General features: G+C 38.9%; 1 protein-coding gene across 1 annotated transcript; it reads left to right on the top strand.

The window, feature by feature from the left end:
* The first annotated feature begins 18,916 nt into the window (after window positions 1-18,916).
* LOC149227195 (protein PAT1 homolog) lies at window positions 18,917-42,103 on the top strand. The gene is given in 6 exon segments (XM_089377709.1): window positions 18,917-19,927; window positions 20,631-20,788; window positions 21,300-21,365; window positions 21,733-21,802; window positions 39,207-40,251; window positions 40,253-42,103. Coding segments are annotated over 6 exon segments (2,433 nt in total). The 5' UTR covers window positions 18,917-19,836; the 3' UTR covers window positions 41,256-42,103.
* Window positions 42,104-72,089: the final 29,986 nt, after the last annotated feature.

Below are 72,089 nucleotides of genomic sequence, written 5' to 3'. Positions count from 1 at the left end.
TTTTCCATTGCCTTTGCCAAATTCCTTAGACATAAAAAACCAAAATGAACACCCACACTAGGATGTTTTTCCCAACATTCAACTTGGAATAAGTGTCCCATGATTGTGGTTATTATTTTGCCTTTATTAACTTTATTTACATGGAATTTTCACCAAGGTTGTTACAATCTAATTTTTATTGATGATATCTTGATCTTTTTAGATGGGGATATTCCTCACATCAAACATCTTCAGTCTCTCCTAGACTTATTCAGTCAGGTAACAAGCATGAAAATTAATAGACATAAGTCCTTTATCTATAGATGGGCTATTCTGGAGAATGAAATTTCCTCTATTTGAAAACATTCTAACATCCCCACTAAAGCACATTGGATAAGGATTCAAATGTCTTAACTCCATCCTTAAGCCATGTAATTATAAAAAACACGACTGGTCTTGGCTCTTAGAAAATTTTGAACAAAGAATTTGGATTTGGAGCGATAGATGGTTATCTTGAGTTGGGCATTTAGTTCTTTGCAAAGTAGTTATAGAAGCCATCCCTATATATTGGGTTTCCTTGGCCTAGATCCCCAAGGGGATATTGAATAAGATTCAAAATCTTTCAACTCATTTTCTTTGGTTTACAAAGGAGGAAAAGCATAATTTTGCTCTTACTTCCTTGAACTCTATCGCTCTTCCAAAGTTTATTGGTGGATGGGGGATACAACTTCTCCCTAAATTTTCTCAATCTTTAGAAGTAAAATATGTTTGGTGACTTAAAGGGATGAGCTATGGGAGAACACATTGATACAAAAATAATTCTGACCTTTATCCACCTTGGATTGGATCCACACTCCCCATAAACCTCTCCATAATGCCTTTATAGCCTCAATTGTTGGGTATACGACCAAAGTCCCGCATTGACTAGAAGTGGGGAGGATCATGGGTATATAAGGATGGACAAATATCTCCATTGGTATGAGGCCTTTTGGGGTAAAGCCCAAAAACAAATCCATGAGGGCTTAGGCCCAAAGTGGACAATATCATACCATTGTGGAGATATGTGGTGTCCGGAGTCCTTACAAGTGGTATCAGAGCCATGCCTTGAAGTTAGCCAAGTGGATGAATCCTCGGAATGTCGAACGAAGGTGGTGAGCCCCGGTAATATCACGACGGGATCCGTGAATGAGCTCGGTTAGATAGGCGGTGTGCTCCGGATTCTTCATGGACGTGTCTTGGTCCCAACACGGTGAAGAGGAGTTGACCTAGGATAGAGCAAGCTCTCGAGGCAGGTGATGATCCATGTAAGGCGTGTGCTTCCAACGCATTGGAGCGGAGAATCCTAGTTGGTAGAGAGTGGACGGATGGATAATCGTTTGAGGGGAGGCTCGATGGTCCTTTGTTCGAGGGGAGGATTGTTGGGTATACGACCAAAGTCCCGCATTGACTAGAAGTGGGGAGGATCATGGGTATATAAGGATGGACAAATATCTCCATTGGTATGAGGCCTTTTGGGGTAAAGCCCAAAAACAAATCCATGAGGGCTTAGGCCCAAAGTGGACAATATCATACCATTGTGGAGATATGTGGTGTCCAGAGGCCCAAAAACAAATCCATGAGGGCTTAGGCCCAAAGTGGACAATATCATACCATTGTGGAGATATGTGGTGTCCAGAGTCCTTATATACCCATGATCCTCCCCACTTCTAGTCAATGCGGGACTTTGGTCGTATACCCAACAATCCTCCCCTCGAACAAAGGACCATCGAGCCTCCCCTCAAACGATTATCCATCCGTCCACTCTCTACCAACTAGGATTCTCCGCTCCAATGCGTTGGAAGCACACGCCTTACATGGAGCATCACCTGCCTCGAGAGCTTGCTCTATCCCAGGTCAACTCCTCTTCACCGTGTTGGGACCAAGACACATCCATGAAGAATCCAGAGCACACCGCCTATCTAACCGAGCTCATTCACGGATCCCGTCGTGATATTACCGGGGCTCACCACCTTCGTTCGACATCGATAGCCATCCTTAAGGCTTTCTACATTGTAGGCGATAATCTAAGCTAGAAGGTGGGAAATGGATAAAATGTCCTACTTGGAAAAGATCTTTGGATTGGCAATCTACCCTGCTATTGTCTTCCCGACCCACCCATACAATCCTTGGTTGATAAAAATAAGTTCACTCTTGCTTAGGTATCTATTGATCAATCTTAGATGTCATCCATAGACCTCCAACTCGATGGAGAGGATGTTGTTACATGGGAAAACTATGTTAGGGTCCTCAAATTTGTTAATGCCAACATCGTTGATAGCAAAGATAAGCTCATATGGAGAAACAATCCTCATTGGAGATATGCTTTGGAATATGGATACCTATCTCTTCTTCATGAAGTTGAATCCTCCATGATGGGAAAAAATCCTTTGGAAACTTTATTTTCCTCTTAAATCAAGAATGTTTATATGGCTCATGCTAAAAGGGAAAGTCCCCACCCAGGGCATTTTATAAAAAATATATTTCTAAGGTTCCAATATTTGTTTGCTCTGCAAATTTGATGCAAAATCTATATCTCGCTTCTTTATAAATAGTCCTTTTACAAAGCAATTTTGGATGGAAATAAAATGCTTATGTCCCCAAACATTGGAATAGGTTGCTGGAAATATACCACTATGCTTACAACCTTGGATCTCAAGCCATTTGTCAGATAATCTCAAAGTTCTTCCCTTGTGCGCTAGCCAAGGCATTTGGCTTGAATGAAATGCAGCTATCTTTGAAAATATACCTCCTAATGTACTCAAAGTCTCTTTTTAGAGTATGGATATTAGTGCATTGTACCCCTCTTCATCCTCATTAGATGGTCTCTCCCCTCCTGAACCTATCGACATTTAAATATAATCTCCATGGGCATTCTTTGATGGTGCTACACATGGCTCTACATCCATGGGAGGTGTTGGAGGAATCCTGCACTTATTAGTTTCTCATTATCTCTCCTTCTTTGCAAACACTGGCCCTGCTACAAATATTCATGATGAACCTTTTTCCCTTTACATCATCATCCTTCTAGCAATATCCAAAAATGTTCGATCTATGCATATCTATGGTGACTCTCAAGTGGCCATAAAATGAGTGCAAAAGAAAGAATAGCTAAGAACTTTCACTCTGTTTTCGCTCATTAAAAAGAAAGAAAACAAGTTCTTAAATTTCTCACATATCTCCTATGACCACATTTACAAACACAGGAATGAAGAAGCAGATCAACTCTCAAAAAATGGGCTGGATTTGGATAGAGGCACATGCATGGTTATTGAGGATAAAGAAGACCACAAAACATAATTTGTTTTTGACCCTATTGGAAATACTGAGAGGGGGGGTGAATCAATATTTCTTTTATAATTGTTATTTTACCAGTTTAGATCACTTATAAACATAACACAAAATGAACAATATAGAATAAATAATTTTATTAATTAGAAATAACAAGGACTCCAATCCTCTTTTTTTTTTTTTACAATAAATCAAGTACAATAATGTTTAGGGCTCCAACCCTAGATGAAGACACCAATCTTTCAATCCGCCAGGCTCCAACCTGTACTTTGCCAAGCACCAACTTGGACTTCATGAGGCTCCAACCCTATCTTCCACAAGGCTCCAACCTTATCTTCTTGAGGATTCCTATCCTCTAGGGCACCAACCCTATTTTCTGGCATAGGCTCCAACCTGATCTTTTTTAGGACACCTATCCTCTAGGGCACCAACCCTATCAATCTACTTCAACTCTTCAATGTAGGTTGAATGGTTCTTCAAGGCCTCCCAAAACCTCTGCAACAAGCGTTGGCAATATCTTCAAATTAACCTTCAACAAATGCCCTTTCTTAGCTCATCACTGATAACTTTATGATTCTCATAAGGTATCTCCATAGCTCTTCATGTCACCAAAACTAAGTTTCTCCAAATATTACTCAACGAGGTCCTTCAATAATGCATCAAAGTATATTCACTCCGTGAGGGTCTTCAATAAGTCTTTAACAAGGTTTTGTCCCAATAAGGTCGATCCTCAATATGATAACAAGTCCAAATCTTCACAAGACAAGATATCTTCAAAGGCAACCATTGTTCACAAGTCAAGAGTTCTTCTTAGGGATCTCCTATTGATTGCTCAACTAAATTTTCTCCAAATAAGTCTCCCAAATTGATGCTTCAACTGCTCTAGGGTACTTTCCAAGATCTGTTCTTCAATTTTTTTTCAACTAGTGTTCTAAGAAGCTTCAAAGAACTACACAAACATCTTATTTACCTTTAACACCTTTTTTTTATACAAGATATGCACACTTCTTCACAAACTTTGTTATGTAAACTCCAACTCGTTAAAGGTTACAATTGAATGATGATGATATGCAAATATACACCACTGTTGCTTGGTCTAAGGCTTGAATTTTTGTTGTTAAGTCCGAGTCTTTGTCTAAAGTTTGATTGTATTCCACGAGTCTTTATCAAGAAGAGTCTGAGTTAACAAGGTTTTGGTCCATTTGTCTCCCTTAACCCAGGTATGAGCTCTGGTTTTGTACAGGTCTAGTCACCCTTTTTCTAGCACAATCTGAAATTTTGGTTTCCTATAGACCGAATTCTTCCTTCCTTCAATTCTGGCCAGAGGTCTCTTTAAAAATAGGTCTGGGATCATTGTTCAAGTCTTTTGTAATGGTCTGAGTTTTGGTTATATAGCAGGTCCCTTTTTTATTAGCATAGGTTCGTAGTTCTGGTCTTCTTGCGAGTTTGAGTTCTGGTATCTGTCCACTAGTCTGAATTCTTATTACTATCTGAGTTCAACAATCCAAGCTTCTTGCTTAATCTGGTCTAAACTTTTTGTCTACAATTAGGACACCAAAAACACAAACATAATATATATATTTTTAACCCCAAGACAAGAAAACAATCTTCATAATAACTCATCCTTTTTATGCTTCTTTCTCCTTGTTATCCCATACCTCCTTATCTCATTGTTTTGCTCTTTTTCATAGACCACCAAATTGCTCTCAAATGATGACACTTGTTGCCTATATATAAATATTTTGACATCAACTTGAAGGGTCACCACTGACCCTACATGTGAGTTAACTTATGTAGGCTTGTCAATTTTAACTTTGACAATTTCTCCAACTTGAATAATCAATTTCTTTTCAACGACAGGGAGTTTGGAGACAAGTAAATACTCATTGGAAAGCTACAAATATCCTCTACAAGCTGATGTTCATGGATGACCTTATGTTTGGAGGTGCCAAAAAGATTTTAGATTGGAACCAATTTCGTAATATCCTTGACTCTTTTGGTGTTGCATCTAGTCTATTTATTAATTCGCATAAAACAGAACTAGTTGTTAATCAGGTGGACAACACCGAGGTTGTACAGATCAGTCAATTATTCAGAGTCACAGTTCTACCAATAGACTCTAGATTCACATACCTAGGATTCCATATCAAACCAAATGCCTATCTAATTTCAAATTGGGGACGGATCATTAACAAGATAGAAATCAAGATTAAGCACTATGCTCATAGGTGGCTTTGGGTGGCAGGTTGATTCTGATTAAGTCAGTTTTGCAATCCATATATGTTTATTGGATGCACCTCCATTCGCTATCGAAGGCCATTATTAAGAATATTGATGTGATCCTGGCTAGATTCCTTTGGTCCGACACAATCGCTCTTAGGAAGATCCACCTAGTTCGACTGTCCACCTTGGCAAAAGCCACAGATTGTGGGGGATGGGGGATTCTAGACACTTCGTCTTTCAATAAAGCTCTAATATGCAAGAGCTTGTGGAGAGGATTGACTAGCAAGGGCATCTGGTCATTAATTATTTGAGGTAAATATATGGATTACAAAGATTTAGAAGTCTGGATTAGAAATGGAGCTAGCTACACAACTTCATCCTCTTACATATGGCATAGTATAATGAGGAATAAGCACTAGCTATTTGGGGGACTCTGTTGGGAAGTGGGAAATGGTAACAGGACCGGTGCAGGTCTAGATCTCATCAAAAGGATTTTGGGCACACATTCCCTGTCGACGCCTCTTCTCCAACATCTACACGACAAAGGTATGTTTTCATTATTTGATATTGTTTCTAACAGGACTATTTCTTGACACATTCAATCCTTGTTTTGGGTTGTAGACTTGGATCTAACAAGTTCATTAGCAACAAAATGAGATAACTATGTCAAACATGTTGAGGCTGCGAGGATACACCTTACCTAAGAAGAGGATCAACTGACATGGATTGGGAAAATCAAACAAAATCATATTCTGGTCAACGAAATATACAAGCACATCTCCTACTCTATCCACATTCCAACAACTCCTCATTGGCTTCATAAGATTTGGATGTGGGAGATCCCACTAAAACTAATATGTTTTGGTTGGCTAGCTCTTCATGATAAAATTCTTACATAGGAGAATCTCTCTCGCAGAGGCTACCACGACCCTAAAATATGTTATCTTTGTATGCAGAGGTCGGAGGAGGTGCCACATCTACTTATCAACTGTCCTTTTGCCACAAAAAATTTGAAATCGGTTCTACATTATTTTTAGATTGAAGGGAAGACACACCTTTCCCTGGAGGAATGTTTCAAATTATGGTTCACTACTCAACAAGAGTATTATTCCTTACCCTTCGACATCATATGGGGTATCTAGAAATGCATAAATATAAATATTTTTGAGCATAAAAAGGTGAATATCAGATACATTGTAATGGGGATGGTTGCATATTTTACTGAGATCGGACCCAAGAAACACCAGGTCAAACAGAGATAATCTATCAAAAAGGACTTATGGAATAAGTTTCTGGTCGGGTTTTTTGATGTCGCATGTAACAACAATCTTTGTGGATGTGGAATCCTCATAGTTAGAGAACCGAGACAATATCTACATTTTTGGTGGGAGGGAGGTAAAGGCACGAACAACCGGTCTGAAATTATTGCACTTTGCGACCTCCTTACTTGCTCGACATCAAGGATATACAAGTATTTAGGGACTCTAAAGTGTGCATCGATTAGATAAAAGGTCACTCCTGCTTACAACCACCAATGATGTCCCACTAGATGAAGCGTATAAAATCTATAGAACTTACCTTTCAAAAAATAACATATGATCATATATATTGGGAACAAAACACCATTGCAGATATGCTCTCCAAAAGAGATTTTTTTGGTATACTTGAGGTAATCCACCATGCTTCTTACAATCAAGATTCTAGTAGCATTCTTGTTTCTTAAATGGCACATCTTACTATTTGATCCATGGAGAAATCGTGTTTTTTGAAGCAAAGTTGACTGAAAGCATATTTTTTAATGATAACATGTTTTTTGAATAAATGTTTATGTAAATCTACTGAAACAGATCCATTGTTCCTCATGGTTTTTTTGGAACAAGTTCGGGTTTTTTTGTAATATGTTCTGGATGTTTTGGATGAACAAGAACCAAGCATATGTACTATCTTTTATTATATAATAGAATGCGTATTTTTCTTCTCAAAAAAAGTTGATGTGCTCATCTTCTCAAGTTGTGACCTCTAATGATGAATTAATTTTTTTCTTTGTTAATTGCATTTTTTTCATGATAGCCCTAAATGAATAACTTTTATGGAACAAGGGCATTAATTAGGTTAGGGTTTTTATGCTTGGATTTAGGGTTTTAATAAGCGTTTTCAAGGTCTTGTTATAACATCTAGGGTTTCTTCAATACTGTTAGGGTGTCATTAATGTTTGCTTCATTTATGTTTTGCTAGTATGCTTCAATAAGGCTAGGGTACATCAATGCAACGATTTCATGCACAATTAGGGTGATCCTAGGGTTTCATCAACCATACTTAGGGCATCATTTTTAGGGCTTATTGTAGGCTAAGTTTTCAACATTGGATCATTCAACTAAAACTAGATTAGGGATTTTAATCAATTAGGGCTAGGACATTATAAGGGTTTTAATCATCTTCAATAATGCCATATTGACATCAATGACAACTGTTACCAACATACCTTTGGGTCTGACTAGTTCATGAGGGGCATTTTCACTTCATGGAACTCCTTGCAAGAGTTTCATTTCTATTTGCAAAATCTTTATGCACTCCCTCACTTTTTGGATGGAAATATTGTCTGGCGGTTTTTACTATTTTATGGATCAAAAGACAACTACATACATAGATAAACATGCTTCACTATATATGCAACTAACAGGTCCTACAGGGGATTGATATTTTTGGGCACTTTTTGATGTTGGCAATTTATTTTTTATAAGATTATGATAGTACATTATCGTCTTTATTGGACTATAGAACCTGTTTTCTAAACAACGCAGTAAGTTTTTATGTACACTCTTTATGAGATATTCATGATAGGGATATATGCCACAAGAATGCTTTGGCAGATACATATGTAACCTCTCTTATTCATATAATTGCAGGTTTTTTTCTCTAGAAAAAAAAGCTGAAAATGTTTTTTTTTTAAAGAGGTTATGAGTTCATATCTAAAAAAGTAGCATATGTATGCTAGGGCTAGCCCCAATGTTGGATTGAATAACGATTTGCTCACTAGTGGGATGTTATCACCAGGATTGTGGGAAACTCAGTCAAGCTTATACATCGCTTGGGTATTGTCTATAAACTTTAATAGTCAAATTACCCATGAGGTGTAGACCGATTAGTTCGTGTGGGGTTTAGTCACCATCGAGTCACATGTTCAAATCTCATGGGGAGAGGGTGAGGCTGGGAGCCACCTTTAGGGGAATTAAACTTTCCCAAGGGGTTTCCAAGCTTCACACAATCTTGGTGATAACATCCCACTAATGGGCATATTGTTCTGCCTAGGCTCAACCTTCAAAAAAAAAAAAAAAAAAATTTAACAACTTTAACAATTAAATTATTTTTTCTAAAGACAAATCATTGTCTCACAAATAAAGAGTCTCATACGCTAATTTAATGTCTAAAGTGGCAAGGACCTTAAAGTTAAATTATTATTATTATAAAAATAACAATATATATATATATATATATATATTTTTTTTTTTTTTCCACTGGAAAAATCCGTAATATTTCATTAATATATGAAAGATTACATATGTAGATGCTGTGAAGCATATGCCTTTGTTCACTGTTTTGCTGTACATTTTCTCAAAATTTGCATATCTATGCTGAATATGATTCTGTTACATTTCTCTGTATGCTGTGTAAAAATTGATGCCATTTTTGGCATTCATCAGTCTATACAAAAAATATATATCATGTTATACAGTCATTTTATATATAACTGCTGTCAAAAAGCTGTAAGTTATGTCGCCTGTAGACCCGTTGTTGGATATGTCGGGTCTATAAATGGCCGATGGTAATATTTCCGCTCCTGCTGATCCAAAAATTCTGTGATTTCCCATAGTCCATTTTCCATCAACGCGGCCTCCTTGGAAAGCTTGTCAGCATCCTGGTTATGTTCTCTGTATATATGAGAAACATGGATTTGGTTAAATGCTTCCTTAAATATAAAGACTTCATCAAGCAAGACATTTAGTGTGTGTGAGTGACAAGCAGTTGTTCTATTGATCCAATTTGTGACAATCTGAGAATCGCCAAAAATGTTGATGCTGGTGCATTGGTGACTTAATGCAAAATGAAGCAGATGTCGAAGGGATATGAGCTCTGCATAATTGTTAGTTCCGACTCCCAATCCCACTTTGATGTGGTAATAATGACTCGCGGATTTGTGAAGGATGATTCCCCCACCGCAGCTTTGCGCATTTGCTGCCCCATCAAAAAAAGCCCACGGGGTGCCCAGATCAATATTAGGTGGAGGGGTCTGTCTACGCTGTCTTGGGGGCGGAGGGTTCGGTAGTTCATTGTATGCGGATATGATGTCAGCTTCTATGAGTGGCCACTGAGCCTCCCGGTCTTCAAATATCATTTTGTTCCTGGTCCTCCAGATAGACCAGTTTACGATGATGGGAAGGTTCACAACCTTCGAGCCCCTGTGTTTGTTTCCCCATTCAATCCATGTATTGATAAGGTCTGTACCAATCCATTCTCCCGAGTAATGCACATAAGGTTTGATGTTTTGCCAAATATGCTGTACAGTGGGGCATCGCATGAATAGATGTTCAGTTGATTCTATGTCGGATTTACACAGCACACATCTCGAAGGCCCATATATAGCCCTGCGCTTGAGGTTTTCGCCTGTGGGTAATCTATTATGGAGGACACACCATGTGAATAGTTTTGATCTGGGCGACGCTGATAGCTTCCAGATATGGTGCCACCATTTGTCTAGTACCTCTGGTTTCCTGTGTATGATGATTTGTTTGTATCCCTCTCGTGGAGTATATAACCCACTTTCAGCCTGCTGCCAAATGAGCTCATCTGGGCCCTCCACTATTCTGATATGAGATTCAGTGAGCGCAACACAGAATTCTCGCCAAGGTATGAGCCATCTGTTCGGGAGATTTAATTGTGCAGCGGTCATCCAGGCCTCGTGGAAGATATCAGAGCCCTCTTGATATGCAATCTGAGCGATCACCCGGATACCGCGGGAATTGAGAAATTCAATCAGATCATGAGGGAGCCTGTGTCTGCCCCCACAGCCACTCCAGGGGTCAATGCCTATGCGGGCATTGTTTCCATTCTTGATGCGCCAAACAATATTGTTCCTGATGAGAGGGAGGGAGTGCAGGAGGGCTTTCCAAATAGAAGAGATGCCAGATCTGTTCCAGTTGGGAAGCCGAGCCCAATCGATGGTGTTGAGGGGCCAGATGTACTTATGGTAGGAGATGTCTGTCCATAGGCTGTGTGAAGTCAGCAGGGCCCATCCCATTTTGGCTGCCAGAGCATTTGCAAAAGATGCTAGATCCTTTAAGCCCCAGCCTCCCCATTTCTTGGGTAGTGCAATCTTGTTCCAAGCAATCCATGCAAAGGTGCGCTTCTCTTCATTACCAGCCCACAAATATCTGTTGCATAGTCTCTGGATCTTTGCAAGGATGTTCCGTGGGATCCAAGCAAGAGCCATCCAGAATACAGGGGTCGCTTCTAAGACTGATTTGATCAGGGTTAGTCTTCCAGCTCTGGAGAGGTACCTGAAGTACCAACATGATATTTTCTTTTCTATCTTGGAGACCAACCAAACCCAGTCAGCTATTTTTTGGTTTGTGGGTTTTAGCCAGTAGCCAAGATATTTTAGTCCCCTATCCAAGGGCTGAGTGGTATATGGAAAAGCATTCTTTGCAGAGAAGGATTCATTTACAGAGGTGCCCACCAATGTGATGGTAGACTTTTCCTTGTTTACCTCCATCCCAGTGGCATGTGCGAACAGCTTTAGGATTCTGTTGAAGGATGATGTGTCCAAAATACTGCCATCAAGGAGGATAAGGACATCGTCTACAAACAGAAGATGAGTCAGATAGCATTCCTCTGTAATTTTGAGTCCCCTGATGGATCCCTCCCTTTTTGCTGAAATGATGAGACGGCTGAGCGCTTCCATTACCAAAAGGAAAAGTAGGGGGGATAGAGGGCACCCCTGTCGGAGTCCTCTCTCCGAGTGGAAGAAGTGAGATGCCGCTCCGTTAATCAGAATACTATAGGTGGGTGAAGTGATGCAAGCCATAATCCAAGTGATGAGCTGATGAGGGAACCCCAAATGGATAAGTATCATCTTGATATAGAGCCAGCTGACTCGATCAAAAGCCTTGGAAAGGTCTATTTTGAGGAGAATGCTTTTGAGATGCTTAGTCCATATGGAGTGAATGGCTTCCTGCGCAGAGCCAATGGCTTCATGAATCTGTCTATTTTCCAAAAAGGCAAATTGCTGAGGAGCGATATGCTTAGACAAGATGGGCCTGACCCGGTTGGCAATGATCTTGGATATGATTTTATAAAGGACATTGCAGAGCGAAATGGGACGAAAGTCAGCAAAATATGATGGAGAGTCCGATTTGGGGATGAGAGCAATGAAGGTGGAGTTTATGGCATGGTAGAGCTGTCCAGAGGTTCTACTTTCCTCCACAACTCTCAAGATGTCTTCCCCTATGGTGTCAAAGAATGCCAGATAGAACTCGATGGTCCATCCATCAGGGCCAGGACTCTTTTCTTTCTGAAACCACTTGATGGTGTTCTCAAGTTCATTCATGGTAACCGGTGCAGTAAGGTCCTCCAGATCTTCATTGTTTACAAACCTCGGAAAATGAGAGGCCACATTGATGATTTCTGCTAGGTTTGTACCCTCAGGGCTTTTGAAGATGCCTTTGAAGTGGGATGTGCCTAATCGGGAGAGCTTGTTGAAAGAGTCCGCCAGGCCCCCATCCGGAATGGGGAGGTTCCAGATGGTGTTAGCCACTCTCCTCCCATTTGTAAAATTATGAAAAAATCTGGAGTTCTCATCTCCCGCCTTTAGCCAGATAGCCCTGCTCCTCAGCCTAATCGATTCCTCTCTTAGATTGAGGATACTTTGCTTCTGCTTCTCCAATTCAACAAGTCGATTCTTGTTCTCTTCAGAAATAAAGCCCAGGTTATGCTCATCCAATAGAGCTTTTATGTCCTCTTCCACCGAGATGAGTTGCTCATCATCCTTGGCCTTTTTCGCTTTCGCCCACTCAATCACAATATGTTTGAGTTCAGTCAGGTTTTTGACAAAACCCCTTGCCAGCGAAGATTCTCTGCTAATAGGGTGGGCTAGCCAGTATTCCGTGACAATTTTGGAGAAGCCAGGATCCTGTAGCCAGAGGTGATTGAATTTGAAAGGGGCTTTTGGTTTTGGGTAGGGGCCCATAACCTCCATCAGAATTGGGGAGTGATCAGATATACCCCCTGCACCCACCCACTGCTTATAATGATGAAGATGGCGCACCAGCGATCCTTTCATCAGAAAACGGTCGAGCCTACGGGCCAGTGCTGCAGGCCCAATCCTTCGATTTCGCCATGTAGGAAGAGGGTGATGCATGGGGATATCAATTAGATCATGATGTTCGAGCAGACTTCGCATGAAATCTGTTATGGAGTCGGCCTGTGCAGAAGAACCCCATGATTCACGAAACCCCAAAGAGAAGTTTAGGTCACCCCCCAGGATTAAATTCTCCGCGTTCATCAGAGTCCTACCGAGGAGGGTTCGCCAAAATCCTTCTCTCTGCTGGCAAGGTCCGTAGATATTGATAATTCGCAATGACAGGCCCAGGTCCTTTGAGAAAATGTCAGCACCCAAAAAGCCCAGACCTCCCCAGGATGAGTCCATTCTAATGGAGTAAGGGTTGAAACCTATGGCCAATCCGCCTGATCTGCCCATGGCATCCAGCCCGATGAAATGCCACCTAGGCGCAATCGAATTTAGGGCGTGAGTTATGGACTCTGCAGAACCCAGGGTCTCCTGTAGAAGGATGATATCTGGCAATTCGACCTCAAAAAGTCGCTTAAGAGCTTGTTTTTTAGGGGAACTAGCCAAACCCCTGCAGTTGAAGGAAAGGCACTTCCTGGGGGACCCCGCTGCAGGGGGTTTGTAGCTCTAAGGGCCCCAACAATGGTGGATTGGTGTCCTGAAGCGACTTCCGCCCCAGCACGCCGGATGGCTTTGTTCAGATTTGATTCCGACCCCTGGTGGAGGAGGGACCCGGATCAAGAGGAATAATGCCCAGCCCATATTGGCCATCAGATAATGTAGATTGTGAGGTTTGTGGGCGGAGGGAATATTGGTGGGGAGGTTTTGATCCGGGGGGAGACACAGGAGGGGGGGATGAGGGCGGAGAAAGAGCAGAGGTGAGGGAAGGCGGGACGGTGGAGGTAATCAACGGGGGCGGCGGAATCGAGCACTGTGCCATTGTGATAGAGATGGAATTTAAGCAATCAGAAGTATGAGAAGGAGGGTTTGAGGGAGGAGAGAGATTTGTACCCGATTTTTGGATTGCTGCAGCGGCTGCCCTTGCCCTCGTCAAGGGGGGAGTGGATGAATCCTCGATGCTTTTCGTTGGGTGATGTAGAGCTCCATGGGGTGCCGAAACTCCCAGCATTGGCGGAGATATTTGAGGCGCAGTCCTTCTGGGGGCTATGGGAGTGATCTTTGGAGAACCGTCTGGGCGATTGATAAGAGGGCAATCCTTGTACAGGTGTCCCACTTGGTGACACTGGTTGCACCGGAATGGGACTCCTTCGTAGTCCAAGATCTGAATACGCCTGTGTCTTCCCCATTGCAGGGTGATATCCTCCTCTAATCCTTCCCTGGTATCAAGATGTACCAAAATGCGAGCCACAGTTCTCCTTCGAGTGTCTACATAGGATCGGTCGTGATCCAGATAGGTCCCCAGAGCATTTCCAATTTTGGAGAAGGCCTCGTCGTTCCAATATTGACGGGGAAGTCCCAGTAATCTTACCCACAGTGGTCCAGCAGCAATTTGCTCCCTCTCAGGATCAAATAATGGGGTCCATCTCTTCAATAGTACGGGAGCCGTCTCGATGTGCCAGTATCGCTTGAGAACTGTATTCGTGTGACCTTCGCTGGCAAATTGGAGGGTAAACCATCCACGAGGGAGAACCTCAACCTCCGGGAGCTGTGGGAGCAGGGTGCCCCAAATCTCTTTAACCCAACGAAGCAACCATTCCGCCGAGAAAGTGCGCCCTCGCACGTGACCCACCAATACAATGCAGGCTAGCGCCATAGTTTCCTCAAAACTTGGTGAGTTGCCGAATGTGACAGTAGTATCTTTTCTGATGGCCCTAACGCACCTCGCTTTCTGCTTCTTTGAGCGAGGAGCAGACGGATGGTCCGAGAGAGGGTTTGATGTTCTCGCCGAGGTTGGCCTGAGGGGTTTTGAATTTACTACCGGAGTTCCAAAACATCTTGAGGGTTTAGGCCCATTTGACCGGGGGGGGGATTGACGAGTTTATCTTCTGTGGCGATGGAACCCTCAATTCATCTTGCGCAATAGGAGGTTCTGTCGGCGGCGATGGTATATCTTCAAGAGACAGAGACACATGAGATGAGGATGCGAGGAGAAAGGCGGTACCAGGTGAGAGTGGCGGTGCCTCTAGTCCCTGGAAAGGCGGAGCAAAGTTCAACAAATTAACCTCAGTCAGAAAATTCGGTTCTTGTGAACCCTCTGCGTTTGTTGATGTGTATCCCGAAGATGCCAGGTTAGGGTTTGCGAATACCGTTTGTCCAACCAACGGATCCTCGGAATAGTCCACGAGGTCCGTTGCCGGTAGTTCCTCCATGCCGGACAGCGACCCGATTCCTCGATGCCGTCGATCTGTCACCTGTTCCGGAACCCTAGCAACCGAAACCGAAACCCTGTCCTGTGGTCCTGCGGCAGCGAAGAGAGGTTGATTAGCCGAAACCGTCGCGGTTGGAGATAATGCGCGGCTTCAGAGCCATCCCCCACTGCCCTCCTTATCATTCTAGACAACACATGACTCTAATTTTATATATATAGATATATATCCTAATTGGTATATGTGTTTTTTTAAAACACCCACGTGCTTACAATAAAGGGGCTTGGTGAAATTATTCCAATTGTTGCTTGAGAAAGTCGATTTCTTCATCTTCCACATGAGGTAGAGTCAGGATTATCAAAATGTTCTTGGTGGTATCATAATCCAAAGGAGAATCAATATATGGGTGGGATTACAGCTCTACGGAAGATATTGGACACTAAAAGGGTTCCGCTCTGCTACACGAATTTCCCTATGAATTGAGAGGCTCAAGTGAGAAATTGAATGATCGAAGTGCAAAGAATGCATCGGTATAAGCAAGTCTAGGTGATTCCTATCATTGATTCTTTCTCCTTTCCTAACCTTACCCTCCTTGGGTTGGTGTTTCAAGCTTCCTCACTTTGAAGTATTTGTCGTAGTAACATCTCGTGTTCCACTAAGATATCCATTGTCATGGATAACTGATAACAAGTTAGCTGTGGCATAATTGTAGTTGCAATATCTTTTCTCTAATTGTTTGTAAACGTTGGTTCTACATTGTTCACTTCAATCTTATCCACACCATAGTCCAATTTTTTTTTGCCCTATCGCTCTTGTGCCCCCCAATTATGAATCCTAACTCCTCATTGCAACAAAGTTAGGTCCAACATAAATTTTGAGTTGACCATGATTTTTGATTCCCCATTTCATTTACAATGCAATTTCCTTCACTCACTACACAACTCCCTTGATTGTCAAACAAAAGCCACACTGCGTCTTGGCCATTAAAATGGTAGTTCATGTCCCATCTCCTGCCTTTTCCTTGAGTTCGACTCAAAGGGGAATGACGTGCCCATTTGCGATCAATTCTCCACATCACACCATCTAGAGATCTAAGAAAGAGATCCAAGCAATGAATTAATTCAAAGGAATATTTGCATCGTACACCAACTCCATCTCCATGCCCATAATAATGCTATAGACATAATTTCTCCACCCTTTGTGGTTTGTGTCCTATGATTAACTAGATTCCAATAGTTGTCAGGCCTCCCAATTTGTTAACTCTCCACAGATCCTTTGTCCCTAATGATACGATAGATCCAACATTCATTAATACACCATCATGCTTGCGAGGGTGTCTCATCCTTGATCCATCATTTCCACACATTACCAACATGCCAAGCACATCCCATACCTCACATCGACAATCTCCACTTCTAGATGTCATTATGGTATAATTAATTCCCCACACATTCTATCTTTTCTCAATACCTCATACCTGCACACAAGCTAAGAAGAGGAATAACCTATCCTCTTTATTCAACTTATAGTAATTGGCCTTCTTATCATTGACATGCATGCATCTGTGTTTCTTGAGCACACAAACCCTGTGGTTGTATCTCCGTGCATTAGGTAACATTGGGTTCAGGGATGTAAGCATGTCCTTCCCTTTCACCATCAAAGGACCCATTTCCATGGTGGTTCCTGTGTTTGCCATTTAATCCGCCTCCATATTGTTTTTTCTTAAAACATGATAAACCAATATGCTTTTCAAGTTTTACATCAAGATCCATATTCTTTTGAGAATAATTTAGAGTATAAGGGTGATGTGTCTAGCCTCAAATGACAAACAATAATTTGTGAAACTCCAACTATTATTAACTTTTACAAATTTAATAATAAAACTTATATTAATCTCTAATATAATGCGTAAACTTCAACTTAATTATTTGAAATCATTCCCAACCCATACATATATTAATTTAACTTATTCCTTAAAACAAATAATCACTACTTCCCCTACACCTACCACCTGATCCACTAAAAATTAACCTAAAATAATAAAACCCAATTAAATATATTAATCTCAAAACCTTCACAAATCAAAAGATTAAAAAAGACTAACAAACCAATCTCCAAGTATATAGTAACAAACAAAAAGACAAATGCTATCACATCAACCTAAAAATTCACATGGAAAGTCAACATCCAAAATTGAGAAGCTTTAAATACAAGTAAGTTCTTATTAACTAAAAAACACTTTTGTAAATAAATATGAAATATTAACTCTAAAATTTTATATACAATTATCAAACTTTTATATACAATTATGTTGGTTCTTTTATATAATTTGAATTTTTTAAGGATTTTTTTAATATTATATAATATTTATATTTATTTCCTATACAAATTTTGATTGGAGACCACTACGTCAATATAATATTTGTAACAGGGAGATCTACTTGAAGGGATCACTTTTTGTTCACTCAATCACAAAGCTTGACTCGAGGGTGTTGAGAGACTTGAACCCATGGGATCACTTTTTGTTGACTCAATTACATACACCTCGAGGGTGTTGAGAGAATTGAACCCATGACTTCTCAATAGCAACGATGTTTTAACGACGAGGACTCCACTCGAAGGGATCACTTTTTGTTGACTCAATCACAAAACTTGACCCTGAGGGTGTTGAGAGACTTGAACCCATGGGATCACGTTTTGTTGACTTAATCACAAAGACCTCGAGGGTGTTGAGAGAATTGAACCCATGACTTCTCAATAGCAACGATGTTTTAGTGACAATTGAGAGAATTGAATCCATGACTTCTCAATAGCAATGATGTTTTAACGATGAGGACTCCACTTGAAGGGATCACTTTTTGTTGACTCAATCACAAAGCTTGACCCTGAGGGTGTTGAGAGACTTGAACCCATGGGATCACTTTTTGTTGACTCAATCACAAAGAGACTTGAACCCATGGGATCACTTTTCGTTGACTCAATCACAAAGACTCCAGAGATTGATGACCGCTATGTCCATAAAATATTTGTACCAGACAGATCCATGAAAGCGAATCCACCTGAAGGGATCACTTCTTGTCGGTTCAACCACAAAGCTTGACCCAAAGAATGCCAAAGAGAATTGAAACCCATAACCTCTCAATAGAAAAATGCTTTAACTACGAGGACTTGACCAATTAAGCTAACCCTCCTATTGGTTTATTAAAATAAAATTTTAAAAACCATCCTCAATTTTTTTTTCCTTAACAACATAGATCCATCTTAAATAAGAATGTAGCATGAGCCATGAGCCAAGAGGGATCCAATTTCTTCACATGCAATTTTTTGAATGAATTGACATTATTTAAATGTTTTATATAATTATTTATAAAATGAAAATTTTGATAACAACAATTGTTACCTATAATACTTGGCTCTAGAACGAACCTCTTCGCTCAAAAATTTCAATAAAAACATATGTAGAATAAACCTATTACTCAATTTATAATAATAATAAAAATAACTTTTCTATATTTAATAAAAAATAATAAATACCGTAGATTTTTGATCTCCTTAATTTGCATGGTAAACTTGCTATATTGTTCAATGGACCCGGAAACCATAAAAGTAGAAAAGTAAGTACCTTTTCACAAAAGGCACCTCATGGACCCCACCCAAAAGATTATAAAAGAAAAAGTCATCCATCTTTCTTTCATTTCTTAGCTGATTGAATTTAGGGTGTTTTGACATTTAATTTCACCTTTATCTTTGCCTTTCTTTTTCATAGTGCATTTGCTTTTAGAGGATGAGGAAACCCTTATTGCCCATCATATTGTAATTTAATGTCATACTTTTAATGTTGCTGGGGAGGATTCTCAGCGAACCCCAACCCCAGTCGGCTCGGAAGCTCCACGATTTGCTGCAATTGCAAATCCAAATCGCCTTAAATTCATTAGACTCGTCGACCCATTTCGAGTTTCCAAGGTTGGAGTCCGCAGAAGGTTCTTATTCTTTGTCCCACGGCCGGGTTTTGCTTATTATTAGAAACTCCAGGTCTCGGGTTCGAATCGAGAAAGGTTTTTGGTATAACTCGTTTTTTTGGGAAGTTTTTGGCATCTTTTGCTGTAATTCTTGGCAGCCGTAGGTGTCAAGGATCAAATCTGGGGGCGATTTGCTCTTTCTTTAGTTCTGCCCCACTGCTGTTTGAAGCCATAGGTCCAAGATTCAAATCGGAGGGCGTTTTAGGCGTTGGATAGATGTGAAGAGCTCTGCATGACCGAAGATTCTGAAGATTTTGCGTTTTAGTGTAGCTTACATTTGCTCTGCTTCTCCAAAGCTCCCTTGTGGTATTGTGCGGGAATATTCGTCCTTTCGCCGTGCAGTCTGTTGTATAATTTTGTATTGTATTGCCAGAAGATAGATTCTGCTGCTTGTAGAGGTTTAAGCCGTTTGGTGCAGTTTTGAAGTCTCTTGTGGTTCAGTATTTTTGTATCCGACGGGATCCGCGATTTTGAGATTTATTTAGGGCATATTTGGTAAGAAGCTGTTAGATTGGGATTGTAAGGATTGAAATCTTTACAGATAGGTTTAGCGACGTTTAGTAGCAGTTATTGGGTTATTGGGGTCAAACAGTGCTATTATAAGCTGAAATAAATCAAGATGAATGACTTCGAAGACGCCGAAGGCACTCAATCGTCTGATCTGACGGAGGACACAAAGGATCTGAAGACTTTAGCGGAAGAGCGTGCCCGTAAGTATTCGATTTATTTGGTTGTTGACAAAATGATGGAAAAAATGCTTTCATGACTTTGAGACCTTGAGAGTTGAGTAGATTTCTCAGTTATTTATTTATTTGTACATAAATAAATTTGAAAATTTAGGTCTCTGACCTCCGTAAGAAATAATTTATGGAATTCGATATTCTACTCGGCTGATATTTGTTTCTAAATTATCTGAAATAATATGCTCCAAAAGTATAGTGTTGAGCCAATATGCTGGAAAGGGTGTGGTTGTTAATAGTGATGGTCTGCGAAGTTTTGGTTTCGTATGTTCATCACGCGTCTCATAAGGTTGATTACAAAATGTCTTGCAATCAAGAAGTCGTCCTGTCCGTACAAAATGACATTGGGGTCAATTTTTAGAGGTTTGCAGGGTTGACTTTCATTTTCTAAAATAAATTAGTTCTGTGACACTGAAGGATTAAGGCTTGAATTAATAATTTACCTATTGAAATGATCTGTGAGAATGGCCTTGCCAGCACACTCTATACGGAAAAAGTATAAGGGATATTTTTCAATGGATATATTTTAATGGTGAATGTGCTTTGGCCTGAGAAGCTTGTTAAAGGAAACTTTAAGGGTTTAATTTTCTAATTTGAGTTTCTTCCTAATGTTTGGCGGAATTTTCGTATTGCGTATTAGTTGTAGCTAATTGGCTTTTGCATGCATTCACAGTTATTGACCGGTTTGATGCATCGCAATATGCATTTTTTGGAAAGGATGTTACGCAAGAGGTAGAGCTTGGAGGTTTAGAAGACGAAGATGATACTGGGCAATTGGGGACTCTTGAAGATGACGAATATGGGTTGTCCTCCGTTTGTGATAGAGACGAGGTGATTCTCGAACCCACTCCGAGCCGATGTTCTGGAAGTAGGTTTCTTTATTTTAATCATAGATGGTGTGTGTGTAAATGTGGTGATGGATCCTTTTATTTTGTCTGGATACGCTTTGTTTTCTTTCCATGAAATATATATCCTGGGTAAACCCACCGGGCACAATCTCTTATTCGGAGGATGGTACACATGGTAAACTGGATTCTGCAGAATCTTGAGGCTCTGACGACTTAAGGCTCAAGGGTATTTCAACAATATACTTGTTAATGAGCCCAACATTTCACTTGGCAATTGAATCTGGGTGTGGAGGATAACAATCATCACTCCCAACCACCGAAGCTAGACCCAATTCACAATTTTGTTTAGATTCTCATCTTATTAACATATCTATTAATGCTATTTGAAAGAATGGATTTGAAATTTGAATAGACTCCATACAGTTTTCATGATTTATATTTATTTTCTCGTGAATTCCTCACTAAGAATGTAAAGGGAATCGTGATTGGTGCAGGCTGAACAGTCTGAGGTTGTATCTGAAGCTGATAATATGTCAGAGCTGTCCAGCTCCTTTATGAGGGTTAGTGTTTCTTTGAAGCCACTGAAAAGGAGACAAGTCATTATCTAGAAAATGCATCAATTGAGTGAATGATTGCACTAGCTATTTACTTAATATCCAATAAGCTTGGTAACAACAGTTTTCAAGTTTATACAATTTCTGATTTAGTTGATAATTACATGTTATGTTTCAATTTCTGATTTAGTTGATAATTACTTTTAGGCAGTACTTAATTTGTAGGGGCCTTCACTTGTAATATTTATGTTTGGGAAGTTTTGAGTTGAAAGTGGATATTGTTTTGCCACTTATATGCAATAGAACAATCAAATAATATTTTGTAAGCATCTCTGTATATTTAAGTTCTCAAAATTTCTGTTAATTTTGACAGATGAACAGGGTCTCTGGGGAAACCAGGCTTCCAGCAAATATTGGAGACTTGGGATTTGGAGCTAGAGAATGTATGTATATTTTCACTGTTTTGTTATAAGTAGAAAATAGAATGCAATGACATAGCAACGAGTGAAACTGGACTAACACTGCAAGAAAATATTTTTTTTGGATTTGTTTTAACTTTTTATAAGAAGAGACTTCTCATGTGTGAATTTGGAATATTTGCAGTAAGAATATTATTGCATTTAATGAGCTTGGAAGTTGTTAATCTATTTATTTCATGTGTATAATGTTAATTGTTTCTGCTCTCTATGCATTGAATTTCTCTGCACATTGTTGTGAAAAGTTAGTCATCTTGTAAAACTGCCTTAATTAAGCATTGTGTCTGCTATGCTGTTCATGGAGATAGCTGTGTTTGAAACGAGCTAGAAATCTTATAAATGAGATGTGATGAAGGGGACTAATGGAAAGAATTGAGCTGTGTTTTCATAGTAGAAGATTTAGTTTTAGTGAAATCTCTTGGAACTTTGGATTTTGAAAGCTGTTTCCATAGAAAATTTGATTTTGCGTTTTTTTATTTAAACTGTAATATCTGATCTGTTTTCTTCAGTGATATATCTTATAGAATTTCTTGAATGAGAAAATTTGCCAGTGAGATTAATTACGAGTCGAAATGAATGGTTGGTAAAATTAGCGGTGTTATCGGTGTAACAAGTTTTCAAATTCGTTTTTGGTATTGGGTGGTTTACCCAATTAGGCTTTTCAAAAGCCTAAACATACAAAACACAAAATTTTGAGATAAAATATATGTTAAATGGTCATGCTGTTGTTGTGACTAAAGAAATAGGGACCTACATTCTTAATTATACAGAGAATTTTATTTGTTTCAAAAAGGATGCATGATCCACAAGTTTAAGGCATAAGAACACCTTTGACAACTAATAGTGCAGCTCGCAAGCCATGCCAACTGTATTTCAGTTTCAGATTTGATAATTTGAGTTGTCAAATGACCCAACCAAATTTCTAGGGAAGCAGATCATGGCAGTATAGAATATGAAGGGTCTTTCTGAGTGTTTTGATGATAGGGATCTAGCACCTCAATTAGCAGAGTTGGAATGGACATGTCTTCTCAGACTAGATCTGGCTCGAGAAATTGAAGATTGATGGCTAAGCAACTTTAGGGGATTAAATACGAGAAAAGTGTTAGGCATGTGTGAAACAAAGTCACTTATATAAACCTTGGAATATTGTATCATTGTCATTAGGATTCTCTATTAACATTTACAACTTAATCCTTTGGTTATTGTTTTTGGTTATATTGGGGTTTTCAGCTTGCTTCGTGGAAAAAATGCAGAGTCTTCCAGGTATTTTGGTTCAAACACAGCTTGGCTCTGCTGCCAAACTAGGCCCAAGTCTGTCTCTTGGCAGGTGACTCAAACTCTCCAGCAGTGGGTGGAAAACTTTACTGGTGTCAAGTAGAAATGCCAGAAAGGAAAAGAAAAACCCTCATTTTGAATGATTATATTTGATCAAGTTTTTTCCTATCCCGAGTCCAATACTTGTACCCTGGTCTTGTGGATTTGTTCTGAGCTGAAGATTTCAACATTGATCTCAGCTTTTCATTGAATCATTTGCAACATGGCTGCATGCTGTGAATTTATGTCTATGTAGACAATTAATTCAATGCGTTAACCATCCTTCTAAGATCCATTATAAGAAATGGATTTGAAGAGTATCTTAACGATATGATAATTGGGGTCTGATGTGTCTATGTATTGTGTGGCATTGCACTTAAACAGACCCAGTAACTTTGTGAATGAATACATATAAAGTGGTTGTTGTCATCTTGTAGTGATCGTTTACATTTTTGTTCCCCTATTTCAGTATTTATTGCAGTTTTGTTAGAGGTCCATTTTTTCTTGTTTTCTTGCCTTAAAGGTATTTATTCAGACTTTAAGAGCACATTGGTGATGCATGTGCAGTAAAAATTCACAAAAATACTGCCCCCCTTTATTTTCCTCGCATATCTCTCCTTGAACATTTGTGAGCATTTAGAGTATTTGGATAAGCATCGAAGATTTGTGATTTAGAGTGAGCTTGGAGCTTGTTTGGCAATCCTTGAAGCATGTTTGTGGTGGATTTCCAGCAGTGGTGGCGAGCTTGATGATTTATCATGTTGATTAGTGATATGTAGTAGGACAGTAGCTTGGATTATGTTGTTTTTTGGAATTTAGAGGCCATTTAAAGCCTCATTTTGAAAGAGTTTTGTTTTAGATGATGAGTATTGCACATGGTGTGATTTTCATATTTTCATACTTACGTGGTATATAAGGAATAGACTTTGCATATCGTCTCTAATGGTTTGGAATCTTCAAAATATAAATTTTTCACTAGAAGTCTAATAATTTATGTATTTTTTAGTAAATTGGGTCATAAAATTCGAACCGGTCCATTTCAGAGCCATGTCCAAGTCGAGTTTGAGTAGAACCTCAGCTTATTCTGAGGTCAAATTAGTTTTAATTTTTTTTCGTTAGAATTCTAATAATTTTATATATTTTTAATAAATTGAGTCTTATATATTTCCCCACCTGCCATTTGCTCACCATATCTGGATCCTGGTAAATTGAGTCTTATAAGACCTTACAAACTCGTATTTTAAAAATTATACCTTCAAGTTTTATATTTATACATCTATATTATAATGGTCCAGACTCCAAGGTCTAGAGGTATCCTGCAGGCTATGTCACCTGGTTCAAATTTGAATTTGAGTTCGATGACCTTGAAGTTTGACAGAAATTCGAGAGAATTTTTTTTGGAATAAAATTCGGCATTAAATTCAGCATACTAGGACATTTTAAAAATAATATATATATATATATATATATATATATATATATGAAAATGAAATATATGTAACCAAACACTGTAAGTCTGTAACCAAATATATTTAATTATATTCATCACTCACAGCTGAATTTCATCACTTATATAAAACCACACGGATCGCATAAAACCAAGAAACTAAAAAGATCATGTGCCTAATACTACCGCCTTTGCCGAATTCAATGCAACAGCTGAATTTCATAATGCACTGACTCCAAATTCACTGAGAAATCGAGTTGGAATTTGAAACTAAATTTGATTTTGAGTTCGGCAAATTTGTTCTGAATTAACTCGGCCCTCCAAATTTGGCAAATTTTGAATTTTTTGCTTCAAAATCGGCAAATGCGGTGACACAGCCTGCAGGAATGAAAGTCTACTCATTTATGTACCACTAACAGGTTATTTCAGGTGGCCAGACTTGTCTACAAGTAATAATGCAGCTGCATGTCAGGGTCTTCAGATTGTATCTATCAACAGATACTAGGCTAGTAGCCATGAATATTGTAGTCTTTTACCTGATTTGGAATATATATATAAACACCTGCCATTTCCCCACCATATCTGGATCCTCGTAACTTAGGCTTTAGTTTTATGTACAGACCGTAGACCTCTAACCAAGGTTACTTTGGAGTGGGAGCTTTGAAGCGATAGCGACATTTTCAGAAGCTATATATATATATATATATATAAACACCTGTCATTTCCCCACCGTATTTGGATCCCGGTAACTTAGGCTGTAGTTTTATGTACAGACCGGTAGACCTCTAACCAAGGTTACTTAGGAGCGGGAGCTTTGGAGCGGTAGCGACATTTTCAGAAGCTTCCTGTTTGGGAGAGATTTGGGGAGAGTTTTTGTATATAATATATGTTTTTTTTAATATTTTGATGCATATATGTCAACAAAAGCATGTAGACTGATGAATTAGATATAAAAAGCATAAAAAACATAGATTGAACCATATAACAACAACCATCTAGAAGTTATAATCTTCATCAACCACATCCACAAGTTAGTAACATACAACATATTGAATCTCATGATTCATCAATTTTAAAGTTTCAAGCTTTCAAAATTCAATATATAACATTTATTATAATTGATCACCAAAGTTGTACTTGTAAGCTAAGTGTAACCATTACAACAAAGAATATCTAACATGAAATGAAACAACTTTCAACTTTCATGAAGCATCATATTCATAATTCATTACCAATGAGTTATAATTGCCAACTTCAAACTTCAAACATAAATTGTCATATATTTTTTACAAAAAAGTATCATAATAAACATGAAAGAGTCATCAGTTATTAGAACTACTAGAAACTAGAAAAGACAAGTAAATCTATTATCTACAACTTCCTCTTCCGCCATGAGAAATGTCTAATTTATTAGCAGGTCGTGGTGGTCTTCTAGGAGTCTCCTCCTGCACAGTCGCATGACAAAATAAATATATGATATGGATGACTAAGCCCTATTAGTTGTCCGTCAAATTTCAGATTTCTACATAAGTCCTCATAACTTAATGTTTAGTATCCTTCTCAGTGGGCTCTCTTCAAAATGAACTTCTGCAACTAAGTCACTTGACACATGGATTTAGGATTCGATGAATACGACGATTCGAGTGGTGGATGTGGACACGTTGACCCCTCCAAAACAGGACAACTTGGATATATATATATATATATATATATATATAACTAGATTTTTTTTACAGAAATTCTCATTCATGATACAAATTCATTGATTTCAAACATAGGCCTTCATCTACATGTAAATTTTACTGTTTACAAAGTAACATTTTGCATGGTACATAGTATATACAAATGCAATTGTGACATAAATGATAAATCATGATTCATAATACATATTCAATCATCAATGATCCAATAGGAGAAAGACAAGATAGTAAGATAAAGATACTGACAACTGTAGTTTTTTCATTAAGTCATCATAATCAAAATGTGTTTCATAGGTAGTGCAATGCCAATGGAAAATAGAAATATCAAATACAAAACAACTACAAGTATACAAGCCTCAAGGCGGTAGGTAGCTCATGACTCATGAGTCATCAATCCTCATGGTCATCATCAAAATCAGCGTCACTGCCCTGATCATCATGGTCACCAGTACCATTGCTCTCCTCTGCTGCATTGTCCTCCTCTGTATCCAAAGTCATCTCTACATCTGTTGGTGTGGAGGATGACCCCTCTACAGTATCACCATCATTAAATCCGACATGCTCTAACACTAGATCATTGAGATCCAAGTTGGCCAATGCCAACTCAACACTGTTGTGCAGACCCATATCATCAGGGAAGACATCCCACATCTTTGTCTTTCCCTTCAACTACTCTTCCCTCTACTTGTAAATAAGACGAAGGTTGGTGTGCACATACACCATTGTCTTTGCCTTGGACTGCTCAAATCCGCTCTTCTTGACACTATACAAATTCCCATATGTGCTCTAATTCCTCTCGCAACAAGAGGATGAAGTCATTTGAGAGAGGATCCTCATGGCTAACTGCTGTAAAGGAGGGCTTGTTGCCCCATGATTTTCCCACCAAGAATAGGGCTTCTTAGTCCCCCTGTCTCTAATTAGATCATATCCTGCAAATCAACTAGTGCCAATGGAAAACTCTGCAAAGGCAACCTCCACCTCATCAAGGGATGCTTGATCTTGAAAAAACCACTTGAATGCATCTTTCCTCCCCTGTAAGGTTTCACCATCCATTTGAGGAGGGAATCTGCATGAAGGCCCACCCTTCAGCCACAAATGGCTGTAGTATTTTGGGTTCAATGAGTGAGCCCCAAACAATGTAAAGGTGTGCAATTCTTGTCCCATCTATTGATAAGAATATCATGTATAGTGGTGAAGAAGGCCTATAATGATGTCTCATTCTCGGGGCACTCACTCTGTAAAATAATGCTCCTCACAGACTCAGTCATTGAATCCCATCCCTCATAAACCTCTCGTAGGATGGGTTGATTTGTATCTGCAAATCGAAGCAAGGAAATGATAGAGTCCACGATCTGAATAACTAGATCTACCCTCTTCCACCAAGCATCATCTAACACTGTGTCCTTCACTCTTTTAGAGGCTACATGATCTATCTTTTTCCAAAAAGACCAAAACTGTGAAATAATCATGGCCCCAAGAGCGGTCTTGACCTCCTTCAACCTGTTCAACATGATGAATGAAGAGGCAAATCGTGTATCCACAATCTTCAACAATGATAGATTGTTGTACCCCTTGTAGATAGTGAGGGCATTTGTATGGTTTTGTACAAAGTTACGGATATGGCGTGCATCCTCAATAATGTTACCAATCCAAAGCACAATCCAAAGCACATCCGAAGCAATCGATTTCAGTGCTAAGTTCAATGAATGGACAATGCAAGGTGTCCAAAACGCTTGTGGATATTTAGCTTCCACAATCATGCTAGCAACCTTGCAAATAGGTGCATTATCTGTAATGGTTTGCGCACAAGAATCAACACCTACATTTTAAATAACTTTAATAAACAACTCACCCATATATTGTGCATCCTTGTATTGTCCAAGTGCGTCCACTGCTTTCAAGAAAATTGGACCATTCAAGGAAGACACCATTAAGGTGATGAGTGGGTGTTGTGCTGGATCTATCCATCCATCAGAAACAATGCTAACCCCAGATGTTGGCCATGATGCTTTAATCGGATCAAGCATTTTTTCCACTTTTTTTGCCTTCGTCAACAATGTGGTTCTAAGCTTCTCTGACCCAAGAGGCACATACCCTGATGGAGCCCCTTGAGTTAGAGCTCGACACATCTCAATAAATAGAGGTGAGCGTGCAACATTGAAGGATATGAAGTTTTGATAGAAAAAAGGCAATGGTGAGATCAAGCTCTTCCCGTTTCTCCTTTTGAAAAATCTTGCCCATTGGACCAAGTGAAATTGCCTTTCTTTTTGTTGCTTGTCCCCCACTAGAACTCTCAAATGGGAATTTGTTGCTGCCTTTCCTCAAGAATGGAAGGGGGTCATCATTTTTGGATTTTTTTGATTTTGCAGCCACATTTTCCATACCAACATTGGACTCTCTTTCTATTTCTTTCCTCTTTGATAAAGGCACCTTTGTACAAGTTTCAATCCCACAACTTGGTAAAGCCAGCAAATGACCTTTCACACAGAAATATGTGCTTGTGAAAGTATTGTGGGCCAGGCGACAATGTTGCAATATTTACCTTAGGGAAATTCCTTGGATTGTGCTCATGGTATTCTTTTTGAAACCAACAACACAGAGTCGCTGTCTCCTAACTGGGAACATGCAACAAACTGCGTTGACAAAGCAAGGAAAGAGTGCAACACTACCACAATGTTGCTTTGTGAAGGAAGGATGACCGCGCCACTGCTCTAACATGGGGGACATCAAACTTTCTCTGCCTAGAACTTCAAGCAACTTCATCACCACATGCTTAAGGACCTCCAAGACCTGTACAAGCCTCATCAAACCTTTGCAACACACTTGACCATAATATAAATCCTGTTGACTTCAATGCCAACTTCAATTGGTTGATTGGCTCCCTAGGGTTGACATCAATGCCAACACCTTGCTTGCCAATAGAAAACCTAATAGTTATTTTCATCCAATCATAGTCTCCATCGACAATAGTAAAGTGTTAACCACATAGTTTATTAAGGTTGATGTTGTGAGTGATTGGAAAGGATGCATTGCTGAAATCACACTTGTCATCACCTGTTGTGGTCCCATAGATGGTAGGGGCTGTTGTGAATGCAATCTATTGAAACATTTTGAGCCCAAACCAGGACATTACCTTATATAATACATATCCAAGGTAAACTAAATATTCATTAAAAATTAATATGTTATTTGTAAACATTGATATTAATAAAGATACAAAATAACAATAATAAATATCTTATAAAACAACACCGTGAAAATTTTATTCACCATTCCAATAATAACAATAATAAATATCTTATAAAAAAGCACATCGTGAAAATTTTATTCACCATTCCAATAAAATTAATGATACATTTTAAGTGAATATCATTATTATTATTATCCAATTTTAAGGTCACAGGCAAGCCAGACACCAATTTGGTGTATGAGACCCCCTTGTTTGTACCTCCGCGCAGTGATTTGACTGCTAAGTCTACGAAGATATACATACTCTACCCTGCTCTGGTTTTGAACTTGTGAGAGGAAACATATGCTCTTAACCATTAGGTCCACTCAAGCTATATATATATATATTTTTTTTTTAATATATTAAATTTTGTAAATATATATAATTCTATAAGTTTTAATTTATACTTCAATATATAAATTATATTATGAATAGCGTGTATATATATAGAGAAATTAAATTGTGTTTATATATGCGTACACACACTCTTTAACAACTATATATATGATCTTTTAGTATTATAAGTATTAAAATTTATATAATAAATCTATTAATATAGATTGTTTAATATATTATAAATTAGAGTATGTAGGTTTCTGTGGTTTGAATTATTGACACACTCTTTAACAACTATATATATCATCTTTTAGTATTATAAGTATTCAAATTTATATAATAAATCTATTAATATAGATTGTTTAATATATTATAAATTATAGTATGTAGGTTTCTGTGGTTGGAATTATTGACCAATGGAGGAAGATCTACAGACTGAAGAGTTTTAGTCGATATTTCAGAACCACCAGCGGGGTCCTGCTCTTAATATTTCCTCAATTCTTGAAGATAGACCTGGCTTGTGGTTTTGAAATGATTAAAACTATTCAATCTGTGGATCTTCCTCCATTGGTCATTATTATAAATTATATACTGTGGTTATTTTTATGTAACACCGATCTCTCATTTTCTGTCGAATATCCCTTTGAGTTCCATATCAAGCGATTGGGCAGGCCTCGAGTTTTGATTCGAGTCCCAATGATTTGAATAGATCAGTATTGCTGGTGCTGGGATGACCCCCATCGATGGTACCCTGTGATGGTCGGTACAGGTGGCCCATTGGATCCGATTACAACTAGCTCTATTTCTTCTCATGTGATCAAATGAACCAAATTTTGGCCAAATATAATTTGGTGGGAAAATGTTTTTTGTATTTTAAAACCCAGGATCCACGGATAATTATCAGGACACATTTTATAGGGAGGAAACATTTATGAACTGGTTACGGGGTGGATCCAATCTGGGGATCTGTGGATTGATCCTTTAGGTTTGGCTGGTCCGGTAACACAGGCTAAAGGGGATGCCTAAATATTCAAAATCTGACTTGGCTTGTATGCTCATGCAATCACAATTTTCGAAATAGCTCAATGTTTGCTTGGTGTTTCTCCTCAAACATTCAGTGTTTTGTCAGTCAATTTTGGGATACTAAACATGAAGTTGTGAGGGGAGAATATGAAATTTGACATCCAACTGATGGGGATTAGTCATACATATGAAATCTGTCTTTACCTTGTTAATTGACTATTATTGTGGACATAAAACTAAAGGGGATGCCTAAAATCTTCAAAATCTGACTTGGCCTTTTTTAACATTCAATCGTAATTTGCCAAATAGCTCAATGTTTGTAAATACTTAGTTGTTTCTTGGTACAAGCTTAGTTGCTACAAGAATTATATTTTTAACATTACCATTAATTCTTACGGGATTTTTTAGAGTGGTTCTAATCTCATTGGATTTCACGTGGAGAAAGTGGAATTTTAGATCTTATTTAAAATTCAGCAGACTTAAAAGTTTTCAGGATTTCAGGATTGGCATGATTGCAACATTTCTTCTGGATTCTGTGATGTATGAGGGTATGGAATTGACATTTAGTCGAGAGCACGAAGCACTCTATGTACCTTGATATTTGTTGCATTGACTGTTGAACTCCTCCGTCATGACCTTCAAGCAAAATCATTGATTAGGCCTTTTAAGCTTTTGCTATCTTATTTTAATGCTTAGAGGGTGATCTTAATGAGGAGGTTCCCAATATAGGCAATGATTTTGAGGTTACATAGCTATTTGCTGCAGCTTGATTATTTTTCGACTCTAGAGGCCATTTAGAGCCTCTCTGTTGATCTGTTTCGATTCAAAGATGGATTCCACTCTATGCATATTTTGGTTATATGCATCCTTGCTATATAAATGAGAAACTTTGCTTATGTGTATAATAATTTGGATTCATATGGATGCACACGAACTATATGTTATTTTCAACAATATTTTATGTATTTTTAGGTTGACCAATCTTTTGGTTTGGTTCTAATAACATTGCTGAGGATGCTTGATCATTTTTCATCAAGCAAACAAGGGGAATTCCATTGTTTTTATTGCCATGATTCATCTGATGAGATAAACTTTTTTTTTTTTGTTTTGATAATTTTTGTATCATTCAAAAAGATCATATGACTCAGGAGTCGAGGCGAATATCATATTTTAGTATCGATATTTGATGTTCTACTTGACATCCTAAACATCTTATATATTGATTTTATTTTCATATCTATGTAGCAATGTGTTTGTTTGATGTTGATGTTGCTTTGAAAGTTATAAAATTGGAAAAAATGATTATTTTTATACTTTCTAAAACTTCCTGATAATTTCCTGTTAAATTTGGACAACTAGGTCCAAACTCCATGTTCTGATGCTCAGATTAAGAGGCTAATATTTTTGTTGGATTCCTCTTTCTGAGAGGTGTAAAATCCATATAAAAATAGTCTTAATCCGATGAGCAGAACTTATATTTTGAATTTATTATTCTTAATAAATTATATGTGCAAAGGTCAGCCAGTTTTGTAATGTAGGCTCACATGCCCAACAGATGTGTCACACACCCTCATTGATGGATATATATATACAGGAAAAGTTGGAGAGAATTTGATCACAACACAACTCACATCTTCCTCTCTCATCCTAAAAAGTACGAGCTACCTGGAGGACGAATTTCAGCCACACGTGGGAAGGACGAAGAGGATTTTTCTGCTGCTAGGGTTTCTGCTGCTAGGGTTTCACAGAAGTTTGACCAGCGTTGACTTTGGTCAACGCTTGGTCCAAACAAGCTGAAAACTTGTGGGAGGTTCGATTTTTGAAGGCCATACTACCTGGCACAAAAATCGAGGTCAAAGGGTTGACCGTTTTGCTGCTGCGCTGACTTTTAGCTTGTTGCCCCTGCGTTGACTTTTCAGGACAGCGTTGACTTTTGTAGAACTGACTTGGGTTGACTCATCTACTGGTTGGAGGGTTGTTGTGACACATGCTGGGCTGGCTGACCAAAGGAGACTTTGCTGGTTGAAGCATCCTGTTGACCGCCGAAACAAACACATACATTTTTCTTGTTTCTGATTTGTCTTCTGTAAGATCTGCTTATATGTTCTATCTGCATTTTGCTTATCTACTTGTATGATTGCTGTGAGAAAAGTGAAATTGCTCTTAGCATAGAACATCTACAAAACTTTACATGGTATCAGAGCTGAGGTGAAGACAAACTCTATCTATAGCAATCATCATCGAAGGAAATGGATTCCTCTAAGCTTGAATTCAGGGAGAATGACAAGCTGACTGGAAGTGATGACTTCCATGCCTGGAAGATGTTATTAGATCTCAAATTAGAAGATCATGATCTCCTAGATCATGTGACAGGGAAGATTCAAGAACCTCCATCAAATGCCTCTGCTGCTGTTAAACACAAGTATAAGAAGGGAGAAATCAGAGCAAAACTGCTGATCAGGGAATCCATAAATAAGAGTCTGGTTGCCTACATATCTGAACTAGGCACATCCAAGGAGATGTATGACAAACTGATACTTATGTTCCGAGTAAACAATGTGAACCAAGTGCTATTCCTCAAGAACAAGTTGAAGAATATGAAGAAGGGCCGAGACGAGTCTATTCGAACTTTCTTTATGAAGTTGACCGAAACCAGGAACAATCTGCTAGCTATTGGGGAGACAATAGCTGATCGTGAGATGGTTCTCACCGCACTTGGAGGACTTCCATATGAATGGCAAGTATTCACAACTACCATTCTCGACAATAATACCATCCCTAACTTTGATGAGCTTCTGTCTAGATGTATGCAAGAAGAAACAAGGATGAAGGAATTTGATAATGAAAGAAATGCTGCCTATGTTGCTCATTCCCGAAAGAAGAACTCTGTTGGTTCCAAGGACAAAGGAAGGACTAAGACTCAAAAGAAGAAGGGTAAATGTTTCACCTGCCATAGGACTGGACACTATGCTAGAGAATGCCCCTTCCAGAAGAATTCTCCCGATAGTGACGACAACAACCACAACCGAAGGAATGGGAATCAAAGAAATGACAAATCCAAAGGAAAGAGGAAGGCTCACTTTGAAGGAAACCATCCACTTTCTAAAAGGACCAGAAATACCAGGTATGAGGAGTCTAATGTTGTTGATAAAAGAAATGAGTATATTCTAATATCTGCTCTCTCAGCTGCATCTCCGCCCGACACTATGGATGTCTGGCTAATCGATAGTGGTGCCTCAAGACACATCACCGGATTCAAGGAAGCACTTTCTGACATGGTTGAAAGGGATACTAATCTAGAAATTATCCTTGGGGATAATGCCACTTATCCTGTGAAAGGGATCAGGACTGTGACCCTCCACTTGTCTCAAGGACAAGTCCTCCATCTACAAGATGTACTCTATGTACCCAAATTGAAGAAGAACCTTGTGTCTGTATCTGCCATGGAAGACAAAGGATTCAATGTAACTTTCTCTGATGGAAAGGTACTCATGTGGAAGAAGAGCTTCAAGGAAGCTATCTCAATTGGTTTTAGAGTTGGTACACTCTACCAGGTTGGAGGGAGTCCGTTGGGAGCTATGACTTGTGATACTATCCGTCAAACCGAACTATGGCACCGAAGATTTGGACACCTTCATTACAAGGCTCTTCCCGAAGCAAGGAAGGTGGTGACAGGGATGCCTGATTTTGGAAATAATCATAAAGGTGTATGTAAGGGCTGTGCTGAAGGAAAACATACAAGGGGACCTTTCCCCTCAAGTGTCACAAAGACATCTGAGATATTGCAACTGGTCCATTCTGATCTTTCCGGTATGTTGCCTGTAACATCCCTGGGGGGATGTTCTTACTATATGACATTTACTGATGACTTCTCTCGCAAAACCTGGATATACTTCTTGAAGAAGAAGGATGAGGCTTTCATGTGGTTCCGTACCTTCAAAGCCTTGGTGGAAAATATGACCGGAAAGAAGATCAAGATTTTGAGGACTGACAATGGCACTGAATATGAGTCAAATGAGTTCAAAGACTTTTGCAGAGAAGCTGGCATTAAGAGGGAGACTACCACTGCATATACTCCTGAGCAGAATGGTGTTGCTGAACGCAAGAATAGGACTATTGTGGAAGCTGCCCGTGCCATGCTATGTGACCAGGGTCTTCCAAAGTTTCTGTGGGGAGAAGCTGCAAATACTGCTGTGTACATTCAAAACCGATGCCCTCATTCCGCTTTGGACTCCAAAACTCCCGAAGAGTTTTTCTCTGGTAAGAAACCTGATGTCTCACATTTTAGAATTTTTGGATGTCCTGTCTATTTTCATGTGCCGAAAGAAAAGAGAAGTAAGTTGGATGCTACTGGGAAGAAAGGAATGTTTGTGGGCTACAGTGAGACTTCTAAGGCATATAGAGTCTATGTACCTGGTCAAAGGGAAGTAGAGATAAGCCATGATGTCACTTTTGACGAAGATGCTTCCCTGAAGAAAGTAGTAGATCTTCCTAGATCTGAAGAAAACCATGAAGAAAGACCTGGAAATCTGGAAGAACCCCAGGATGAGACTATGCCTGATGTTGAAGGGCCAATGGACCCTATTGATCCTTCCCCTTCTCTAGGAAAGAGGCCATCATGGCTCAGGGACACCCTCGAAGATGCTGAGGGTCATGCTGCCCCAAGGGGAACATTCCGAGAAAGCAAGAAGCCGTGTAGATACCAAGGGTATCTAGCTGCCATGAGTACTATTATACAATCTGAACCTGGATCTTTTGAAGAAGCCATCAAGCATCAAGTCTGGAAGGATGCTATGCATGAAGAATATGAGGCTATTATGAAGAATGATGTCTGGGATGTGGTCCCGAGACCGAAGGACAAATCTGTTGTCACTGCTAAATGGCTCTACAAGATTAAACATGGATCTGATGGGAGTGCTGAAAAGTTTAAGGCAAGATTTGTTGCCCGTGGCTTCTCTCAAAAGGAAGGAATTGACTATGACGATATATTTGCACCTGTGGCTCGATATACCACCATCCGATCCATCATAGCCCTTGCTGCTACGCGAGGATGGAGTCTTCATCAGATGGATGTCAAGACCGCTTTTCTGCATGGTGCAATAAAGGAAGAGGTGTATGTAGAACAACCTCTGGGATTTGAAGTTCAAGATCGAGACACTTATGTCTGCAGGTTGAAGAAAGCCCTCTATGGGTTAAAGCAAGCACCCAGAGCTTGGTATGAGAGGATGGATAGTTACTTGATGAAGCTGGGCTTCACTCGAAGCAATGCTGATCCAAACCTTTACTTTAAGGTTGAGGAAGGAAAGCCTCTCATTCTAGTGTTGTATGTGGACGACCTCTTCCTGACAGGTGATGACCCTCTCATTCATCAATGTAAGAGGGAGCTTGCTGCTGAGTTCGAGATGAAAGACCTAGGACTGATGCACTATTTCCTAGGCCTGGAGGTCTGGTAGAGACCTGGAGAGATTTTCCTTTCTCAAGGAAAGTATATTGTGAAGCTTCTGGAAAGATTTGGGATGGTGGACTGTAAGTCCGTGTCGACACCAATGGAACTCAACTTTAAGAAGTTGAGTGGCAGCGCTGCAAGGCCTATCTTGGCCAATCCTACTGAGTATCGTCAACTCATAGGAGCTTTGATGTTCTTAGTGAACACCCGTCCGGACATATGTTTTGCAGTGAATACTTTGAGTCAACAGATGGTTGAGCCTCATCATTTTCACTGGGTTGGTGCCAAGAATCTTTTGAGATATCTTCGGGGCACGATAAACCATGGGTTGAGATACACTGCCGGGAGTGTGATACTCCGGGGATATACTGATGCCGATTGGGCTGGCAGTGTGGTGGATCGTAAGAGCACATCTGGATGCTGTTTCAATCTTGGTTCTGCTTCGATCTCATGGATGAGCAGGAAGCAGAAGTCGGTGGCTTTGAGCACCGCGTAGGCCGAATACATTGCTGCTAGTATGGCCTGTTGTGAAGCAGTTTGGTTGAGGAAGCTCTTTAGTGAGCTGTTCCAACATGTGCTAGATACCACTGTAATACTTTGTGATAATTAGAGTGGGATTCGTATGACTGAGAATCCTGTGTTCCACGACCGATCCAAGCATATTGATATCAGGTACCACTTTATCCGAGATATGGTACAACGAGGCGCCGTAAGGCTCGATCATATAGGAACTGATGAGCAGGTCGCGAATATTCTCACTAAGCCCCTGGGGAAGGTCTTGGTGTCGTGGAAAGACCCTATGATGTGGGTCCTGTTGGACGATGAGCTCTGGGAGCTCTGGGGGGCTTTGGGGATAGCTTCTCGGAGCTATAAGCACTCATAATGCTTCTGCCCCACCCTTGTGATTATTGAGCTGGTTCGCCACTCATTTAATCTGTGCCCCGTATGCATCCTACCCATTGAGTTCAGGGCTCATGGGAAGTACCTCTCATTTGGCCAATGAGGTGTGGAAAAGCTAGAGACTATTAGCAAAGACTGATGGACGCATCAGAGATTGCCGTACTCTCTATCTAGGATGGCATGGTCCAACCACTTGATCTGGGATCAAGATTTGTGAGGTCTAGGACCTCTGGACTGATTATGTTAGTCGGGGAATGATGTCTTTGTGACTGACCCACTTCTGTTCTGAAATAAAGAAGCCAGCAAAGCAAGTTTCGGCCAGATGACTCACGATGTTAATTGCACTAATAGATGGAGTTCTCCCTAGTTGAGAGGGAGTGTTAAATTTGGACAACTACGTCCAAACTCCATGTTCTGATGCTCAGATTAAGAGGCTAATATTTTTGTTGGATTCCTCTTTCTGAGAGGTGTAAAATCCATATAAAAATAGTCTTAATCCGATGAGCAGAACTTATATTTTGAATTTATTATTCTTAATAAATTATATGTGCAAAGGTCAGCCAGTTTTGTAATGTAGGCTCACATGCCCAACAGATGTGTCACACACCCTCATTGATGGATATATATATACAGGAAAAGTTGGAGAGAATTTGATCACAACACAACTCACATCTTCCTCTCTCATCCTAAAAAGTATGAGCTACCTGGAGGACGAATTTCAGCCACACGTGGGAAGGACGAAGAGGATTTTTCTGCTGCTAGGGTTTCTGCTGCTAGGGTTTCGCAGAAGTTTGACCAGCGTTGACTTTGGTCAACGCTTGGTCCAAACAAGCTGAAAACTTGTGGGAGGTTCGATTTTTGAAGGCCATACTACCTGGCACAAAAATCAAAGTCAAAGGGTTGACCGTTTTGCTGCTGCGCTGACTTTTAGCTTGCTGCCCCTGCGTTGACTTTTCAGGACAGCGTTGACTTTTGTAGAACTGACTTGGGTTGACTCATCTACTGGTTGGAGGGTTGTTGTAACTTGTGACACATGCTGGGCTGGCTGACCAAAGGAGACTTTGCTGGTTGAAGCATCCTGTTGACCGCCGAAACAAACACATACATTTTTCTTGTTTCTGATTTGTCTTCTGTAAGATCTGCTTATATGTTCTATCTGCATTTTGCTTATCTACTTGTATGATTGCTGTGAGAAAAGTGAAATTGCTCTTAGCATAGAACATCTACAAAACTTTACATTTCCTATATATTCCCTGATAATGCTGATTATCTAAAATTCAGACCCCCAGCCATAATCGCCGATAACGATAAATGTAACATTGATTGGAACTGATCTGGATTTTAAAGTGATTTAATCTATTGTTTGAATGTGGGCTAATGCATATCATGTGTATTTAGCCTATTGTCAGTAGAACCTTGCACAGGATCCAGAGTCTTAGATTTCTTTTCATAAGTATTATAAAAGAGTAAATGTAATATTCAGCAGTTAGTAGCCAGAAGGAAGCTGCAGAGCCTACTGATCTCAACTGTGAACGTAATATAAACTATTTTAAATCTACCCATTGAAACATGCTACACTGATGAATGTATACAACATATAACGTTAGTCATTTTGATACTGCCCCTAGTATGGTACAAATCTCAATTTGCTGACAACATATCTGAGGTCTATATTTATTGTGGTCAAATTGTGATTGTGAAGCTTGTTTTGGCCCATCTAATGGTAGTATGAATAGGCTCTTCATGTGAATGCGTCTTTGTGTGAACGCACATTTTTTTTGTGTATACCATGAACATTTATATTTTATGTTTAATACAAGGAACTGTCTATTAGGTTTCTTTTTCCTTCTGATTTTCTAGGGTATCAAATGGATGTTTTTTCTTGTTATGCTTGTTTTTTAAAGACATTGATATTTATAGTTTTTTGTGCCCAAAACTAAAGTCCTATTCAACTTTGTTATGGAAATTTCTCTCAGCCCCTGAATGGTTTCGAGAAGCAGAGGTTTCCAATTGGTTGGATCAGCAGATATTAGATGCTGATATTGAACAGGAGGGAAGAAAATGGTGGCAGCAAGAGCAGCATTCTCCGGTGAGAGCACCAGAGCCAAAACCACTTTACAGGCACTCATCATATCCTCCACAACAGTGGGGAGGGGATCCAAAATTTCCTCAGTCATCATTCAGTTCATTTCCTCCACTTCACTCACAAGTTATACAAAATCAACCACGTCACAGGTCTTATCCTGGTCAAGCATCACAGGTTGCCTTGTCTGGGCCACCTCAAATGTCACATTATCCTGGACCGCAGCCTCATTTTGGAGGAATTCTGCCTTCTGTGATCCAATATGGAGGAGGGATGCCTCAATACAACTCTTCAGGTCATGTAATGGGTACACGGCCTCAGCAAGGCCACTGGTTGAATCAATCTAATATGCGACCAGGAGGGCCATCGGGGATTATGACTAATATGATGCATCAGCAAATGCCCCAACCCAATGCTATGTTGCCTACACAAGCACAGGCATTGCTGCAGCAGCAAAGATTTCAGGCAATGCAGAGTGGTGTTCCTCATTTTCCTCCTGTGCCAACTCAACAAGTATTCAATTCACATCCTCCACCTATGCACAGATACAATGAGGCATTTTTGGGTGGGGATTTTAGGGATCAGCGTAGTAAGTCTCAACAACGTGGAAAGCAAAATCAGCGTAATAGCCAACAGAATTCAGATACGAACAGCCAGTCAGGTAGGTCTAATAATGGCTGGCCGCAGTTCCGATCAAAGTATATGTCTGCAGAAGAAATCGAGAGCATTGTTCGCATGCAGCTTGCTGCAACTCACACCAGTGATCCCTATGTTGATGATTATTATCATCAGGCTGTGCAAGCAAAGAATGCTACTGGTTCTCGAGGAAAAAGTCAGTTTGCACCATCTTCTCTACGTGAATTGCCACCGCGAACAAAATTTGTAGCAGAGCCACATGCTTATCTTCAGGTAGAGGCACTTGGAAGAGTTCCATTTTGTTCTTCTGGAAGTGGACACTCCTTCAACACCAAATGCATTAGGTGATAATGTAGATGAACCCAAGGCCACTGAGAGACCCCTTGAACAGGAACCAATGCTGGCTGCAAGGATTGTTATTGAGGATGGGCTGTGCCTTCTTCTTGATGTGGAGGATATTGATCGGTTTTTGCAAGTATCTCAACTACAAGATGGTGGGGCCCAATTAAAAAGAAGGCGGCAGATTCTGTTGGAAGGATTAGCAGCTTCTCTGCACTTAGTTGATCCTCTTGGAGCAGAGGGTGGCCATCCAATTGGGTTGGCTCCAAAAGATGACCTTGTTTTTCTACGCCTGGTTTCTCTTCCCAAAGGGAGAAAACTTCTATCAAAATACCTTCAGCTTCTCACACCTGGAAGTGAACTTGCACGAATTGTCTCCATGGCAGTTTTTCGTCATTTGCGTTTTTTGTTTGGTAGCTTAACTCCAGATCCCAGTGCTACAGTTGGGCTTGCTAAGACTGTGGCTATGTGTGTTTTCAACATGGATTTAGATGCCCTTATTGCTTGTTTGACAGCAGTAGTTTGTTCTTCAGAGCAACCACCACTTCGTCCTCTTGGAAGTTCCACTGGTGATGGGGCATCGGTGGTTCTAAAAGCTGTTCTTGAAAGAGCTACAGATATCCTGACAGATCCACGTGCAAGTTATACCATGCAAAAGAGAAATATTTGGCAGGCATCATTTAATTGCTTCTTCAAATTATTGACAACATACTGTACTAATAAGTATGATAGTATCATGCAATCCCTAATTTCATCATCAGGAAACTCAGCTTCAATTAGTTCAGCTGCTGCGTTTGCTATGAGCAAGGAAATGCCTGTGGAACTGCTAAAGAGTAGCCTTCCTCATACGAATGAGAACCAGCGGAGGCTTCTACTTGATTTTGCTCAGAGATCAATGCCAGGAGGTGGATTCAACTCCCAGAATGGCAGTGGTGGGCACGTGAGTACTGCATCAGTTCCAGGCTAACATATGTGAACTTCTAAAGGACACATTCTCTCTCAACTGATGGATTCAATGCATTCTTTTTGGTGGCTCTTTTGGCATATTTACATCTGGAAATCCTCGAGGTGCATTTCACCATAAAGTTGAGTAAAGATTTTGTGTTGATGCCAGCCTCAACAATGTGGAATCAGATTGTACATGAAGCCCATCTTTAAGCCCAGAAGGTTTGTATATTCCTTAAGATAATATGCATAGCAGGGTGCTTATGTAGCTATATTAAGTGGTAAGGATCTAATGCTCATACGGTTTCTTCATAAATTCTCAAATGGCTTGCTGCACTATTTCTTTTTCACTATACTTGAAAGCAACAGTGTGATAAAATTCTCTGTCACAAAATAGCTGCCATTGGTTCTGGCACACTGAATTTCAGTGTTGCTATAGGAGAGTTGAGTACACTGTTATCTTTAGAGGTTCAAAGTGGACTTTTCTATTGTCTTGCAATAATCAATCTGTTTGTAGGTTTAGGTCAACATATTATGGCTGAAACTTCTTTTGGAGCCAGATTTTGAGTGCTCTATATTGAACTATGAGGCAGAAGGTTTTAGGTATTGGCAATCTACACATGTGGATTTTAGATTTTTGCTTCTTATAGGGATACCTTTGTTTGTAAATTGAATATTTTGAAGTGTTCAGTGATATTGGAAACAGGCTAAAGTAGCTTGATGTCATTAATGGGACATTTCACGGGGAACAATCGAAAGGTGTCTATCAGCTATAAATTGTATATTCAAATACCAAAAGATGGTTCCAGGTCGATCTGGCTAAGATCTTCATGACGCGATAAATAAATTGAAATATGTTGTTGATTTGAAGTTTGAGTGCTCTATGAAGGTTGAATCCTTTGATTGATTTCTGGGACATTAACTGTGGCCCTTGATTTATGATGTTTGAATTTCTTATGTATTTTCATTCCTATTATCCCGAAGAAATTGCTTTATCACACTGCATTTCATCTATCCTGAAGTCTGGGATTTTTATTTGTAAAATTCTATTTGAGTCGCGTGTGTTCAAATTTGTTTCAACATTATGCTTGTTAATTACATTGACAAACATTCTCTTTATTGGTAAGTGCAATGTCATGTCATTTTTAATCACAAAATTCAATTGGTTGAGTAAAATTGTTAGTTATCAACATGTTATTTGTCATGTCTAGTGAGTAGATGGATGAGATTTAATGAGTGCAACAATATTTACAAGCACATCTGGGTTAATTGATTATTTTGATTCTCATACTAATTTTGGTACATGTTCATTGCATGCCATTTTTAAAATATTTTTTATTATATTGAAAAGTTAGCATTATGATTTGACACTTGTTTCCCCTTTACTATTTGCCAATTGTGTGTCTATATATATATAGATATATATATGGTGAATTTAAGATTCTATTGCCACAAGATGTCTTCAAACAAAACCAGATCACTGTTTAAACTGAGTCCTATCACAATCTGCCACTAGGGATATACCAAAAGTAAGAGGGAAACCAAAACTGCTAATAGGTCTATCAAAATCTAATCAACTGTTACTGCAAAAAACAAAACCGCCGAAATAAACTAGACTACTGAAAGTAAAAGACATGAGCCAAGGGGCTGAATGAGACATCAAGTATCTTTTCAAGTGATTGGGGCCGGTTCTTATGCACTTGGACCTACTAGTGCTGGAGGTTTCAAGCCACATTGTAGATGGCCCTCTATGTATGCTAACCGAGCATCTAGACTGCGGACAAGAATGATGATGGTGTTGGTATCTTTAAATTTCCCTTAGAGAGGAGATGATGTTGTTGTGGTCCTCGTGTTTTCCTTTAGGACCTTGCACAAGAATGTCTTCATTTGCTAGTTGAGGATAATTGAATTAAGATATTGGCTTCATTTTCCCTTGGTATGCATAGGGTCAAGAACCCAATTGGCGACTTTGGTTTGAATCTTAGAATCAGAGTAAGCTCGACGGTCATTAGTGGTCAAAGATTATATTTGGCTGATTTCCTCTTAGCTTAGCTCTTTGGAGGAGTGGAAGAATGAAAAATGGTCGCTGAGCTTGGGATTGAGCTTGAGATAGACCTTGAGGGCATTTACCACTAGACCCTAACGACATGCATCTGTTGGTGGGGCATGGTATATTGATGTAGAACAAAGGAGAGTGTGGATGACCCCCAATATACAAAGAAGCCAAGAAGAGAGTAGGATAGGGCACCGAGTAAAATAGACATATTTAAGATTGAGCTGTTAGGGAAGTCTGGAGTGAGCTTTGGCAAGTTGTGATAGAGGATCAACAGATTGACTCTGGGCAGGGTTTGACAACCATAAGAAACCAATGACACCAATACTAGTGCACACAACCAAAAAACTCAGTGAATTATGAACTAGAATCCATCATTTAAAAGCTATCAAATTGAAACAGCCGAGGGCATTGTAAAATTTGGATGTAGAACAAATTATAGAGCAATGGTTGGCCCATCGGGCTTGGGAATGCTTTAGAATGAGGACAAGTCTTTGTCGGTCACCTCCTACCCTTGTTTGAACTCTTGTCGTCATTACCGCCTACATTTTTAGAGGTCCCCTCCTCGACCATTGTCGCCTAGCTCATCACGCGGATGGATAAGACTAGGTACATGCCTTGAAGGGAAGCATCCCATGAGTCAACACCACTCTGTAATACAACTCTCACATAACCATCACCATAGGAGGGAGCATCACCTTATATTGCAGACGAGCCACAAGAATTGACATAGGACACGGGGCCATGACATGGGGACTGAAGCTCCATAAAGCATGCGTTGCGAGGGAAATATCCCCCATATGTCAAGAGAATGTTGTAGGAACTATTGAAGAACATGGAGTTGAGGTTACCCAACCAAGAATATACAGACAAAGAACAAGTTGCCATCTTAACGTGAATGAAATGAATACCAGTTAACATGTGTGATTGCATGGGGTGGGACAGCGACGCCATCCCCCACTCTTAAATGTGGTGGGAGGTGACGTTGTGGTGGGCTCACCCCTTCTTTGTTGAAGCGACTTCCAGAACCTCGATTGAGGAATATATATACTGACGTGTCTCTGTGCTCGAGTGTAAAAGTGATGTTGTTGGTACCAGGGAATCCCACAATTACACTCACTTAAGAGTGCTTAGGCTCTAAGCCGTTACAACAATATTCTTCAAGGCATCAAAGCTCAACATGTCACTAGCGAAGATTTCACTGAGTGGGTAAGATAACAATCATTTCACTCAACCACTCAAAATGGCCCTAATTGACATACTTTTTGGGCGTTGAGGATGAGTTGGAGAAAGAAATTAGCTTCTCTCAACTTGAAGGCAAGAGAGAGGTTGCTAGTACCTGGCCAACCCACAATATAGACTCACTTAAGAGTGCTACACAGTTACTCTCTTCTAGAGCTACGAACATGTCAAACTACGAGGGCTTGAACTTGGGTGAGAAGGATCACAACAATTCTGTCCAATCACCCAAGCTAAACTCAATTGACAGAGAATGATAATCTATGTAGAAATCAATTTTTTTTAAGCAATGTATCTATTTGGCGAATTTGGTTTGAGTAAAATTTTGTTCTCAATCCATTAATTACCCAAACAAAAAAACAAATATTTCATACAAAATGCCAGGAAATAGGAATGGGGCAAAAACTCCCCTATCCCATGATATATAGATTTCATAAGTAATATCTTCATCTGTAGGAATTTAAACCTAACTGTAGTCTTCCCAAGTATTGACTACCCTCCAATCGTCAATTTGGCTTAACATTTTTAGCAACAAAAAATGCAATATATGGAATGTGAGACTGCAAATATTTGAGAGAGGAGCAATTATCCCACCAAGTAGAGAGTCCGTGTATCTATTGTGTCAAAACTCTGATTGTAGCCAAAATGAAGGTATTCAATCCTCTGTGGGTTAAGGCAAAGATTCCTATTCTTATACACCCAAGATGAGGATAAGAAGTGTTATGCTTTTGGGCTTCTTTTTGTAGTTCCTTGGGATCTAGTAGAGGAATCGTCTCGGTGAATTCAATGTTCTCTTGTATTTGATTGAGAAATACAAGAATTACCAGAGAAACCAAATGTTATTGGCTTTGATACAAATTTGGATCGCATCGGTCGCAGAGGCTTCCTCTGACAAAGAATGAAACTTGCAGATAAGTACGATTCTTCACTGTGTTACACAAACTTGTACACAAACCTTCCGACAAATCCAATGCAAAACAAGCTCTTTCAAAGATCTCCTGCCTATACGAGCAAAACTGCACTTTAGGATTCTAAGCGAACCTCCAATGAATCTCAGACGAACTTCACACAGTGAAAATATAACATAGAGATATAACGCAGCCAGAAATGAGACAAAATACTTCTTTTATTAATTTGCAGAATAACTAGATATTACAATCATAGAGTCTTGGTTTTTATCAGAGATTGACTGCTAAGGCATTTATCAGTTATACTAGCTCAGAACAAGCTAGAAATTGAAGGCTTCCTGGCCCGTTGCAGACTTTGCCTATGAACTAGAGAACTCAAACCGAAAGACTCTTCCCTAAGAAAGTTTGGCCACTTTAGGTTCTCACTAGGCTCATAGGTCCTGATGTGCAGACTTCTCAGACTTTAGACTCTCTATGACTTAGACTCGAGAATTTCTTTGTGATGCAAGCAGATCGCTTTCAAGATGTAGATGCAGAGCAGAGATAATTCTTGACTCTCAAACCCTAGATTTCTCTAACTCTCGATGCTTCAAATGGTTCTCCTCCCCCTTATTTATAAGAAGTTGGGGGAGACAAAAGGCATCCTATGGTACTACTGATATTGACTAATGTCTTATCCATAGATGCTATCAAATGTGGGTTAAAGTGCACCAATCGTCAAAGAAGTGCTTTGAGTCTTAGAGAATTGTTTGGTAAAGTTTTATAATAATGACTTTGGGACTGTAGGGAATTGTCCTAAAAGTATACAAAGTGGAGATGCAAGGCATCCCACGGTACCTTTATTTATATGGTGAAGATATTATCGAAATCCCATGATATTGGTCACACTCATTGTCAAGTGACTAGACTTTTACATTATTTCACACAATGGATGTTTTTATCATGCAAAGTCCACGATAAACGAATGTATGTACAATAGTTATGTTCCCAACATATTTATGCTAGAGAATCTTTGTTTGACATATCTTCCATTGGTGTCCCATGCTTTAGAAAAGATGTGTCGAACTATCATGGGCTTCCCTAATACTATTTGATGGTTTATTTTTGTAATGACTAACCATTGGTGATGTTTAGCCATAAAATCGAATCCCATCATTTGTGAATCTGTTCAAATCTGCTACAGTTTTACAAGGCTGGTGAATGCAGTTCATACATTTTTTGTATGCTTGTCTGTAATCTGATTGGAAATAAATGGGGTCCATAATAGTCTTGTTGATGTCGAACTATGTCCACCATTCTTTTAACCAGCCTGGTCGGTGTAGTAGCTAGGTGACAAATAGTAATTCAAATTTTAAGAGAGTATAATAGGTACAATTTGGTTTATCTCTGCAAAGTAGGTTCCACCATAAACAAAATCAGGAAAAATAAGTTTTGGATTATGTTGAGGCCACATGAGTCTATGGAATTTTGGATCTCTGGCTCTATTTATCACATAATATTTGTGAAAAATATTAAATCTGTTAATTTCTCTCCCCAAATTATGTTCAGGTCTTTGAAATGAAGGTTTAAGGCAACTTTTGCCAGGTTTGCTAGATGTCTAGAATGGTCAAAAACCATATCATGGATCCATTTGTTGGATTTGGATAATCCTTACATTTTCGGACCAAATGTTGTAGATCTCCATGAGGTTGGAAATTTGTGTCTAAAACTTTGAGTGTTTCGAAGTTGCGACGCTGGTTTCCAAGAAATCATATAAGCTTCCCAATTCATGGAGTCTGGAATTTCTATGAGAGCCATTTATGGATTTCGAAAAGATTAAAACATCATAAATATATACAATTAACTAATCAAAATATGGTCTGAAAACTTGATCCATGACTTTTTGGAACTTAGAAGGAGTGTGATTGAGTCCAAAAGGAATAACATTCCATTTATAATGTTTGGAGGGGACACTGAACGCTGTTTTGAACTGATCTTTTTCCTTGATTGATACTTGCCAGAAACTTGACTTCATGTCAAATTTTGAAAATATATTTGCTCTTGCAATTTTGGCTATTAGTTTTACTTTGTGAGGAATGAGATAAGTATTGTCAACCAGAACATTATTAAGTGGTCTATAGTTTATTACCAATCTAGGTATTATTAAGTGGTCTATAGTTTATTACCAATCTAGGTACTCCTAATAATTCGAGAGAGATTATTCACATGGAATCCGTAACAGTTCCAGGAACTGTTAGATTCTCTTATTAGTCGTCTTTTCAAAAGATCTTGTATTTCTCTTTGGCAGAGCTTTTTGTATTCTTCATTAATTGGGATGGCTTTGCTCTTACAAGGTTTTCCTATATATTTAGTTTTGTAAGGTAGTTCTACAAAATACTATTTTCTGTGCCAAAAAACATTGGGTTCCTCTGCAAAACATTTTGCTTCTAACTATTTCCTCAAATATTCTAATTTTCTTATGACTATAGCTTGTCTCAATCCTTCATCAATCTTAAGATGGGATTTCAGGTTTTGGAGCTCTTCTATACGCTTTTCAGATCAACCCAATTCTTGCATAGCTTGCACCATAGTTGAAATCCTTGGAATTGAGACAAAAGGCAATGTGATGGCTTGTAAATACCCCTGCATGATTTGGGACAAAGATATAATATCCAGATTGACCATCATCTAATTTCACTGAACCATGGGGTTCAATGACTGCGAAGAATGGATTTCCCAAAATACAGTCTACTGGGATGCTTCCTACTGCAAATTTAATATTTATGCAATATTTTTCTAAACAAATGGTGGTTTTAGGAACTTCTTATTGAAAGTTGTATTCTTGTGTTCCTAGCCCTATGACTTCTCTTCTTGCCTTAGCCCAATATTTAACAAGAATTGATTTTTTATTTACTACATTTATGTCTGCCCCTGTGTCCAATAGAGTCTTTAGAGTAAAGACTTCACCTTGGATTTTAAATTCGAGCATAACATCATATCCTTGGTGTTGGACTGCCATAATTTTCATATTGTTTAGCATTGAGAAGTCATCTGATTTAACCTCATAAATTCTATATTTGAGTTCTTTCTTAAAAAGGGTTTTTGTTTTGATACCCAATGATGTTATGAAGTTTTTTTGTTTTGTTTTGTTTTTGGTTTATCCCTTTTCCTTTTCTAATTTGGCAACTTGAGCTTTAATTTTACTGATTTCTTTTTCATATATATATATATATATATATTTTTTTTTTTTTTCTCTTCACTGACTTCATTGATTGTAATAACTCTTTGTTTATCTCACTGATGGTTTCTTTGAAATGACTTAGTATTCTTTGCATATGAAGCATCAAAAAAGAGGGCTCTTGAGGCAGTGCCTTTGCTTGAGGGGTTGTGTAGAAATTTGGTTCTTAAGCATGGTTTGTAGGAATGTTTCCATCATTTTTTCTTTCATCTCTCCTTCATGAAACATTTTGATTAATGCTAAGGCTTTGGCTTCTTCATCGTCAAAAACATGAGCCATCCGCATTTTTAATTTCTGTTGTAAGACAGGCTCTTCTTCAAAACTATATCCAGAATCTGGCTTTGAGCTACTGCAATGACAATTTTCTGAATCTGTGCATCTACAATAATCAACAAGAAAAACTGCATCATGATCATTTGTGGATTCTGAATCAGAAACACTGAATTTGGAAGTTTTTGTAGAGAGAACAGTTTTGTCCCAAAACATGTTCTTCTTCGATGTGAATATTAAGACAATTTTCAGTTTTATGGAATTTAGAACCACATTTGTAACATTGAATTTGGACTAGTGGTGTCCTTTCTTCTCTTCTTTGCTTATCTTGTTGGTATTTCTTAGTGATTTCTTGTGATTTTTTCCCTCTGTATAATTTTGATTCTTCTCCTTGGCAATTATTTGAAGTATGCCCCTTTTCTCCACATAACGAACAGGTGAGTTTATTGCAGACCTCTTGCTTATGTGTCCTAAGATGAATATCTTGAGGACCATAATAGTGGGATCTGCAAATACTTTTGTAATATCCTTTTGCTTTTTTGGATCTATGGGGCTTGACAAAATAGTTCATTTTTCTTTTTGAAATTTTCTTTTATGGCTTTTTTCATTCTTTTATTGTGTACAACTTGATTATCTATTGATAGACCATATTTATTACAGATAGACTTGCGATCAGGCAACTTGGACAATTTTTGTATGGATTTGTTCACTTTCATGCCTTTATAGGGTCCTACCAAAGTTTTAGTTATGAGGTTGTATATCTCTCACCAAGTATAAGATTCATAGGGATTTTGAAAGACTTTTTGAATCTTCAAGTAATTTACAATTTTGGAAAAAAGAGCGACAATATATACTTGCTTCCATAAAATATTTTTGCTATATTTTACTTCATAAATTCTCTGGACCCAATCCTTGTGAAAATCTTCATATTAGGACATCTTTTTGCATTTGAGATTCATTAAAACCAATGAGTATTTATCTGAAATCTGTCTCTGCACCACACCAGTGCTCAAGAATGAATGATGTCAGAGCACCTATCATGTTATTTTGTGGATTCCCATCTCCATTATGTACAATATCTCCTACGTCATCTTTCACTGTTTCTTCTGCCATTATGTCTACAAGTGCTAGAGAGGACTCTATTTCCCACCATCTCTAAAGGGTACCAGTGAAACATTGAATCAATGTCTTACAGGATTCTACTTCACTTTTTTCCCTCATGCACATCAATGTATATTCCATGAACATTTGATTAATCATTTGCCTTATTTGGCATGAGCTTAAGTTATCAATGTTCCATTATTTATGGGCATCAATGAAAAATGTGTGAGACTCATGCAACTTTCCTTTACCGCTATGCCGGGGGTATTGGCTAGGTAGTGGTTCATAGACTGGGAAAAGATGAGAATCATATGAGGATTTTGGTTTCTCTGTTTTTTATTTTGGAAACAAACTAGGCAATTTATCTATAGTCTTCTGGATAGAATGTATTGGCACAAGATGGCTAAATAATAGTGAAGAAGGGATCTCCTTGTATTTATTTGTTAAAGACATTTTTTCAAACGTGAGGAAATGTCTTCAATATTTGCATGGGTTAAAACAAACTTTCTATTTCTTCAAATTGAATATCTATTTTTGCTGACAATGTCTTTTCTACATTATAACTTTCTCGAACAAAGTCTTATATAGTAGAAATAGAAAACGGAAACTCATTCATGCTTTTATTTCCACTATTTACAGAAACTTGTAAAGAGTCTACTTGTTCCTTCCGTGCACTGGTTGCTGATGGATGTACTGCTAATCCTTTCAGGGCAGTGTTAGTCCAATTTATTTGCTCACTGACTTTTTGTACTCTTCCATCAATCTCTAAAGGTACTGCTCTAGCACCTTTTCCTGTGTCTTCAAGGATGATTCCTTTATATGGAGGAAAAGTAGAAGATGATTCAATCTTTGTGCCATCACTGGTTGTCCACAGAGGTTTTGAAGAGGAGGAGGATTCTGCAGATATCATCTATACATCCATATTTTCTTCTTGTTTCTTCCATTCATAGAAAGAAATCCATGAATTTGTTTGATCCATATATTCTTTCCAACTTAATGAGAGATTTGTCTTCTCTTATGGGGATGTGGTCATATTGAATATTTTGGCGTTTGGAGGAGTGAATAAGTCCCATTTTAACATTCTTTTCATCCATTTTGTGTCCACTTTGTGCTTTGGACAACCTTCCATATTAGTAAAGAATTTATATATCTTTGGTTTGGATGGATTTTTGCAGGCATTTGGCACAGGGTTTTGAAACTGATAGGATGGAATTATGACTCTGCTTTAGGGATTGATAGAAGAGTACAAAAAGTCAGTGAGCAAATAAATTGGACTAATACTACCCTGAAAGGATTAGCAATACATTCATCAACGACCAATGCACAAAAGGAACAAGTAGACTCTTCCTCACACTGTGAAAAAATGTCTTTAACAAATAAAGACAAGGAGATCCCTTCTTCACTATTATTTATCCATCCTGTGCCAATACATTCTATCTAGAAGACTGTAGATAAATTTCCCAGTTTGTTTCCAAAAGAAAAAATAGAAAGACCAGAATCCTCATATGGTTCTCATATTTTCCCAGTCTATGAACCACTACTTAGCCAATACTCTTGGTATTCTACACCTAATTTGAGCGGTAAAGGAAAATTCCCTAAGTCCCACACATTTCTCATTGATGCCCATAAAGAATGGAATATTGATAACTTAATCTCGGGCCAAATAAGGCAAATGATTGATCAAATGTTCACGAAATATAAACTGATGTGCATGAGGGGAAAAAGTGAAGTAGAACCCTATAAGACATTGTTTCAGTGTTTCACTGGTACCCTTTAGCGATGGTGGGAAGAAAAATCCTCTCTAACAATTGTAGACAAAATGCCAAAAGAAACAATTAACGATGAAGCAGGGGATATTGTACATAATGAAGATGGGAATCCACAAAATAACATGATAGGTGCTTTGACATCATTTGTTCTTGAGCACTGGTGTGGTGCAAAGACAAATATTTCAGATAAACACTTCCAGGTTTTAATGAATCTCAAATGCAAAAATATGTCCCAATATGAATATTTTCATAGGGATTGGTTCCAAATAATTTATGAAGTAAAAGATAGCAAAAATATTTTATGGAAACAAGTATATCTTGTTGCTCTTCCTTCCAAATTTGTAGATTACTTGAAGATTCAAGAAGTCTTTTAAAATCCCTATGAATCTTATACTTGGGGAGAGATATACAACCTCATAACTAAAGCTTTGGTAGGACTCTGTACAAGTATGAAAGTGAGAAAATCCATACAAACGCTGTCCAGTTTTCCTGATAGCAGATCTATTTGTAATGAATATGATCTATTAATAGACGATCCATTTGAAGAATGAAAAAGTCCATAAAAAATTTTCAAAAAGAAAAATGAACTATTCTGCTAAGCCCCATAGATACAGAAAAGCAAAAGGATATTACAAAAGGATTCTCAGATCCCACTATTATGGTCCTCAATTCATCTTGGGACACATAAGCAAGAGGCTTGGAATAAACTCCTTTGTTGGTTATGTGGAAAAAAGGGCATACTTCAAATAATTTCCCACAAGGAGAAGAATCAAAATTACACAAAGGGAAAAATCACAGAAAACCGCTAATAAATACCAACATGATAGACAAAAAAGAGAAGAAAGGAAACCACTTGTCCAAATTAAATGTTACAAATGTGGTTCTAAGTTCCATAAAACTTAAAATTGTCCTAATATTCACTTTAAAGAATAAGTACATGTTTTGGGACAAAATTGTTGTGATTCTACAGAAACTTCTAGTTTCAATATTTCTGATTCAAAATCCACATATGATCATGATGCAGTTTTTCTTGCTGACTATTGTAGATACACAAATTCAGAGAATTGTCATTGCAGTAGCTCATAGCCAGATTTCGGATATAGTTTTGAAGAACATTTCTTTTAACAGAAATAAAAAATATCTATGGTTCATAATTCAGACGACGAAGAAGCCAAGGCCTTAGCAGGAATCAAACTGCTCCCTGAAGGAGAGATGAAAGATAAGTTGATGGAAACATCCCTGCAGACCATGCTTAAGAAGCAAGGTTCTACGTCAACCCCTACAAGCAAAGGTACTGCCTCAAGAGCCCTTTTTGTTGATGCTTCATATGAGAAGAATACAATCATTTCAAAGAAACCATCAACAAGGTAAACAAAAATTTCTTGCAATCAATGAAGTCAATCAAGAGATAGAAAATATGAAAAAGGAAGTTAGTGAAATTAAAGCTCAAGTTGCCATATTAGAAAAGGGAAAAATGAAGAAAGAAAAAGAAGATAATATCCCAGAACATCATTGAGCATCAGAACAAAACCCCTCTTTAATGAAGTATTCAAATATATAGATTTATGAGGTTAAATCAAATGACTTCTCAGGGCTAAACAATATGAAAATTATGGAAGTTCAACACCAACAATATCACGTTATGCTCAAATTTAAAATTCAAGGTGAAGTATTTACTCTAAAGACTCTATTGGGCACAGGGGCATACATAAATGTATTAAATACAAAATCATTTCCTGCTAAATATTGGGCTAAGGCAAGAAGACAAGTCATAGGGCTAGGAACACAAGAATACAACTTTCAGTATGAAGTCCCTAAAACCACCATTTGTTTATAAAATTACTGCATAAATATTAAATTTGCAGCAAGAAGCATCCCAGTAGACCATATTTTGGGAAATCCATTCTTAGTAGCGGTCGAACCCCATGGTTCAACACGATTATATGATGCATGATTTGGATATTATATCTCTTTCCCAAATCAAGAATAATATTTACAAGCCATCACACTGCCTTTTGTCTCAACTCTAAGGAATTCAACTATGGTCTAGGCCATGCAAGAATTGGGTCAGTCCAAAAAGCGTCCAGAAGAGCTCAAAGACCTGAAATCCCATCTTAAGATTGATGAAGGATTAAGACAAGCTGCAATCATAATAAAAATAAAAGATTTGAGGAAACAATTAGAAGCAGAATGCTATGCAGAAGAAACCAATGCTTTTTGGCACAAAAAACAATATTTTGTAGAACCACCTTACAAAACTGAACACAGGAAAACCCTATAGGAGCAGAGCCATCCCAATGAATTAAAAATACATAAATCTCTTCAAAAGAGAAACACAAGATCTTTTGAAAAGAAGACTAATAAGAGAATCTATCAGCCCCCAGAACTATTACATATTCTATGTGAATAAGCTCTCTGAACAGATTAGAGGAATATCTAGATTGGTAATAAACTATAGACCACTTAATAATGTTTTGGCTGGCGATACTTATCCCATTCCCCACAAAGTAAATCTAATAGCCAGAATTGCAGGAGCAAAGATATTTTCAAAATTTGACATGAAGTCAGGTTTGTGGCAAGTATCAATCAAGCAAGAAGATTTTTTAAAAACAACGTTTAGTGTCCCCTCCAGAGATTATGAATGGAATTTTATGCCTTTTGGACTCAAGCATGCTCCTTTTAAGTTCCAAAAAGTCATGGATCAAGTTTTCAGGGCATATTTTGATTGATTAATTGTATATATTGATGATGTTTTAATTTTTTCCAAGTCCATAGATGAACTTTTTAAGCATGCATATAAATTCATGCATATAGTTAAGAAAATTGGATTAGTCCTAAGCAAGAAAAAGATGGATATTTTTCAGACCAAGGTCAGATTCCTCAGACATATCATAGAAATTGACCAAATTGCTATCCAACAACATGCATTTTTATTTGCAGACAAATTCTCAGATGAAATAAAATATAAGACTCAGTTGCAAAGGTTCCTGGGTTGTCTGAACTACGCTTTTAATTCCTATAAGGAATGTGCATAAAACAATTTTTTTTTGAACCAGTGACTATAGAAGAATCCAGAGCCTTGGACCATAGCACATATAACTATTGTAAAAAAGATTAAAGAAAAGGTAAGGATTCTTCCCATCTTGCGTGTTTCAGAGGAAAATATGTATAAACTTGTTGAAACATACAATAATGATATAGGCTGGGGTGGATTTCTCAAACAACTCAAAGTAGATCAAGAGAAAATTATCCAATTTGCCTTAGGTATGTGGAAGGTTACAGAGAAAAACTATTCAACCATTGAAAAGGAATTGAAAACTGTCTGAAATTGTATTGATAAATTTGGTATACACCTAATAAACAAAATATTTATTTTAAGAAATGATGCTTCAACCATGAAGAAGGTGTTAACCAAATACATCAAGAAATCATGAGAGTCAAAGTTTGCGTGATGGCAAGCCCTTTTCACAAACTTTGTTTTTTAAATTGAACACATCAAGGGCAGTAAAAATTGTATTCCTGATTTTCTCAGCAGAGAAAATCTTCAAGAATAGTCCCATCTAATGGTTATAATAACTGAATGGAATTAGGCTCTTAGTCATGGAACTCTTAGAGAAATTCTAGAATCCATGAATTGGGAAGATTACATGAATTATTAGAAACCAACTTGGCAACTTCAAAACACTCGGGTCTTAGATGAAAATCTACAAACTCATGGAGATCCACAACAATTGGTCCCAGAATGTAAGGTTACATTAATTTGTTGCTTAATTAGTAGTAATAAAATTTATTTCATCCCTGATGCATCACCATATGTGACCTCATTGATATCTATGGCAAGGTGGGTGGATTTGTGTTTCTCCCTTGATAACATGGGTTGGAAGAAGAAATCATAAGCAAGGATTATCATAGTTTGTATCATTTTATTTTACCATGTCTTATTTGGAATACACATTAGCGCAACCATATAAATTATATGTCTAGTTAACATTGATAGACATCAAAATACTTATTACATAATACAAAAATCATAAAATCTAACTAAAATAGAGATTTATTTTAGATAATAATAATTATTATTAAATAATAAAAAGACTTAATATATAAATTAAATATATATACATTTAAAATAATAGAACAAGGTTCTTAACCATGAAGATTTACCCCTCTTACAATACCATCTAGATTTTTAATTTGTAAATAGGTTTTGTTACAATACCAGGGCTTATTAATACCACATGCCCAAAAACCCATAACTCACTTCATATGGCACTTGGTCATATGACATTGTTTTTAATTAATCATTTTAATTAAAAGGCCAAAAAATGCATAGTTATTTTGAAAATAAATCTCAACCTTTGATTTTTGTATACTATGAATTCTATAATATTTCGTGGAGGCTGAATTTCTACCATCCACTTAATAATTGTTGATAATTAAATTAAAATTATGGAAACCTTATTCCAAAAAAGAAACGCTTATTGGCATAACTATGATGATGATGATAATGATCAATGAGGTTGGCATCGATAATAAATCTCTTCCATAGTGAATGATTCCTCCACACTTTATCCATCTTTTCTTCAATTGCAATATTCATGATCTCCAATAAGAGAAACAACACAAATACAAGCATAACCAACACCTAGTTGGGAAAGAACAAAAATACTTTGTATTTGAAAGAATTTACAAGAAGGCTTGTGTAATTGCAACAATGAATAAGAGATTCATACACACAGTTAACTCAGAGGGCTTAACTATCCCCTTTGATTTTTTTCAATACATGCTTGTTGTGTTAAGCCTTATACAAGCCCCATGTTAACCATAAAACCATTTATTTTTCCATGGCATTCTAGAATTTGGTTTGAGTCTAAAATCTCGAATACAAACACACTCAAATTCCACAACACTTTTACTTTGCACAACGGAATAACAAACATCTATGAGTCAACTAGTGCACATGAAATTTTGTAACTTTTTAAACCCACTACTTGTTATATTACAATCTATAATACAACAGTATTAGGGCTCCCGTACTAGGGATCATAGCCCTTACATACAATCGTGATACAAGGACCACTAGGGTTTGGTGTCAACTGCTATGACCACCAATCTTCCCTAAAAAAGATACACTTGACCTACTTGTTGATGTGACACCCTGCAACCCTTTTAGTTAGAATATCTTGAACACATCGGATGGGTCCTCTTACCTCCCATTTTGTTGATCACTTCAACCTGCCACAATCAATGATCACAACTCCTTTTGTATCACTAAACTTTGGCTCACTGATCTGCCCACTAACAACCTTCCAGATCCATTAAGAAGTCGCTCATTAGGTCTTTTGGAACATCCCTCTTATCAACCATATGGCTCCTTTCATTAGCTGAACTAGGGATCCCAAAGGTGTATCTTCTAACATTCCATGGTTCCTTTCATGAGTACCGTACTTGAGGTCTTCATGGAACTGCATATTGCATACAAAAGTCACTGTTCACAACTTCGTTTGTGAACAAAACTTCAACCTTCCAAATATGCCCACACATAGTGATGAGCCTCATCATTGGGTAATTATATGGCCCTTAATTCACCTCGTAGCTTAGTCAAACCAAATTTTCTCACAACATATTACATGTTTTTGATTATATTTTGTTTAAGATATGAGTTAGAGTTGGATATTATGCCTAGTGGACTAATATGCATTGAATGCAGGATTGAAGGAGAAAATCAAGGAATCTTGGCAAATACTAAGGTTAAAAATAAAATGGGACAAGGTAGAGGGATTGTAGGAGGTAAATCCACCTCATTTACTTCTCCCCCATTCGAATATTCCGCCATCCATCACACCAGCTCGGAGTGCAAGCATCCAAGCCATGAGGATTAGAGGGCAGCTGAGCAAGTGAAAGACAAAGAGCTAGTTTATCTCGAGTTTGGGAACCGAGCCTCCCTAATTTTAAGGAAGTCGTTGGGGAATTTAGTTGTATAAGTAGAGAGGGCTAGAGCCTCATTAGGATTCGAATTTTTGTTGTAAAACTCTAAGCTATTTTCAAGCTCCAGACTTGCGAAAGTTTTATTCATGTAATTTTTTGTTTTGGTAATAAGAATGAGTTTTGTTTTGAGCCATCACTGAGTTAACTCAGAGGGCTGAAGATCTTGGGTTAGGGCCCAACCCTAGCATCCAAGGCTCCTCTTTCTTGTATCTATGTTTAGATCAGTCTCATAGCTTCATTGTTAATTTGCCTTTAGATGTGTTTTCAATGCAAGTAGTATAGATTGGATTGGTTGTTTATTAGTTTGCTTCCATTTGTGATTTACTTCAGTAGCAAGTTAGTAGGGATAAAAAGAGTACCACAAGGTTGTCAGTGGATTTCTTGGCCTCATTTCCTCCCTTTGGGATCATGGTTTGAGGAATGGACCCTTATGCAGCCCCAAAAACAAATATTTCTATTTATTGCGTAAGCTTTAGAGTTTTATGTATTTAAGTTAGCATTTGATCAGTTTTGAAAAGTAGAATTTCATTTCCATCTCTTCTATCTTCACTCTTGCAGTAGATCTCATCCATGCTTTCATTCCTTTTAGCAACTTTCCTCATGCATCATGTAGGCAGTTAGTTCATTAATTATGATTTTATAGCTTATGAGAATGCTTCTTATTTACATATATTTTTGGGAATTATACATGTTTTATGCAGAGCAGGTGCTTCAGGAGGAGACAAAGACTTCATAGCCAGCAACCACCTTCCACTCCATCCACCCTAGTTGTTCCTTGTTTTCACCATTGCCTTCACTAGTTTTCATCATTTTCCATAGAAATTCTTCTAAGCACATCGAGCGAATCCAACCATCCTCTATCTTTGCTGTTGACTTCTGAGTGATCCTAGACTTTCCCTCACTTCATTCCACCCATCTACCACCTTCCCTAAGCCTTACATCACCTCCAACACCTTCCATTTTTCTCTCGGCTATATCCTGTAGGTTTACAGAGAATCTTGTAGGTTTACCGGGAATCTTGTAGGTTTCTAGTACATCCTGTAGGTTTTCCTGAAATGGCCTGTTTTGAGGCTGAATTGAGGGAAAACCTCTAGGAAGTCACCAAAAGCCTCCCAAGGGTCTACCACACCATCCAACCATCTCCTAACCCTTCCAGCGATCCTTCAACATTCTTAATTCACCTGCCACATCACTAAGAGAAATTAGTTTGCATACTTGATTTTGCATGAAAAGGCAAAAAGACAAAAACATATTTATTTCAGTCCCTTTACTTGCACACATTAGTGATGTTTGATGCTTCTTACTTCCATGCTTAGATAGTAGCATTTGGTTTATGTTAATTTATAATTATTGCAAAGCATAGTTTCTTGACAATTAATTGGGAAATGGTGTGATTTAGCATTGAATTTCGGTCTTTTCCATTATTGCAGTAGAGTAGCTCTCCCTTAGAGTAGTTTTCCATTTCTTCCATCAAGAAACCAAGCTTCTTCTGACTCCATAGAAATATGGCTTGAAGACCCCAGTGGTCTCTTGCCAGCTAAACTGTGACAAAAGGCAGAACCATCACTTTTACTTGTGTATACATCACTGTCACCTCCAAGTTTGTACGAACCCCGGGTTGACAAAGTAAAGTTGCTGGCCTAGGAGTTGCATCATTCTTGTTGCAATACTGGCGCTCATCACTTTTTGGCGCCGTTGCTGGGGAGGTGTCTGAGTAATATGTGAATACTGCTTCTTTCTTCTATTTTTTGTCCCTAATATTCTGCCATTAGTTTATTTCTGCAAAAGTAATTTAGTTGCTTCATTTTTCATTCTACATTTTTTGCTTTCCTTTCCATTTTGCAAGCAAGATTTCAATTCAGCAAGTAGTTTTTCATTCAGTCAATAGTTTTCATTTAATCAGCAATTTCAATTCTGCAAAGTACTTTCCAAGTTTGAAAAAAACACACAACCAAGGAATAGGGATAACTTAGGGAAATTTTTTGCAAATACCCCCACTGCATCAAACAACCAACCTCCCCTCTTCTTCGGTGGTTGTGAACTGGAGGAACCCTTAGGTGAATAACCTGGCATATTTGAAGAATATACAGGGGAAGAAGAAGAAGAAGAACCCATTCCTACTGAACTAATGGCTGAAAACAGAAATGATAGAGGGAATAGAGAGAGAGTTGAGGGTGCCTTCCCCATCAGGGAAACCAATAGGGACACTAAGATGAAAAATATAAGCCCCTCTACCCTATCTCATTTCCATGGCTTGACCACATAGGACCCATACACTTTCCTATTTGAGTTTGCTGTTATATGTCAAACATATGACTATACAGAGGATGAGCAGAAGTTAAAACTATTTACACTTACCCTCAAAGATGCAACATTGCGCTGGTTCATGGGTTTACCTGGGGGGAGCATCACAACCTGGGTTCAGATGCAGCAAGCATTTAACAAGTATCGAGACTACTGTTGGTCAAAGAATACTAAAGAGGACATTTTTAGGATGACCATAGGCAATGATGAATCCCTAGAGGATTACGAAGAAAGATTCTAGCTTAGTTACAAAAGGGCTAGGTGCACACTTGACCCTGAGTCACTAAAGCTAGTCCTGCTTAGGGGAGTAAGGGAAGATCTTCTGGATACCCTACACTTGTTAGCTGGAGGATATATTTACCAATTACCCTTTAAGGATATCAAAATTGTCTTTAGAAACCATTCTAGGGTAGCTAGGAAAAAGGGTAGGGGTAGTCAAGCTATGGTCAATACATCCTCTTCCAACTCATCCATCAAGGGTGAAATTGGAAATATGATGGAAGATTTCAAGAGTGAGATGCTGCAAACCCTTGCCTTACAAATGGACACTATGCACATTAAGAGAAAGCAGGAGGAAGCAGAGAGAGCCTTGGCCATTTTTTGTCCTAGATGCACCAGGAGGCATCCTAGGAATGAATGTCCATTGAATTCTATTGAAATTTACTCAGTTTGTGAAGAAAAACACTGCACAGACAAGTGGCCTTCTTTTCCTGGACTCAAAGCTGTATATCAAGGAGCTGAAGGTGTCACTGAGCAGCTCTGCTACATAAACCAAAGGAGACCTCATGGGCCTAGACCATACCAGCAGGGCATGCAAGGGTCATCCCATGCATATTACAACCCCAACCAGACCACAACCATACCTTCTTAGGGACCCCTTGCTCATCCTTCCGGTCTACACCTCCTCCTTGATGCTTTGCATCTCAGTATCACTCTCAGCCAACCAGCGAGTCATTTCAACCATATGCTCTGCCACAACCTCAGTGGAATGCACCGCCCCAGGGGTGGAGGCCCCAATACAATAATGCTCCAACTTTATTGCCTCCACCATCTGACCAACCACAACAGTTACACTCTGCTCCAGCCAAGAAACCCCAGATTCCCACCCAACCAAATCCGAACCCAAACCACAGACAGGCTCAACAAGTATATAGTGGAGAGACATCATATCCAACTTATGCTGTGGAAATCCAGGAGATTTAACCTGAGATCTAGGAGAGTTCCCTCGGATAACCAGCCTCCACCTCCACCTAGAGAGGTTGAGGAAGAAAGAGAGGAAAACATTTTTAAAGTGAATCCACCCTTTCTTAAGAGATTAACCCAACCACTCCAGTCTACCCTAGAAGAGACTGAACTTATGGAGAATTGAAAAATATACGTGTAAAGATTCCACCTCTCCAAGCAATAAAAGATGTTCCTATTTACAATAAGTTGATTAAGGATAAGTGCTTCAAGCATCCAGGGAGGCGAAGAAGAGATGCCCCTACCATTAATGTCATTGGACAACTATTCGACTTAATGCTGGGGCATGTAATCTGTCCAAAGTATTTGGACCCTGGAAGCCCTGTAGTAGATGTGCACATCAATGGCATCATTGTCCCACACACTTTGATCGATCTTGGGGCTGCCATTAATGTGATGACCAAGGACACCATGCTCAAGCTCAACCTCCAAGGTTCATTGAGGAAGACCACAATAGTTTTGCAACTTGCAGACCGCTCCACAGTGACCCCTGAGGGGATTGTGGAGGATGTGATGGTCACCATTAACTCTTGGGAGTACCTTGCAGATTTATTAGTTCTCTAGCCTAAGGCTAAGCTTGTTGGTTACCCTCTCATCCTTGGGAGACCCTAGTTGGCCACTGCCGATGCTTACATTAGCTGCAGAGCTGGGAATATGACCATAAAAAATGGGCATATGTCCAAGCAGTTAGTCCTATACCCTCCTGCTTAGCCATCTCTAGAGCATGATTTACCTTTATGGTTGGAGGAGGAGGAAGAAGATGAAGTTTATTCCACCCAACTTTATACTTTAGAAACAACCATGGGAGGAGGACAACATAATGAAGATGATTTGATTGAACACCTACTCCAAAGTCCAACTCCCAGTACATTTCCCTTAGAATATGCAGTAAAGGAAACCCAGAACAATCATCCAATCGACCTATGCTTGGCCGATTCCAACCCCCTCTATGTCAAACCCATAGAATTCGGCCCTGAGAGAACCTTGAAAATCAATCCATCTCTTTCTTCTCTCCAAGAAGAGAAGTTATGCAACATGCTAAAGGAACATCTAGATGCCTTCGCTTGGATTTACAAAGAAATGAAGAGAGTACACCCCTCAGTGTATACTCACCACATATACATCAAAGAAGGTTGCAAGCTAGTCCGGCAGCCCCAAAGGAGGATGAATCCATCTCTTAATGATATAGTCAATGAAGAACTGCAAAACATTTACCCTATCTCCGACAGTGAGTGGGTCTCTCCTTTGGTGTTAGTTCCAAAGAAAAATGGTAAGTGGAGGATTTGTGTCGATTACAGGGTGCTTAACAAAGACACAAAGAAGGACCATTTTCCTCTACCCTTCATTGACCAAGTGTTAGATGGCCTGGCAGGGAAAAAGTTGTTCTCTTTTCTAGATGGATTCAACGGGTACAACCAAATCCAGATTAGCCTGGAAGACCAAGATAAAACCACCTTCACTTGTCCTTGGGGTACTTTTGCCTATAGGGTCCTTCCTTTTGGCCTATGCAATGCTCCTGCCACTTTCGAGAGAGCAGTCCTGAGTATTTTTTCGAGTTAGTCCATAATGCGGTAGAAATTTATATGGATGATTTTACACCTTATGGCTGTGATTTTCAAGAGGTTCTGTCCAACGTAGGCAAAGTATTACACAAATGCATTGAAATGAACCTGTCTCTTAGTCTCGAAAAATGTGAATTCTTGATGACTGCAGGGACCGTGCTAGGTCATTAAATATCTCAGCAAGGACTGCAGGTGGAGTCAAACAAAATAGCTATCATCCAAAGGGTCCCACCTCCTCAAAAGCAAAGAGATGTCAGAAGTTTCCTAGGGTTAGCTAGATACTATTGAAGGTTCATAAAGGACTTCAACAAGTTGGCCTCTCCTTTATTTGGTTTGTTGGCCAAGGACTCTGAGTTTATATGGTAAAAAAGATGTCAAGAGGCCTTAGACACCCTAATGAACAAGTTAACCACTGCATCGATTCTCCGAGGCCCAAATTGGGCCCTTCTTTTTCATATTCATGCTGATGCCTCACACAAAGCCATAGGAGCAGCCTTAGGTCAGATAGATGAAAAATTGCCTTATGCTATCTACTTTATCAGTAAGAATCTGTCAAAGGCTGAACTAAATTACACAGTGATCGAAAAGGAACTCTTGGATGTTGTGCATTTATTGAAAAAATTTAGGCATTATATTACAGGCCATCAAACATTTGTACATACTAAGCACGCTGCAATCAAATATTGAATGAACAAACCAGATGTGAATGCTCAGATTATAAGATGGTTACTTTTATTACAGTAGTTTGATCTAACTATTGTTGATACACTTGGTAAGGAAAATGTTGTTGCAGACTTTTTGTCCAGATTAAATTTGCCTGCAAGTGAAGAAGGAATGGTTGATGACTAGTTCCGGATGAGAACTAATTTTCTATTTCAGTTCTCTCTCCATGGTTTTTTGATATAGCAAACTATTTGGTGTCTGCACAGTTCCCACCGAACTTGTCCTCCAAAGAGAAAAGCAAGATAGTGAGGAAGAGCGCCCCCTTCACTTGGATTGGGAGCAATCTCTTCAAACTTGGCCCAAATCAAATCTTGAGAAGGTGTGTCAGGGATGAGGAAGTCTTTGACATCCTTCTGACTTGTCATGATGGGCCTTGTGGAGGTCACTTTGCAGTAAAGGGGACAACATTCAAAGTGTTACAAGCAGGCTATTATTGGCCCACTCTTCATCAGGATGTGAAAATATATACTAGTCAGTGTGATCAGTGCCAAAGGATGGGAAGGCCTACTCCAAGTGATGAAATTCCTCTGCAACTTCAGGTGACTTTCGAGCCATTTGACAAGTGGGGCATGGACATCATTGGACCTATTGAACCTCCTTCCAAACAGAAGCAGTACATCATTGTGTGCACTAACTATCTGACTAAGTGGGTTGAAACCAATGCAATTAAGGAAGGAACAAAAAAGAAGGTAGCTGAGTTCCTAAGGGAGAATGTATTTTACAAATATGGGTACCCTAGAGACCTGGTCACAGACCAAGGTAGCCAGTTTACCTCCAATATGATTGAAGACTTGCTCAGCCAGCACAAGATCAAACATGGAACCTCCACTCCCTATCATCCACAAGCTAATGGACAAGTGGAGGTGACCAATAGAGCGATGGAGGGCATCTTGACCAAAGTGGTAAGCAACAACAGGAAGGATTGGGCAGATAGACTAGTTGAGGCCACCTGGGTCTATAATACCACCTGGAAGACCACCACTGGATTCATACCCTATGAGATGGTCTATGGGAAAAAGGCCCCGATGTCCATTGAATTTGACTATAACACATTAAAGATGGCAGCCCAACTAGATCTAGATCTCAGCAGTGCACAGAAAGAAAGATTGCTCTAGTTGAATTGTCTAGATGAGTTAAGAATGCATGCCCTCCTACATACAGAGGTAATTCAACTTCCAAGGAAGATCTGTTATGATAAGAACATCAAGGAAAATCAATTTCAAGAAGGTGATTGGGCTTTGTTATACGATTCTAGGTATAAAGACTTCGAGGGCAAGTTAAGGACAAGATGGCTAGGACCTTATTTTGTAGAAAGATGCCATGACAATGGTTTAGTACAGATCAGAACCATAGATGAAGAGGCCATTCCTTTACTTGTTAATGGACACTGACTGCAAATTTACAAGAGATCATTGATGATATCAATAAAACAATGATGGTAGTGGAGCAAGCTTCAGCTCCTACCTCATCAAATCACTGAAAGAAAAAAAGAAAAAGAATAAGGACTCAGGTGAAAAACTCCATGAGTCGTCTGAGTCCCACTATCATGTTCAAAACCTCTTGGGGCGACCCAATGGTGTCAATAAAAAAAAGAGAATAAATGAGAATAAAAAGATCCCTAGGTGAAAACCTCTCTTGAGGTGCCCAGGGAAAACAACTAGGATGAAAACCTCTCAGAGGCAACCTAGTTGTTTTCAAAAAAAAGAAAAAAAAAAGAGAAAAGAGAAAAATCATGAAAATTTCTATTTTGCAGGTCAGCAAGAAGGACGATCAGAGAGAAAAGGAGGATCACCAAGAGACCTATTTCACTCACATTTTATTTTTCCACTCATTTTCATTCATCACTCTACCATTTCTTTCATTTTTTCCACTCCTTTCCTTCAATTTACAAGGGGACTGTGTTTTCTACAAGATCCCCTGTAAACCTACAGGATCCCCTGAAAACCTACAGGATGATCCTGTAGGAATCACAGTGACCCAAAAATCCTACAGGAAGCGACCCTAAAGGAAAAAATGACCTGCTATGTCAATAAAATAGCACCCCTACATCATCATTCCATGACCATACCTATGTCCACCTTCATCACCCCTGCATTCACTCTTTAAAAATATCAGTTCAAAAAATTTCACAATCTTCGAAAAAGAAGGAAACAAAGAGAAATAAGGAGCATCACCTATGTATTCCTCATTCTACACATTCATAGTCTCCCTCTCCATCCATGTCACCATCCTCAAACTCCCAGCATAAGGTATGATTAAGAGTTCTGAGGGAGAAGCAGCTACAGGACATCCTGTAGGAAATCTTGTAGCAGCTTATCCCATAGAATACAAATCATAAGAACAACAAGCTTCCAGTATGATGATCCAAGAGTAGAAGGGACTCCAAAGCAACAACAACACCATCATCTTCAACACCAGGTACCTACACCACAAAAAGAATCATCAGATAACAAAAAAAAAGGGAAGAAGAATAGCATGCAACTAAGACACATAGCAAGCACCTCCGATATTCAACCAATGCAGCAAGGTATTAGCACCAGAGGTAAGTATCCCGCTCACTCTCTCATGTGAATAATGTAGTCAAAAGATGTAAAGGTTACGAGTAAGTTGGTTTATAAGCGAAAGGTGGCCAGTCAACTTGGCCACCTTCAATCAGTCAATAATGACAAAACAATTTGTCCTCTCACACGTGGCAACAATCAACTCAAAAACAGAAAGGAGAAGGACAAAAGAAGTTAAGGCTACAGAAGCATGAAGTGGGAGTTGATTACGAGGAAGTGGGGAATGATGAGGTGGTAGGGGGGACCAATGGTCCAAAAATGGAAACCATATCTCGGTTGCCAGCACACCACCTCACCCCAAATGACCATAAGAGGAAATAATCGTCATCCCCATGCATTCATGAATTCACTTCCTCAAGACTCGCTCTCACAAGTTGCTCTCACACCTAGGAACCTACAACAAGGAAGACACCATCGTTTTTCTGCACAGGAATTCCTACAGGATTGCACAGGAAATCCTACATGATTGCACACAGGATTCCTACAAGATACATAGAGACAGTCTACAAGATAGGTCGAGAGGAGTTTTAGAGAGGAAAACATGGGGGTTGGCCACAACAAAAACTATGAAGAGGTAGGCTCTGTAATTACATCCCTCTTTCCAACTAAATTAAACAAAAAATCCTCTAGTTTGAGTGAATTTGGCAGCTGTGCAAGAGAATTGTCCACACAGTCATCTCAATTTTTTACTTCTGCATTTGAAAATTGTATCAACCATATCATCTCCTCAAACCTCACCAACCAAGATGACAGGAGCGTTTAATAGAAGGGAGCCCATTAAAACTGTGAGAATCCAACTATTATGCTCCTATACCAATAGGTGTCATATTTCATGATTGACTGGTTAAAATCCCAAATATGTTCATCCTTTCCCTACTGCAAAGGTTCCATATTTTGAAAAAATCAAAAAGCTTAAAAAATGTAAAGAGGGTATGCCCTAAAAGAAAGATCAAAGGGCCAAAAGAATGAAATGGTCAAAAAAGAAAAGAAATGAACCCCGAATAAAAAAGACCATGAAAGTGTGCTAGTCCAAAATGCCACTACTAGCCTATTTTTGCAAAGAATCTCATTGTGTGCAGTTAGTTGACTCTTGCCACAATTGATGGATGGCCAAACAGCTTAATCTTGGCCAGTTCATGTTTGAATTTCTTGTTTTAGAAATAGAGAATAAAATCTGTCCAAACAGTTCAATCTTGGCAGATAAATAATTAGGTAGAGAAGCAAAGGAGCTCAACAATTAAATATGAGCCCTTGGAAAAAATAAGGGCAGACTTAGATAGAATTCCCATGAAAAGAAAAGAAAATTTGTAAGGGTTTGTTAGTCCAAGTGCACCCATGGAAGAAAAAGAAAAATGTTAGGTAATAGCATGGGTAGGCAGTTTTGGTGTTGTAGAAGCATGCTTATGATTAATTTTTGTTTCTCAAGAGGTTCATCTTGTTGTTATCATAAGTACAATGGCAATTGTTTGGCTACAAATTAAGTGAGGCATGACTAATTTTCCTTCACACTTCTTCCTAAAATCACTTACTAACTTCCCCCAAAGGATATTGAGATCTGCTCAATACTCTTGAATCTCTCCATTTCATGAAAAAACCTGAGTAAAATAACATTCTTGCTTTAGACACTAAACCACATTTCTTGTGTAAAACCTCTGTTTTCGCCTAAGCCTAAGTTGTTGAACTTTATAACTTGGTGCTTACCCTTCATAGATTCATTTTGACCGTTAACATTACTATATAAATCCCTATATTCCTCCCCCTTCCCGTATTATATAAATAAATAATAACCCCCAAACATTAATATCCCGCCCCGATTTTATTATAAATCATAACGCTGCTCATCGGGAATTAATGATTTATCTGAAATACATTAAGAACCCTCCCCTGTGCTCATAAGGAGTTAATTAACCTCACGTTAATTAACAAACCTAATCACAATTCCGCAACCTTGAAAACCAATGATAAATGACCCCGATGCAATATAAAACTCTAAATACGTTGTCTGGGCCCCGCGCTGTAACCCTTCGTCGCCTCTAAAGAGCGCCGACCGTTCAGTTGGCGCCCTCGCATCGGACGGCTCCAGATCATATCGCGCACTCCCCTTCATCCGTAGTTTACCGCTTGGGGAGCCAGCAATATTACTGCCGTACCTGGGACACGCGGCGCCCTCCCGCCATGTTTGCGGTGCCCTCCCGCCATGCTCGCGGCCCCTCCACCCAAAACCACCTTGGCGCATAAGCGGTGCAGGCCAATACCGCTTACTGCCCTCCCGTTGACCTCGCCTGCTGACATCATCACCACGTCACCTCCACATCAGCATCCGTACCCCGCGTCACGACAAAACATCACGTCCTGATGACGTCATCCGACCGAAAAGCGCCAAAAAGCCCCGCGAAGCCAATTTTTTTTAAAACTCGTAAAAACTGTCATTTTCGCCCATTTTACTCGTTGTTTTCGCGAGACTGTTGCATGCAAATTACGTCCAAGCAACTGCAGAAGCTCCAGTCCGCCACCCGACCAAGCAAAGACCAGCATCCTGCTCCTCAACTCGTCAGTCAACCTGCAAATTACACTCGTTCGCCTCTAGAATACAGGTATTTACCCCGTCCCACCTCCCAAACCTGTATTTTTGGTTTTCCTCTGCAAATTATACCTATAGGAGCCAAATTCAAGCCGAAACAGTCCATAATTGCCATACCAACCCATCCAGAATTGCTCTTTTGCCCGTTTTTCCCACAGAAACTTGACCTCCGGTTTAAAAACACAGAGAACTGAAGAATGGAAGCCCCTGTGGCCCTTAATGTAGTGCCCCTCAATGCACCTCATACAGACTAGCATCATTTACCCTTGGCCGACAGAGATTTCCAAATAAAAGACCCAATTGGTTGCCAAAATCATCTTCATACTTTCTGCCTAATTAGAAACAGTCATTTGAACAACTCTGATATCTATGGAATATGGGAATCCAGTCTTCCTAGGAATTACCTTCCCTCAGTGAATGTGTTCCCAGATATTGTTCGCCACTACTGTGCCAATTATGACCCTATCAGTAAAGCAGTTATGACCCCATCACAAACTGTTCGCTTTTACATAACTGCTGAATCTATCAATGAGATGCTACACTTCCATCCAGTTCATCTTTTTGCTCCTCTTTCCATGGGATTTTTGCTTGATAAAGGCTCTCAACTGTCCAATGAAGAAATAACCCGGATTACTAAGATATTCATGAGACCAGATTGCCAGCCCCAAGGCCCACCTCCTTATTTATATGTCTCGTTCAATGAGACTAGAAGAATTATTCTTGACATGATATCAGTGATCTTGGGATTTAGGTCCAGTGAATATGTGGATGAGATGGTCCTGGTTCTGTTATCCACCTTTACTCTAGGACAACCCCCTGCTATTAAGTATGACTATGCCTCTTTCATTGCTGACAAAATCCATGCTCAATTTATGAATTTGGAAAGAGAAGGAGTGTTTAAATACACAACTTTCATATACCATCTGCTGTTGTATTATCACCAAGACAATTTTATATTTCCCATCAGGAAATTGGATTCCAAAGGAGAGAGGAGGTCTGTGATCTTTTGGACCTCTGTCTTCCATAAAATTGGTGAATCCCCTTATACCTACTGTGAATTTATTGACTTGTTTATACATCCAACCTCCACTCTATTGATAAGAGCTGCTCCTCCTAGGCTCTCTGGTGACATGAACAAGATTTTACAGCTCTCCAAAAAACTACAGGATAGGTGACTGGTACTTCTACCAGGATCACACTGAAATGAGGATATATGGCTATGAGCTGTGCCCTTATAAGCTGCCCAAATATGTGCCCATGAGACTATTTGCACTGGAGTATTTTAGGCAACTTATCAATGCAGATTTAACTCACTTTTGCAATGTAAAGAAGAAGGCTCAGCTAAGAATAAGAAACTAATTAGGCCCTTTTATCATTAACAAGAGGGAAGCATGGGAAGATGCTGATAAGATATTAGGGGAAGACCTTAAATTGAAGAAAAGCTTCTGGTGGGTGCCATATGACCCAAATAGCTTTATAAGTGACAGAAAAGTAAGAAACCGGCTGTCAACTTACCTACATCATAGGATCCCTGAAGTAGAACAATATGCTAATCAGGATGAGTGGGTAGAGGGTACATTAATAGAAGAACTTACTCGGCAAGAAAAAATGGAACAAGCTATGAAATATTTAGAAAAGACCCTTGACATGGACTCTTTTGGACAGGTATCTTTCAAGTTGCCTTAGCAAACTGGAGTGGGTGCATCTTCTGCTGGAACTTCACAACAACCTATATAAGAGACCAACACACCAATTTCAGGTTCTTCAAAGGGCAAAGAAGTAGCAGGCACAGAGCAACAAACAATGACTGACCAGCAAAAGCAAATTCCTCCAGTACAGACCAAAGCAACAGAGATTCCTACACTACAGACTCCTCTAAATGAGGAAAAAGGCAAGAAAAGGGACAGAAAAGAAGCCACACCCATCAGTGGACCTGCAGAGTAGCCCGGTGCAAAAAGGCAAAGACGAAATCCTCTATCTGAAGAGGAAATCATTGAAGAAACAATAGAAAGCCTAAGAGGTGAGAGGGCAACCAGCCCACAAACCTCCCCAGTGATAGACACATCAACCAGCTCACACAGGTAGGAGCTGGAAAGACAACATAGTGTGGAAGTTTCATCCATAAGGCCACCAAGCAAGCAGACCTCTGATATCAAAAGAACATTCACAGAGATAAAGGCTAGAAATGATCCATTGAGGCTGCAAATTTATAACCAATATCTCAAGATGGTCCCCACAAAATAGTAAAGATTAATGTCAGCATATGACATTAAAGAAGGGAAAATGATCATGAGCTACTTCAAGCCCAAGGTGCAACAACCACAATCGGCAACTGATTATATCAAGGCAAATATGGAAGTCTTGGCCAAGGACATTCATCCAATAGACCAGATTGAACTGCACAAACAGACTGAAGAGATGGTGTATTCCACACTAGCTGACAAAGCAATGTTGGCTCATAAATTGCCAAACTCATTGGAGAACACCTCTGATCAGTTAGACTTAGAGAAAGCTTCTTCTCTAGCAAAGGACAACAGGATTAAATCCTTGGAGGATATTATCACTGAACTGGGACATGATCCCAAAGATGCCAAATGCATAAAAGCACTAATAAGGAAAAAGGAAGAGGACATTGCTGCCCTCAGAAAACAGCTCAAAATGCCTCCTTCTATGCATCCACAAACAACAGATGTTGTACAACAAAAATCCGAAGAGGACATGATGGACCTGCTCATGACATTGAATGAGAGATTGAGTGAGACAAAGCAAGCATTAGAGAAAGCACTACAAGAAAAGAAGGGAGAGTCGACCTCCCAGCCACCTGAAGTAACTCCAGCAGTCAGAGCTGCCCCTCCCACAGTCATAACAACAGTGCCTCCCACTGTCCTAGCATCAACTGCAGAAATCACCATAGGTACCTCAGCAACAGCACCAGGTAACAACACTACTATGACCACAGAGCAATTAATAAAAGCCATGGAGGAGTTGAAACTCCAAGTATCTGAGATGAAACAAGTCAAAGAAAAATTGGCAAAGGTAGAGCAAAGCTATGATAAGTCCAAGATGAATGTGGCAGAGAAAACAAGGGAGGTCAAAGCATTGGAAAACAAGGTCAGAGCCTTAGAAAAGGATCTCTCTCTGCATAAGCCTCTGGCAGAAATTAGAGGAATTTTGTGGACCAACATCACTCAGTCCCTTAGTGATGTATGGAGGTCTATTCAGACCATTTATGAACAGATTGATTTGATAAGAGTAGCCCAAGTAGAAATTTAGAAAACAAGAGCCTTATTGGGACAAATGCCTGAGCAAGCTAACAGGCTAATACATTTTTTGAATAC

Source organism: Pinus tabuliformis, chromosome J, assembly GCF_031772625.1.
Source record: "Pinus tabuliformis cultivar Carrire ecotype Pingquan chromosome J, CPIR1, whole genome shotgun sequence".
Lineage (NCBI taxonomy): Eukaryota > Viridiplantae > Streptophyta > Pinopsida > Pinales > Pinaceae > Pinus > Pinus tabuliformis.
The sequence above is the reverse complement of the archived record's forward strand: the minus strand, read 5'-3'. Positions and strand labels throughout refer to the sequence as shown.